This window comes from Scyliorhinus torazame, chromosome 4 (genome assembly GCF_047496885.1).
Source record: "Scyliorhinus torazame isolate Kashiwa2021f chromosome 4, sScyTor2.1, whole genome shotgun sequence".
In the NCBI taxonomy this organism is placed as follows: Eukaryota; Metazoa; Chordata; class Chondrichthyes; order Carcharhiniformes; family Scyliorhinidae; genus Scyliorhinus; species Scyliorhinus torazame.
In genome coordinates, this window is record NC_092710.1 from 89,828,901 (window position 1) to 89,891,352 (window position 62,452).

At 49.4% G+C, this 62,452-nt stretch overlaps 1 protein-coding gene across 1 annotated transcript; it reads left to right on the forward strand.

The window, feature by feature from the left end:
- Positions 1 to 31,199: 31,199 nt before the first annotated feature.
- On the forward strand, positions 31,200 to 39,955 carry LOC140410342 (uncharacterized). The gene is made up of 2 exons (XM_072498350.1): positions 31,200 to 31,265; positions 36,476 to 39,955. The coding sequence occupies exon 2, from the start codon at positions 36,773 to 36,775 to the stop codon at positions 38,033 to 38,035; it is 1,263 nt and encodes a 420-aa protein (XP_072354451.1). The 5' UTR covers positions 31,200 to 31,265; positions 36,476 to 36,772; the 3' UTR covers positions 38,036 to 39,955.
- Positions 39,956 to 62,452: the final 22,497 nt, after the last annotated feature.

The following is a 62,452-nucleotide window of genomic DNA, read 5'->3' on the forward strand; positions in this document are numbered from 1 at the left end:
GAGGGGCATCTGGATCGAGCCCCGGCTACCATGGGTCACCTGGTTCTGCCAGCACTGGTGGCTCCCCAATGACTGGAGCATAGCGTCAACACCCTTGGCAATGCTCCTTAAAGACTGGGACAAGCTGTGGAGTATCCCAGCAATGCCCAGCTGCAACCAGGACAATGTCCGCAGCTCCCTGACCATGCCCACATGAGACTGGGAACTTTCCCCAGCGATCGTGGCATTCTCTAGAGGGCCTCGGCAATGCCCACCTGAGACTGGGACATGCCCCGCATCGCCACATCAAGGTCCACCTGGTACTGGGTCCCCCAGCAAATGGGACATGGTGACAAGGTGCTCAGACATTGCCGTCACCTTGGACACCTCCACTCATGCTGCCAGGCTGTTCATTGTGGTCGCCACCCTAGCAGTGTTGGCCTTGATGCCGCGCATTGCATGCGGCATTTCCTACGCCTGTCACCTCCAATCGGCTGTGGACCTGCTGGACTGTTGCTGACATCCCCGTTTGAATATCACAGCCGCACCCAATCGACTGAATCCGCTCTGGGTAAACCTGGTCCAGAGGTTCAGCATCTGACTGGGACCCAGCTGGGTTCTGGGATCGGGCAGATCTCGGATTGCTGTTTCACCTGGGCATTCCTGCCTCCACCTGATGTGCATTGGCAACTGCATTGGCATATTTTTTAATGAATAGTTTTATTTTCTGGCAAAAAGTACTTATCCCAGTTATTAAACAATTTTTATGATTAACATTTTTTATGTAAGTTCAAGAATTTTGACTAATTTGTGAAAAGTTTTCAACAAACAAAGAAAAGTACTGCACTGAAACAGGTTTTTGGCCCTCCAAGCTTGCACCGACCATGCTGTTATTATTATAATAATCTTTATTATTGTCACAAGTAGGCTTACATTAACACTGCAATGAAGTTACTGTGAAAATCTCCTAGTCGCCACATTCCGGTGCCTGATCGGGTCACAGAGGGAGAATTCAGAATGTCCAGTTCACCAAACAAGCACATCTTTGGGACTTGTGGGAGGAAACCGGAGCACCCGGAGGAAACCCACGCAGACACAAGGAGAATGTTGAGACTCCGCACAGACAGTGACCCAAGCCGGGAATCAAATCCGGGCCCTGGCACTGTGAAGCCACAGTGCTAACCACTGAGCTACCATGCCACCCTGGGTTCCGTATCCCTCTATACCCATCTTATTCATGTATTTGTCATGTTGACCCTTAAACATGACTATTGTACCTGCGTCCACCACATCCTCCGGCAGCGAGTTCCAGGCACCCACTACCCTCTGTGAAAAAAAACTTCCCTCGCACTTCACCTCTGTATTTTGCCCCTTGCACTTTAAACTTATGTCCCCTAGTAATTGACTCTTCAACCCTGGGAAAAAGCTTCTGACAGAGTTCCATGCCCTTCATAATTTTGTAGACTTCTATCAGGTTGCTCCTCGACCTCCATCGTTCCAGTGAGAACGAACCAAGTTTACATAGAACATAGAACATAGAATGATACAGCGCAGTGCAGGCCCTTCGGCCCACGATGTTGCACCGAAACAAAAGCCATCTAACCTACACTATGCCATTATCATCCATATGCTTATCCAATAAACCTTTAAATGCCCTCAATGTTGGCGAGTTCACTACTGTTGCAGGTAGGGCATTCCACGGCCTCACCACTATTTGCGTAAAGAACCTACCTCTGACCTATATCTATTACCCCTCAGTTTAAAGCTATGTCCCCTAGTGCCAGCCATTTCCATCCGCGGGAGAAGGCTCTCACTGTCCACCCTATCTAACCCCCTGATCATTTTGTATGCCTCTATTAAGTCTCCTCTTAACCTTTTTCTCTCCAACGAAAACAACCTCAAGTCCATCAGCCTTTCCTCATAAGATTTTCCCTCCATACCAGGCAGCATCCTGGTAAATCTCCTCTGCACCCTCTCCAATGCCTCCACGTCCTTCCGATAATGCGGTGACCAGAACTGTACGCAATACTCCAAATGAGGCCGTACCAGAGTTTTGTACAGCTGCAACATGACCTCATGACTCCGGAACTCAATCCCTCTACCAATAAAGGCCAACACTCCATAGGCCTTCTTCACAACCCTATCAACCTGGGTGGCAACTTTCAGGGATCTATGTACATGGAAGTGTGGATGAGCAGACGGCTCTCGGTGTCCAAGAACATTACCATTAGCCAAATATTCCGTATTCCTGTTATTCCTTCCAAAGTGAATCAACTCACACTTCTCTACATTAAAATCCATTTGCCACCTCTCAGCCCAGCTCTGCAGCTTATCTATGTCCCTCTGTAACCTGCTACTTCCTTCCACACTGTCGACAACACCACCGACTTTAGTGTCGTCTGCAAATTTACTCACCCACCCTTCTGCGCCCTCCTCTAGGTCATTGATAAAAATGACAAACAGCAACTGCCCCAGAACAGATCCTTGTGGTACGCCACTTGTAACTGAACTCCATTCTGAACATTTCCCATCAACCACCACCCTCTGTCTTCTTTCAGCTAGCCAATTTCTGATCCACATCTCTAAATCACCCTCAATCCCCAGCCTCCGTATTTTCTGCAATAGCCTACCGTGGGGAACCTTATCAAACGCTTTACTGAAATCCATATACACCACATTAACTGCTCTACCCTCGTCTACCTGTTCAGTCACCTTCTCAAAGAACTCGATAAGGTTTGTGAGGCATAACCTACCCTTCACAAAGCCATGCTGACTATCCCTGATCATATTATTCCTATCTAGATGATTATAAATCTTGTCTCTTATAATCCCCTCCAAGACTTTACCCACTACAGACGTGAGGCTCACCGGTCTATAGTTGCCGGGGTTGTCTCTACTCCCCTTTTTGAACAAAGGGACCACATTTGCTATCCTCCAGTCCTCTGGAACTATTCCTGTAGCAAATGATGACATAAAAATCAACGCCAAAGGTCCAGCAATCTCTTCCCTGGTATCCCAGAGAATCCTAGGATAAATCCCATCAGGCCCCGGGGACTTATCTATTTTCAGCCTGTCCAGAATTACCAACACCTCTTCCCTACGTACCTCAATGCCATCTATTCTAATAGCCTGGGTCTCAGCATTCTCCTCTACAACATTATATTTTTCCTGAGTGAATACTGACGAAAAATATTCATTTAGTATCTCGCCTATCTCTTCAGACTCCACACACAACCTCCCATCCCTGTCCTTGACTGGCCCTACTCTTACCCTAGTCATTCGCTTATTCCTGACATACCTATAGAAAGCTTTTGGGTTTTCCTTGATCCTACCTGCCAAATACTTCTCATGTCCCCTCCTTGCTCATCTTAGCTCTCTCTTTAGCTCCTTCCTCGCTACCTTGTAACTATCCATCGCCCCAACTGAAACTTCACACCTCATCTTCACATAGGCATCCTTCTTCCTCTTAACAAGAGATTCCACTTCTTTGGTAAACCACGGTTCCCTCGCTCTACGCCTTCCTCCCTGCCTGACCGGTATGTACTTATCAAGAACACGCAGTAGCTGTTCCTTGAACAAGCTCCACTTATCCAGTGTGCCCAACACTTGTAGCCTACTTCTCCAACCTATCCCCCCCAAGTCACGTCTAATGGCATCATAATTGCCCTTCCCCCAGCTATAACTCTTGCCCTGCGGTGTATACTTATCCCTTTCCATCATTAATGTAAACGTCATCGAATTGTGGTCACTGTCCCCAAAGTGCTCTCCTACCTCCAAATCTAACACCTGGCCTGGTTCATTACCCAAAACCAAATCCAACGTGGCCTCGCCTCTTGTTGGCCTGTCAACATATTGTGTCAGGAAACCCTCCTGCACACATTGTACAAAAAACGACCCATCTAATGTACTCAAACTATATATTTTCCAGTCAATATTTGGAAAGTTAAAGTCTCCCATAATAACTAGCCTGTTACTTTCGCTTTTATCCAGGATCATCCTCGCCATCCTTTCCTCTACATCCCTCGAACTATTTGGAGGCCTATAGAAAACTCCCAACACGGTGACCTCTCCTTTCCTGTTTCTAACCTCAGCCCAGACTACCTCGGAAGATGAGTCCCCATCTAGCATCCTCTCCACCACCGTAATACTGCTCTTGACTAGCAGCGCCACACCTCCCCCTCTTTTGCCTCCTTCTCTGAGCTTACTAAAACACCTAAACCCCGGAACCTGCAATATCTATTCCTGTCCCTGCTCTGTCCATGTCTCCGAAATGGCCACAACATCGAAGTCCCAGGTACCAACCCATGCTGCCAGTTCCCCTACCTTATTTCGTTTACTCCTGGCATTGAAGTAGACACACTTCAAACCACCTACCTGAACACTGGCCCCCTCCTGCGACGTCAAATCTGAGCTCCTGACCTCTATACTCTCATTGTCCCGTACCCTAAAACTACAATCCAGGTTCCCATGCCCCTGCTGCATTAGTTTAAACCCCCCCAAAGAGCACTAACAAATCTCCCCCCCAGGATATTTGTGCCCCTCAGGTTCAGATGTAGACCATCCTGTCTGTAGAGGTCCCACCTTCCCCAGAAAGAGCCCCAGTTATCCAGAAATCTGAATCCCTCCCGCCTGCACCATCCCTGTAGCCACGTGTTTAATTGCTCTCTCTCCCTATTCCTCATCTCATTATCACGTGGCACGGGCAACAACCCAGAGATAACAACTCTGTTTGTTCTAGTTCTGAGCTTCCATCCTAGCTCCCTGAAAGCCTGCCTGACATCCTTGTCCCCTTTCCTACCTATGTCGTTAGTGCCAATTGGACCACGACTTGGGGCTGCTCCCCCTCCCCCTTAAGGACCCGGAAAACACGATCCGAGACATCACGTACCCTTGCACCTGCGAGGCAACATACCAAACGTGAGTCTCTCTAGCTCCCACAAAATCTCCTATCTGTGCCCCTGACTATCGAGTTCCCAATTACTAATGCTCTGCTCCTCTCCCTCCTTCCCTTTTGAGCAACAGGGACAGACTCCGTGCCAGAGGCCCGTACCCCATGGCTTACCCCTGGTAAGTCGTCCCCCCCCCCCCACAAGTATCCAAAGCGGTATACTTGTTTCTCAGGGGAACGACCGCAGGGGATCGCTGCACTGACTGCTTCTTCCCAGTCCCTCTTACAGTTACCCATCTATCTCCAATCTTTGGTGTAACTAATTCCCTGAAGCTGCTATCTATGACCCCTTCTGCCTCCCGAATGATCCGAAGTTCTTCCAACTCCAGCTCCAGTTCCCTAACTCGGTCTTGGAGGAGCTGGAGATGGCAGCACTTCCTGCAGGTAAAATCAGCAGGGACATTAATGGCATCCCTCACCTCAAACATCCTGCAGGAGGAACATTGCACTCCCTTCCCTGCCAACCTCTCCTCATATCTAACCAGGCAACATCCTGGTAAACCCTCTGTACCCTCTCAAAGCCTCCACATCCTTCTGGTAGTGTGATGACCAGAATTGAACACTATACTCCAAGTGTGGCCTAACTAAGCATGTTGCATGCTTTCATATGACTCTATTCTTTACCTGCATTACCACTTTCAGTGACCTGTGGACCTCGACACCCAGAACACTCTGCCTGTCAATACTGGGTTCTCCCAATTATTGTAAATTTCCCACCTGTATTAGACCTTCAAAAATGCATTACCTCACATTTTCCAGATTAAACTCCATCTGCCATCATCCGCCCAAGTCTCCAACCGCCTATATCCCGCTGTATCCTCTGACAGTCCTCATCACTATCCGCTACTCCACCAATCTTTGTGTCATCTGCAAACTTACTAATCAGACCAGTTACATTTTCCTCCAAATCATTTTTCTATACTACAAACCGCAAAGGCCCCAGAACTGATCTCTGCAGAACACTACTAGTCACAGCCCTCCATTCAGAAAAGCACCCTTCCATTGCTACCCTCTGTCTTCTATAACCAAGCCAATTCTACATTCATATTGCCAGCTCACCCCTGATCCCGTGTGACTTCACCTTCTGTACCAGTCTGCCATGAGGGACCTTATTGAAGACCATGTTGACATATCCACTGTCCTACCTACTGTAGCGCACAAAGACTCACGAGAGACGAATAGAGATGAAGTTGATGAGGCTTTATTAAGCGTGACTTGTTCCCCGCAGTTCAGCAACAGACTGGCCTGCGGGGGAGAACTCCTGGTTCTTATACTCCGCCTTCAGGGCGGAGCTAGAGATCAACAGCCAACCAGGACCCGGGATCTGTCAGCCAATGACATCACGGCTTCACAGTCCCACATGACCCCTAATGCATACTACCACATTCACCCCTTGTTAAAAATGAACCCAGCGGGGTGGTGCTTCGCATGGTGGTAGGGGTTTACAAGGCTGGTCCTGGGAGGAAAAACTTTTGCATGTCATCACAGTATGTACATGGTTTTTTGTTTTGAACTATTTACAGTATTCGTAAGAGGGAAAAAGGGAAAAAAATTCTCGTTAAAGTGCACAACATTCTAGTGTTACACCGATGCCACAAGTCGGTCGGGCGGTCTGGTCGTTCTTGTCGATCGCCTCAGCCCCGGTAGTGGTGGTGCTTGTTCCAGTGTTGTCGTCTCCGGGAGCTTTACGGTTTCTGCTTCAGCTTCACTTCTGGTCGGACCTGGGAGGAGGACCGATCCTCCCGGGAAGGGGGCGGTCGCGGGGTGCGCCGGTGGCAGGGAGGGGGTGATTGGTGTCGGGGGGGTGTGCGTGTTGCCGGCGGGTGCCAGATCTCGCAGGGAGACCGTGTCCTGTCGGCCGTCGGGGTACTCCACGTAGGCGTACTGTGGGTTCGCGTGGAGGAGGTGAACCCTCTCGACCAACGGGCCCGACTTGTGCGCCCGCACATGTTTCCGGAGCAAGATGGGTCCTGGGGCCGCCAGCCAGGTCGGCAGCGACGTTCCAGAGGAGGACTTCCTGGGGAAGACAAGGAGGCGCTCATGAGGCGTTTGGTTAGTGGTGGTACACAGTAGCGACCGGATGGAGTGGAGGGCGTCCGGGAGGACCTCCTGCCACCGTGAAACTGGGAGATCCCTGGACCGTAGGGCCAGTAGGACGGTCTTCCAGACCGTGCCGTTCTCCCTCTCTACTTGCCCGTTCCCCCGGGGGTTGTAGCTGGTCGTCCTGCTCGAGGCTATACCCTTGCTGAGCAGGAACTGGCGCAGCTCGTCACTCATGAAGGAGGACCCCCTGTCGCTATGGACGTATGCGGGGCAACCGAACAGTGTGAATATGGTGTTAAGGGCTTTAATGACTGTGGCCGCTGTCATGTCAGGGCAGGGGATGGCGAAGGGGAAATGGGAGTACTCGTCCACCACGTTCAGGAAGTATGTGTTGCGGTCGGTGGAGGGGATGGGCCCTTTGAAATCCAGACTGAGGCGTTCATCATCATACCACCAGGCCCTGCCCCATGAGCCTGACCCGCCCCTATCCATTATTAACATTGAACCCCTCCACCCCCTCCCAGAATCCCTGCACTTCCCCTGGAGACAATCTCACCCAGTATCGATCCTCTTCCCCCCCCCCCCCCCCCACTTGTTCGCCTCGTAGGCCCTTCAAAACCTGCTAACCAGGCTCCAATGTCCGCAGCCCTCCTCTCACCTCACCTCCGTTCACGAGCCGACGTTCGTTAGTTAGCGTGTAATCCCCCTCTCCCCCAAAAAGGCATACTGTCCCCTCCCACCCAGTCCCAGAAGAAAACGAAAAACAATCTAACCCGTGCAATTCAATGACATAACATATAACCATTACAACAACAAAAAAACAACAAAAAGAAAAAAAATGGAGCAAAAATGCCAATCAACCCCCCAAAAACTTAAACTCTATAACAATGTGAAGTCAAGTAAGTTACAGTACAGGTCAGTGAAAAGAAAGTTATAATTTTTATACATTTTCCAGCTCCCCAATCACAGTCCACAATCTCTCTTCCAGCTCCACTCACTTCTGTCCCAAGCCTTCTGCCTTCATGAACGCCTCAGCAGCGTTACCGTTTCAAAATAAATATCTTTGGCATCATACGTCACCCTCAGCTTCGCCGGGTATACCATACCAAATCGCAGTCCCTTGTTGTACAGTGCCGCCTTCACTCTCCCGAACGCCGCTCATCTCTTTGCCAACTCCACCGTCAAGTCCTGGTAAATGCAAACTTGAGCACCATCCCACTGCACCTCGCACTTCTGCTTCGCCCAACTTAACACCTTCTCCTTCATGTGGTATTTCTGGAAGCAGATAATTACTGCTCTCACGGCTCATTCATTTTGGGTTTCAGCCTTAACGACCGATGAGCTGGGTCCAGTTCATACCGGGAGGGGTCTTCATCCTCCCCCATCAACTCCGCCAGCCTCTTCGCAAAGATAGCAGTTGGCCTTGAGCCCTCTGCTCCTTCGGGCAAGCCCACAATTCCCAGATTTTGCCGCCTTGAGCGGTTCTCCAAGTCCTCGAGCTTTGCTCGGAGTCCTCTGTTGACCTCCACCACCCTTTGTAGTTCATCTCCCATCAAGGTGAGCTGGTCACTGTGCTGCAACATGACCTCCTCCACTTCCTTCATCTTTTCACCCTGTTCCCTCACCTCGGCCGATGTCTTTGCCACATCCACCCTCCACCGGGGCAATTGCCTCCTCCACCAATGATCTCAGTGCGACCGCCATCTCCTTCCTCAACACCTCCATGTGCATCACAAACTGCTTCTCCAGCTCCGCAGCCATCACCTCGGTCATCCTTTCCACTTCAAGCAGTGCGGCCCCACCACGCGGTCCGGCATCCGCCATCTTGTCAGCGCTTTTACTGGTCATCTTCTTTGGCGGCGAACCCGCGTTTCCTCCCTTCTTCACAGCTGTTTTCAGCAACTACTTAATATTTTTCTCCTTCTTTCTTCAACCTCGAGATAAATAATAAAATAATTTTTTTTAAATGAAAAATGTAATTTAAAAAAATAATAATAATTTTAAAAACCTTTTAAAATAAACATTTTTTTCCCCCCCAAAAAATCAAAGTTCAAAACATCTCTTCTCCTGGGACCAGACTTCAAACATCCCAAACAGGCATTTTCAGCGGGGGGCCACCTGGTGTGCGCTGCTCCCCCTCTACATCTGTGCTGGATTCAGGCCTCGCCTCAGGCCACGCTCCTATGCCGCCGCTTGCTTCGGGATCAATACCCCTGCTCCTCCGGTCACGGGGGTCCCCACCGGCGCCCGGCCTTCAGGCCCCAACGGCCGAAGAAATAGCGACCGGTGAAACCACGGGGAAACACCCGGAAAACGCCGAAATGCCGCCGACCAGCGGGAGCCTCTCCCCAGCGCGACCGCTCCACTCGAACGCGCCATCGGAAGCCATATTACTTTATTATTAACTGTAGCTCAGTAGAATATGCAAATTTCATTTAATTAATAGCTATACAGTAAATCAGTTTTGTTTCAATCTAATGGTTGGTGCATTCTTTGTCATCAACACAATGGACCATTCTGGAAGAAAAGACAAAGAACGCAACATTTACCCCCAAGGGTAATATAACAAGTCTCTCAATTCAAAATCAACAGTAATTGTGTGATCAGATTTTATTTGGTTGAAAAATGTATTACTGTAGATAACCTGATCCTCATACCACTGCAAGGATGGGTTCAATATTCAGCTATAAAGAATGCTTTGAAAAATGGAGATGTGCTGGTTTATGGAAATAAGTTACAGATAAGAAAAATAAAGTTATTTACATAATTAGTCAGAAAGTAGCCTCAAAAATAAATATTCACATAGTATAAAATATTGGCATGTACAGCTATCTGAGCTGAGCGGCGGCTCTCTCTTGGGAACTTCTCACTAGACCTTTTTCACATTTACTCCCACATTTACATCCATCAACAATAAACAATAATCAGCAAGATATGTCAGTCCCCATAATAACAACAACGATCCCATCTACCCACCAACCCCCAAACCTCAACCCTCATGTTTACATAAACAAATGACAAAAAGGAATCAGGGATTACCCGTAGTCACCCTTAATCTTACACAGCTCTCCACCCCCCCCCCCCCCCCCCCCCCCCCCTCCCCACCCCAGGTCTCCAGTTCCTTACGTCCACTGCCTCTTGTAAAACTCCTCCTCCCAACCTCGGTTACTTCCCCCCAACTTTCCACCCCGGCTAGACCACTCGGACCCTGTTCTGCCAGGCTCCGATGGCCGCAGCCCCTCCCCCCACCTCACTCCCGTTCACTGGCCGGCTTAAACCGGCCAGCGTGAAGGCCCCTGTCCGGGTACCTTTCCCACTTGCCCGGCCCTAGGAAAGCCCAAAGATCCCCTTTTAGCACACAAACCCCGCATATCCACCTACACCCCAAAGAACCCTCATTTTGAGTGAAAGTCCCGTCCCTTCCCTTGTCCAAATATATACCACATTGGCTCCTTTAGTCTCTACACCCGCGCGCAGCGATACAAAAAAGAAGAAAATACAGTCATGAGGTTACATCGGCACATGGCCATTCCTCAATTTGTCAGTTCTGCCACAGTCCTTCTGCTTTCGCAAACTCCTCCGCTGCTTCTGCCGTTCCAAAATAAAAGTCCCTGAGCTTGTAAGTCACCCTCAGCTTCGCTGGATATACAATGCCGCACCGCACCTTGCTAATGTACAGTGCCCTCTTCACCCGGTTGAAGGCAGCCCGCCACCTTGCCAGCTCCACCGTAAAGTCCTGGTATACACGTATACCAGCTCCAGCCCACTGCACCACCCGCTTCTGCTTGGCCCAGCTCAGGACCTTCTCCTTCACACTGTACCTACGGAAACACAGAGTCACTGCCCTTGGCGGCTCACTTGCCTTTGGTACAGGCCTCCAAGACCGATGAGCCCGATCCAGTTCATGTCGGGAGGGATCCTCCCCCTCCCCCAATAGTTTTGCCAGCATCGCGGCAAAATACTCAGTCGGCTTCGGTCCTTCAACTCCTTCGGGCAGCCCCACAATCCTCAAATTCTGTCGCCTGGATCTGTTTTCCAGGTCTTCCATTTTTCCTCGCAGATCCTTGTTAGTATCCATCACCTTCCGCATCTCTTTCCCCATCGAGGCAAGTTTATCACCGTGCTGCAATAACGTCTCCTCCACTTCCTTCGGCTCCTCCCCTTGCTCTCGCACCTCCGCCACTGCGTCCACTCCTCCGTCCTCACCGGGGAAACCGCCTCCTCCACCAGCACACTCAACCTCCCTCATCTCCTTCCTCACCGTCTCCATGCATTTCGCAATCTGCGCCAACTGCTTTCAAATTCCGCAGTCATCACCTTAGTTATTTCTTCAGCCGTAAGCAGTGTGGCCTTCCCTGGTGCTCCAGCCTCCATTTTCCTCGGTGACCCCGCGGTGACCTTTCCACTCCCCGACGGTCCTTCAGCTGTTTTTTTTGGCCGTTTTTTGCTCACCCTCGACATTTTTATTTGGTTTTTTTTTCCTCCTGTGCCTTCACTGTGCCTCCTCCGTGCCTTCTCCCTGCTTCTGCCGCCTCCGTGGACCCCGGGACCGGGCTTAAAGCCCCGTAAATGTCGTTCCCGAGCGGGAGCCCTCCATTGTGTGGCCGCCTCCCGTCACCGGAAGTCCTCACTAGACCTTTTAACCCGTCAAACGGACATCAAAGTTTCACCCCCACTTAATACCATACTGACCAGCAACAGAGCCGCAAGATCAGAAAAAAGTAGAGAAAGGATGACTCCAGAACCAGGGGACATGCGGGGAAAACCAGACCGGAGCATGCCGGATCCAACCCCGGCTCACTTGTCGATGGAGCAACTGATGGAGTTTCTTTCTGCAGGGCTCCAGAATCACAGACTCGACCTTGAGGATGGCAATAGAAGCCGCATTGGCCCCATAAAGGAAGCGATGGACAACGTGGAATGGAGACCGGAGACCCAGGAAGCAATGGTGTGAGACCTGGAGAAAGTGGCTAACGACCAGGATGAGCAGATCACATCGCTCAAAGCCAAGGTGGTATAAGGTTGGTGACGACCCAAAAGGTGATTAAGGAGGAAGTTACAGGGAAGGCGGTTACATAGTGGTATTGCCGCTGGACTAGTAAACCAGAGACTCAGACTAATGTTCTGGGGATCCAGGTTCAAATCCCGCCATGGCAGAGGCGAAATTTGAATTCAATAAAAATCCGGAATTGAAAGTCTGATGATGAATATTATTAAATCATTGTCAATTGTCGTAAAAGCCCACGAATGACTTTAGGGAAGGAAATATGCCGCCCTTACCTGGTCTGGCCTACATGTGACTCTTAACTTCCCCCTCAAGGGCAATTAAGGATGGGCAATAAATGCTGGCACAGCCGGCGATGCCCACGTCCCATGAACAAATTTTTAAAAAGTTGATGAGCAAGAGAACAGATGTCATCGACAGAACCTGCAGATTGCCGGGCTATCGGAGGGCGCAGAGGGCAGGACCCTGATGCAATAGGTCTCGAATATGTTTGGGAAACTGGTCAAGGAGGAGGGCTTTGCCAACCCCCAGAGGTGGTCTGGGCCCTTGTCAGTGGAACCAGCACTGGCAATAATCGAGAAACTACATAGGTTTCAGGACAAGGAGCAAGTGCTTAACTGGGTGAAGCGCATGCGGTCGTGTAAGTGGGAAGGACGCACAATCATGCATATATCAGGACATTATTTTTTGTAAAATATTTTTATTCACCATTTTCACATTTTTCTTCAGAATTTACACCCCACCAACAAGCAGTAAACGGTAACAGTGGTGATGTGCATCACTGTAAGGACACAAGGGGTTAATGTAAATACAAACCAATAGAACAGTTGGATAGAACACGACCAATGAGCATTCACGATACACACAGTGGTGACACGCCACATAGAACATAGGACATAGAACGATACAGCGCAGTACAGGCCCTTCGGCCCACGAAGTTGCACCGACATGGGAAGTCAAAAAACAAAAGCCATCTAACCTACACTATGCCATTATCATCCATATGCTTATCCAATAAACTTTTAAATGCCCTCAATGTTGGCGAGTTCACTACTGTTGCAGGTAGGGCATTCCACGGCCTCACCACTCTTTGCGTCAAGAACCTACCTCTGACCTCTGTCCTATAACCCCTCAGTTTAAGGCTATGTCCCCTCGTGCTATTCATTTCCATCCGCGGGAGAAGGCTCTCACTGTCCACCCTATCTAACCCCCTGATCATTTTGTATGCCTCTATTATGTCTCCTCTTAACCTTCTTCTCTCCAACGAAAACAACCTCAAGTCCATCAGCCTTTCCTCATAAGTCTTTCCCTCCATACCAGGCAACATCCTGGTAAATCTCCTCTGCACCCGCTCCAAAGCTTCCACGTCCTTCCTATAATGAGGTGACCAGAACTGTACGCAATACTCCAAATGCGGCCGTACCAAAGTTTTGTACAGCTGCAACATGACCTCATGACTCCGGAACTCAATCCCTCTACCAATAAAGGCCAACACTCCATAGGCCTTCTTCACAACCCTATCAACCTGGGTGGCAACTTTCAGGGATCTATGTACATGGACACCTAGATCCCTCTGCTCATCCACACTTCCAAGAACTTTACCATTAGCCAAATATTCCGCATTCTTGTTATTCCTTCCAAAGTGAATCACCTCACACTTCTCTACATTAAACTCCATTTGCCACCTCTCAGTCCAGCTCTGCAGCTTATCTATGTCCCTCTGTAACCTGCAACATCCTTCCGCACTGTCGACAACACCACCGACTTTAGTGTCATCTGCAAATTTACTCTCCCACCCTTCTGCGCCCTCCTCTAGGTCATTTATAAAAATGACAAACAGCAACGGCCACAGAACAGATCCTTGTGGTACGCCACTTGTAACTGAACTCCATTCTGAACATTTCCCATCAACAACCACCCTCTGTCTTCTTTCAGCTAGCCAATTTCTGATCCACATCTCTAAATCACCCTCAATCCCCAGCCTCCGTATTTTCTGCAATAGCCTACCGTGGGGAACCTTATCAAACGCTTTACTGAAATCCATATACACCTCATCAACTGCTCTACCCTTGTCTACCTGTTCAGTCACCTTCTCAAAGAACTCAATAAGGTTTGTGAGGCATGACCTACCCTTCACAAAGCCATGCTGACTACCCCTACTGCCACAGGAGGGCATTACACCAACCCATATATAAAGGACACAAACCACATGATCTGCCTCTTTCCAGTGGAGACAGTCAGTGTGTAGAGAGACACAGGGTTGATTCAATATTACACCCACCACGTGGATTGTAGCAGACTGGTTAGTCAGTCTGAGTAGCTATAGAAGGATTAACAGTAGTGGCGAACCCGAATAGTTTAATAAACGTGTTAAAGTTATCTCCACGTTGAACCTTCCTTTGTCAAGTGCACCACAAGGAAGCCGCTTATGCTACGCCTAGAGCATAACAAGACAGTAACAAATACAAAGTCAATCCCCATATCAACAACAACGATCCCATCCTCCCATCACCCCAAACAACGCCCCACCTGACAATATAAGCATCAAATAAAACAAACCCTCCCACGGTGGGAAAAACAAAGGGAACAAAAAAAAAGGAATCAGGAATCGCCTATGGTCACCATTGACCTATGGAGTCCACCTCCCCACCCCTAACATTCAATGCCATCCAATCCCCGAAAGAGCACCGCAAATGACACCCATGAATTGTAAACCCCCCCCCCCTCCCCGACTCCTCCCCTCCACTTCCTCTTATAAAACTCCTCCCCCCAACCTCTGTTCCTTCCCCCCCAACTTTCCACCCCGGCTAGACTCATCGGAACCTGTTCTGCCAGGCTCCGATGGCCGCAGCCCCTCCCCCCACCTCACTCCCGTTCAGTGGCCGGCTTAAACCGGCCAGCGTGGAGGCCCCCACCCGGGTCTCTTTCCCCCTTGCCCGGTCCCAGGAAAACCAAGAAATCCCCTTTAGCACACAACCCCAGCACATACACCCAAGCCCCAAAGAACAATTATTGCAAATGAAAGTTCCAACTCTTCCCTTGTCCAAATATACAGCGTCGACTCATTTAGTACATACACCAACACGCAGTGAAAAAATAAAGTTACATGAGGCTACATCGGTACATGACCATTTCTCAATTCAGCCACAGTCCTTCTGCCTTCGCAAACTCCTCCGCTGCTTCCGCCGTCCCAAAATAAAAGTCCTTGGATTTGTAGGTCACCCTCAACTTAGCTGGGTATACTATACCGCACTGCATCTTACTGATGTACAGTGCCTTCTTCACCCGGCTGAAAGCAGCACGCCTCCTCACCAGCTCCACCGTAAAGTCCTGATATATGCGTATACCACCTCCAGCCCACTACACCACCCGCTTCTGCTTTGCCCAGCACAGAACCTTCTCCTTCACACTGTACCTACGAAAACACAGAGTCACTACTCTTAATGGCTCACTCTCCTTTGGTACAGGCCTCCACGACCGATGAGCCCGATCCAGTTCATATCGGGAAGGATCCTCCCCCTCCCCCAATAGCTTCGCCAACATCATGGCAAAATACTCAGTTGGCCTCGGGCCTTCCACTCCTTCGGGCAGACCCACAATCCTCAGATTCTGTCGCCTGGATCTGGTTTCCAAGTCATCCATTTTGGCTCGCAGACCCTTGTTGATCTCTATCACCTTCCGCATCTCCTTCCCCATCGAGGTAAGTTGATCACCGTGCTGCAATAATGTCTCTTCCACTTCCTTCAGTGCCTCACCTTGCTCCTGCACCTCCGCCACTGCGCTCAATACCGCCACCCTCTCCGGGGAAATCGCCTCCTCCACCAGCACTTTCAATACCACCCCCATCTCCTTCCTCATCATAAGATCATAAGACATAGGAGTGGAAGTAAGGCCATTCGGCCCATCGAGTCCACTCCACCATTCAATCATGGCTGATTTCAACTCCATTTACCCGCTCTCTCTCCATAGCCCTTAATTCCTCGAGAAATCAAGAATTTATCAACTTCTGTCTTAAAGACACTCAACGTCCCGGCCTCCACCACCCTCTGTGGCAATGAATTCCACAGACCCACCACTCTCTGGCTGAAGAAATTTCTCCTCATCTCTGTTCTAAAGTGACTCCCTTTTATTCTAAGGCTGTGCCCCCGGGTCCTAGTCTCCCCTGCTAATGGAAACAACTTCCCTACGTCCACCCTATCTAAGCCATTCATTATCTTGTAAGTTTCTATTAGATCTCCCCTCAACCTCCTAAACTCCAATGAATATATCCCAGGATCCTCAGACGTTCATCGTATGTTAGGCATACCATTCCTGGGATCATCCGTGTGAATCTCCGCTGGACCCGCTCCAGTGCCAGTATGTCCTTCCTGTGGTGTGGGGCCCAAAATTGCTCACAGTATTCTAAATGGGGCCTAACTAATGCTTTATAAAGCTTCAGAAGTACATCCCTGCTTTTATATTCCAAACCTCTTGAGATAAATGACAACATTGCATTTGCTTTCTTAATTACGGACTCAACCTGCAAGTTTACCTTTAGAGAATCCTGGACTAGGACTCCCAAGTCCCTTTGCACTTCAGCATTATGAATTTTGTCACCGTTTAGAAAATAGTCCATGCCTCTATTCTTTTTTCCAAAGTACAAGACCTCGCACTTGCCCACGTTGAATTTCATCAGCCATTTCTTGGACCACTCTCCTAAACTGTCTAAATCTTTCTGCAGCCTCCCCACCTCCTCCATACTACCTGCCCCTCCACCTATCTTTGTATCATCGGCAAACTTAGCCAGAATGCCCCCAGTCCCGTCATCTAGATCGTTAATATATAAAGAGAACAGCTGTGGCCCCAACACTGAACCCTGCGGGACACCACTCGTCACCGGTTGCCATTCCGAAAAAGAACCTTTTATCCCAACTCTCTGCCTTCTGCCTGCCAGCCAATCGTCAATCCATGTTAGTACCTTGCCTCGAATACCATGGGCCCTTATTTTACTCAGCAGTCTCCCGTGAGGCACCTTATCAAAGGCCTTTTGGAAGTAAAGATAGATAACATCCATTGGCTCTCCGAGGTCTAACCTATTTGTTATCTCTTTTTGTTATCGTCCTATTTGTTATCGTCTCCATGTGTTTTGTCAACTGCCTTTCAAGTTCCGCGGCCATCACCGTAGTCATCTCTTCAGCCGTGGGCAATGCGGCCTCCACTGGTGCCCCAGCCTCCACTTTTCTTGCCGTCCCCGCGGTGACCTTTCCACTCCCTGACGGACTTTCAGCCACTTTTTTCACGGCCGTTTTTTAACTTATTTTCGACATTTCCCTTCACTGTGCCTTCTCCCTGCTTTTGACGCCTCCGCTGCCCTTGGGACAGGGCGTTAAACCCTGAAAATGCCATTCCCGAACTGGAGCCCTCTAATGTGCGGCTGCCTCCTGCCCGCCGTCACCGGAAGTTCTGTTCTGGGCGGAATTTAATGGAGCCAAATCTGCACAAGTATAAAGTAAAGTGCGATTCAGCCAGTTGTATCCAGCAAAACTGTGAGTCACGTACAACAATAATGAACATTATTTCAACAGGCCAGAATCTCATCTCTCGTCCCGTGTAACCCCCATTATTTTGATCCTTCCCCACTGTCTTGTGTGTATGTGGGTGGAGATTGGGGCAGAATTAGGGGAGTAATTAGATTAGCAGACCATTGGTCTAATATCGCCATTACATATTTAACTCTTCTCTTGTTGTCCTTTTGTGTTTTACTTACATATCTGATGCCTGTAAGTCTCTCAGTTGAGGGTCAAAGATCTCAGGAAAATATACGAATTATTTTTAATTCACTTATTTTGGACACTGGGATTTTGGTGCTGGTATTGACTACTGACTCGCCCAGGATGTCGGAACATAAACTGGGGGATCGACGAGGATCTGGAGGGTTAGACGGCACACATTTTGTGTACAGTGTAAAGCATAAGGGGCGGGATTCTTCGTTTTTGAGACTAAGTGTTGAGCCAACGGAGAATTTGTGGACTTTCACGACAGAAAACCCAGTGCCATGCCTGCACCAACTCTGCAATTATTTAGGGACCAGCACCAGTACCATGTGGAACACCATCGATTCCAATGAAAAACAGTACGGGATTCGCCAGGTCCATGATCGACACTCGGGAGGCTGACAAGCTTCAGCCGCACATAAACATTACACCCCCCACATACACTTATCCCAGACAAAAAGATGGCACTGATTCTGCTGGAGCGCACCCATTCAGCTGATGGGTCAACTGGGGCCAGAGGGTACCGGTGGGGGTGTGGGGGACACGTTTAAGACCCATGTTTATAGTGGGCTGTTAGCGGTGTGTGGTTTCATGCCTGCCTTGACGGCGATGGCAATGGTGCACCATAACTGTCCACCCGCACCCCACATCCCACCACCTGGCCATGCCCCATTACTGCCCCGGTCCTGGCAGAAGCCCCTAGCCAGCGGCACGACTGTCAGCAAAGTATGGCAATGTTGGACACTGTCCGTAGCCCCTCTCTCTCCCTCAGCAGCCAAGTCACCGGTTTCACGATTTTTGAAAGCACAAGTGAACCACGCCGTCAGGAACTCAGCTCATCGGAGGCGGAGAATCGCGGAGGCCCCAGAGAACACCGGGTCGGGCCCGCTAATAATATGCAAATAGTGTTTACTGTACGTACGGAATGAAATGCTTTGACGTCACTTTTGAAGTGACGAAGAATTTCAATTTGCGTCAACTCGATGCCTGCCGCGATTTTGGTGTCAGAAGCTATTCTCCGCCCAATCGCAATTCCCGATTTCGGCGTCGGCTAACGGAGAATCCTGTCCAAGGTTTCTAGTAACAGTATGGCTGTGGAAACTGCTAAGTATTTTCTCCAGGTGGAAGATTGTGGTAGTCACCACAGTTTGTATATATCATATACGAGATGTATTACGGTAAGGCTCCTGTACTACAGGTACGGGGGTAGATCCCTGCCTGCTGGCTCCGCCCAGAAGGCGGAGTATAAATGTGTGTGCTCACCAAGCTGCAGCCATTTCAGCAGCAGCTGCGGGAGGCTACACATCTCTGCGTAATAAAGCCTTGATTACTCTCTACTCTCGTCTCGTTGTAATTGATAGTGCATCAATTTATTAAGCAGAGATTTCACAACGATGGACCTCCACATCAAGCCTGATCGCCTGCAGCTGCACCCTCAGGCAGACAATGCCAAGTCGGCCTTCGCACATTGGCTAGCTTGCTTTGAAGCATACATCGGATCTGCGACAGAACCACCCTCAGAGGCACAGAAGCTCCAGATCCTCTACACGCGGCTGAGCTCTGATATCTTTCCCCTCATCCGGGACGCGCCTACCTACGCTGAGGCCATAGCACTACTGAAAGAGAAGTACACTCAGCAGACCAACAAGTTCTACGCCAGGCACCTCCTGTCCACGCGGCATCAACTCACCGGTGAGTCTGTGGAAGATTTTTGGCGTGCCCTGCACGCCCTGGCGAGGGACTGCGATTGCCAGGCAGTTTTGGCTGTTGAACATTCCGAACTCCTAATTAGGGACGCTTTCGTTACAGGCATAGGGTCGGCGTACATCCACCAGCACCTCTTAGAAGGGGCTACCTTTGACCTCTCAGCGACCAAGAAACTCGCGATCTCACCAACGGTCACCTCCCGTAATGTACAAGCGTATGCACCCGACCGCACAGCCCCCCCCTCCAGGACATCGTGGACCCTACCAGCGAACACCCCATCATGGACCCCACCACCGACCTCCCCCAGCCAACCCCAAGCCTGCGCCGTGCGGCAGCCAGCCAACCCCGGGGGACCCAAGTGCTACTTCTGCGGACAGACAAAGCACCCCCGGCAGCGCTGCCCGGCACGGAGCACGGTCTGCAAGGCCTGCGGGAAGAAAGGACATTTCGCTGCTGTGTGCCAGGCCCGCTCGATCGCTGCTGTAACCAGGCCCACTGTTCTTGCACCCCCCACGTGCGACCGTGGGCGCCGCCATTTTCGCCCCCGCAACCCAAGAGCGGCCCATGGGCGCCGCCACCTTCCTTGCCTCAGGACACGTGCAGCCCGTAGGCGCCGCCATCTTCCCCCCCATCAGGCCTCGTGCGGTCTGTGAGCACTGCCATCTTCCCCGCCTCAGGACCCCTGCTCACGGGCACCTCATCAGGTTGCTCATCACCTGCCGACCAGCCAGGGGCCTTCCAACACCAGCTACAGCTCGCCTCCATCAAGATCGACCAGTCCTGGCCGCACAACCTCGCAACCGCGTCGACGACGGTAAAGGTCGATGGGCACAAGACATCTTGCCTTCTTGACTCCGGGAGCACAGAGAGCTTCATCCACCCCAATATGGTTAGGCAATGCTCCCTCGCAGTACACACCATTAACCAGAGAATCACCCTGGCCTCCGGATCCCATTCCGTGGAGAACCGGGGGTACTGCACCACCACCTCACCATCCAGGGCGTAGAGTTCACTGACTTCCGGCTCTACGTCCTCCCCAACCTCTGCACTGCCTTGCTACTCGGCCTGGACTTCCAGTGCAACCTCCAAAGTCTAATTGGCGGGCCCCTACCACCCCTTACTGTGTGCGGTCTCACGACCCTTAAGGGCGACCTGCCTTCTCTGTTTGCAAACCTCACCCCGGATTGCAAACCCGTAGCCACCAGGAGCAGACGGTACAGTGCCCAGGACAGGACCTTCATCAGGTCTGAGGTCCAGTGGCTGCTGCGGGAAGGCATTATCGAGGCCAGCAACAGCCCCTGGCGAGCCCAAGTGATAGTTGTGAAAACAGAGGAGAAAAACGGGATGGTCGTTGACTACAGTCAGACCATCAATCGGTACACACAGCTCGACGCGTACCCCCTCCCACGCATATCTGATATGGTCAATCAGGTTGCACAGTACCGGGTCTTCTCGACAGTGGACCTGAAATCTGCCTACCACCAGCTCCCCATTCGCAAGACGGACCGCCTGTACACCGCGTTTGAAGTGGACGGCCGCCTTTACCACTTCCTTAGGGTTCCCTTCGGCGTCACTAATGGGAACTCGGTCTTCCAATGGGAGATGGACCGAATGGTTGACCGGTACGGACTGCGAGCCACCTTCCCGTACCTGGATAACGTCACCATCTGCGGCCGCGGCCAGCAGGACCACGACGCTACCCTTTCCAAATTTCTCCACATCGTCAAACTCCTCAACCTAACGTACAACAAGGCGAAGTGCATCTTCAGCACCAACCGCTTAGCCATCCTTGGCTATGTGGTGCAAAATGGAGTTCTAGGACCCGACCCCGATCGCATGTGCCCCCTCATGGAACTCTCTCTCCCCCACTACCCCAATGCCCTCAAACGATGCCTGGGGTTCTTCTCATACTACACCCAGTGGGTCCCTAACTATGCGGACAAGGCCCGCCCACTCATTCACTCCACTGTTTTCCCCCTGACGGCTGAGGCTCACTAGGCCTTCAACGGTATCAAGGCCGACATCGCCAAGGCCGCGATGTACGCTGTCGACGAGATGCTCCCCTTCCAAGTCGAGAGCAATGCACCAGACGTCGCTCTGGCCGCCACCCTCAACCAGGCAGGCAGGCCCGTTGCACCCTCCATGCCTCCGAAATTCGGCATTCCCCCGTCGAGAAGGAGGCCCAAGCCATCGTAGAAGCTGTGCGGCATTGGAGGCATTACCTGGCCGACAGGAGACTCACTCTCCTCACTGACCAACGGTTGGTTGCCTTCATGTTCAATAACACACAGCGGGGCAAGATCAAAAATGACAAAATCTTGAGGTGGATGACCGAGCTCTCCACCTACAATTACGAGATTTTGTATCGCCACAGTAAGCTCAACGAGCCCCCCGATGCCCTATCCCGAGGTACATGTGCCAGCGCACAGGTGGACCGACTCTGGACCCTACACAACGCTTTCTGTCACCCAGGAGTCACCCGGTTCCTTCACTTCATAAAGGCCCGCAATCTGCCCTACTCCATTGAGGAGGTCAGGGCTATCACCAGAGACTGCCAGGTCTGCACGGAGTGCAAACCGCACTTCTACCGGACAGACCGCGTGCATCTGGTGAAGGCCTTCCACCCCTTTGAATACCTCAGCGTGGATTTCAAAGGGCCCCTCCCCTCCACCAACCGAAACACGTACTTCCTTAACGTGGTCAACGAATACTCCACATTCCCCTTCGCCATCCCATACCACGACATGACGTCTGCCACCGTCATCAAAGCACTCAACACAATCTTCGCTCTGTTCGGTTTCCCCGCCTACGTCCACAGCGACCTGCCCTTATGAGTGATGAGCTGCGTCAGTACCTGCTGAGCAAGGGCATCGCCTCGAGCAGGACCCCTGGGGAAACGGGCAGGTGCAGCGGGAGAATGGGATGGTCTGGAAGGCCGTCCAGCTGGCCCTACGGTCCAAAGATCTCCCGGTCTCCCGCTGGCAGGAGGTCCTCCCCGACTCCCTTCACTCCATCCGATCGCTACTTTGCCCGACGACTAATGCAACCCCCCATGAACGTCTCCTTGCCTTCCCCGGGACGTTCACCTCCTGTGTTTTGCTCCCAACGTGGCTGGTGGCTCCAGGACCCGTTCTCCACCGCAAGCACGTGCGACTCCATAAGACGGACCCGTTGGTCGAGAGGGTACAGCTACTCCATGCAAACCCACAGTGCGCCTACGAGGCATACCCCGACGGCCGCCAAGATACAGTCTCCCTCCGGGACCTGGCACCAGTTGCCCCCCCCCCTCTTCCCTGGCACCATCCTTCCTCCCTCCAGCGCACCTCACCACACCCCCCGCCCCAGGACGATCCGTCCTCCCCTTGGTCCCACCCGGGGATGAAGATGAGGTCTACACGCTCCCGGAGTCACTGGCGACCGAGCCGATGCCTTCATTGCCACCGGGACTGCGGCGCTCACAACGGAGAATCAAGGCCCCCGATCGACTGAATTTGTGAACTTTCCCCAAAATGTTAACCTCAAAATGCATGTAAATAGTTTTCCACCCCCCCTGCTGGACTCTTTTTTAACAGGGGGTGAATGTGGTAGTCACCACTGTTTGTATATATCACATACGAGATGTAATATGGTTAGGCTCCTGTACAACAGGTACGGGGATTGATCCCTGCCTGCTGGCTCCGCCCAGTAGGCAGAGTATAAATGTGTGTGCTCACCGAGCTGCAGCCATTTCAGCAGCAGCTGCAGGAGGCTGCACATCTCTGCTTAATAAAGCCTTTATTACACTCTACTCTCGTCTCGTCGTAATTGATAGTGCATCAATCGCAATTCCCGATTTTGGCGTCAGCTAACGGAGAATTCTGTCCAAGGTTTCTAGTGGAAACTGCTAAGTATTTTCTCCAGGTGGAAGATTTAACTCAAGTTTACTTATTGGGGCTTCACAAAGATAAACTTGTTGGGATGGCAGGTGAATTACAAATTCCCCACGGTAGGCTATTGCAGAAAATACCGAGGCTGGGGATTGAGGGTGATTTAGCGGTTTGGATCAGAAATTGGCTAGCTGGAAGAAGACAAAGCGTGGTGGTTGATGGGAAATGTTCAGACTGGAGTCCAGTTACTAGTGGTGTACCACAAGGATCTGTTTTGGGGCCACTGCTGTTTGTCATTTTTATAAATGACCTGGAGGAGGGCTGGTTTAGCTCACTGGGCTAAATCCTGGCTATTAAAAGCAGACCAAGGCAGGCTAGCAGCACGGTTCGATTCCCGTACCTGCCTCCCCGAACAGGTGCTGGAATGTGGCGACTAGGGGCTTTTCACTGTAACTTCATTGAAGCCTACTCGTGACAATAAGCGATTTTCATTCATTCATAGAAGGATGGGTGAGTAAATTTGCAGATGACACTAAAGTTGGTGCAGTTGTGGACAGTGCAGAAGGATGTTGCAGGTTACAGAGGGACATAGATCAGCTGCAGAGCTGGGCTGAGTAGTGGCAAATGGAGTTTAATGCAGAAAAGTGTGAGGTGATTAATTTTGGAAGGAGTAACAGGAGTACAGAGCACAGGGCTAATGGTAAGATTCTTGGAAGTGTGGATGAGCAGAGAGATCTCGGTGTCCATGTACATAGATCCCTGAAAGTTGCCACCCAGGTTGATAGGGTTGTGAAGAAGGCCTATGGAGTGTTGGCCTTTATTGGTAGAGGGATTGAGTTCCGGGGTCATGTTGCAGCTGTACAAAACTCTGGTACGGCCGCATTTGGAGTATTGCGTACAGTTCTGGTCACCGCATTATAGGAAGGACGTGGAAGCTTTGGAGCGGGTGCAGAGGAGATTTACCAGGATGTTGCCTGGTATGGAGGGAAAATCTAATGAGGAAAGGCTGATGGACTTGAGGTTGTTTTCGTTAGAGAGAAGGTTAACAGGAGACTTAATAGAGGCATACAAAATGATCAGGGGGTTAGATAGGGTGGACAGTGAGAGCCTTCTCCCGCGGATGGAAATGGCTAGCACGAGGGGACATAGCCTTAAACTGAGGGGTAATAGATATAGGACAGAGGTCAGAGGTAGGTTCTTTACGCAAAGAGTAGTGAGGCCGTGGAATGCCCTACCTGCAACAGTAGTGAACTCGCCAACATTGAGGGCATTTAAAAGTTTATTGGATAAGCATATGAATGATAATGGCATAGTGTAGGTTAGATAGCTTTTGTTTTTTGACTTCCCATGTCGGTGCAACATCGTGGGCCGAAGGGCCTGTACTGCGCTGTATCGTTCTATGTTCTATGTACCTGAAGGGAGTTCCAGCTAAGATTTGAGAGAACTTCGCCCCACCTGGGATAGAGATTCAAAAGGAGCTCCAAACAGAACTGAAACCAAAAACACATTGAATCATCCAGCAGGGCATTCCAGAAAAAAACATCAATCCGCATCGAGGATCTGCTTAGCCCTGGGATTGCAATGGAGCTGATTAGTTGCTAGCCAATTCCATCAAAATGACATCACGTGGTATGCGACAGAACATAAGAGGTCTGACGGATCAGTCCAAATGACCTGTCCACCCATCGCCCCCCCCCCTTACTGGGGCACTGCCAGCCAGACCCCGGCGATTCTTCCCACCGCACCCTAAATGACCACCCTGCCCCCAGCAAATCACCTCAATATCTGGCTCCTGCAATGAAATGCATTGGGAACTGGATACTGACTGTCACATTGCTGTGCCACCTGAGCAGGGGCAGTGTCATCCCTGACATTTAACAGTGGGTGGGGGGAAATCCACAAACTGCCTGATGTAGGTGTGTCTTATTCAGAGGATAGATACAAAACATTGGTGTTTCTCACCTTGCTAAACCAGGAAAATAATGAGTTCTGGAAAGAATTATAGATTCTTTTCAGTTTTTCTGCACAAAAGGAACAGAACTAAACAGATCAGAAACCTTCCAGGTTTGACCTATGGTCTATTGCGTTTCCTGCCGTCAGCCACCAGTGTTGGTGCTGTTACGGTTGTGTGGGCACCAGCTGAGGACAAGAACCGTGGTTAGTACTTTTGCTTCACAGCTCCAGGGTCCCAGGTTCGATTCCCGGCTTGGGTCACTGTCTGTGCCGAGTCTGCACGTTCTCCCTATGACTGCGTGGGTGTCCTCCGGGTGCTCCGGTTTCCTCCCACAAGTCCCAAAAGAGCTGCTGTTAGGTATTTGGACATTCTGAATTTTCCCTCTGTGTATCCGAACAGGCGCCGGAATGTGCCGACTAGGGACTTTTCACAGTAACTTAATTGCAGTGTTAATGTAAGTCTACTTGTGACAATAAAGATAATTATTATTAAATAGCAGCTTGCAGTGGTGTGTGTGTGTGTGTGGCGGGTGGGGTTTCTGCTAACAACCAAATGTCTGTAATCAGTGGCGGACCTACATTTTTGGGGCCCTGAAGCTTGAACTGTTATGGGGACTGCTTCGCAACCAACAACGAGGTCCGGGTAACCACTGTTATCTTCTTCAATGGGGTTGTTCCACGACAGATCACCACAAATTTATTTAAAATTTAACCACTACATCTCAGATTTTGATTAAAATTGCTGTATTGGATTATCTCACATGTCAAAGTCACTGGTGTGAATAAAAAATTCCTATGCCTTATAGTTTTCGAGTTATGGGGGGATGAAAATTAGGGAAATGTTATGATGCATCATAGAATGATGAAATAAAACATAGAAAAAACCACAGTCAATATAATCTTTTATTTTAGTTACCAATGAGAATACATTTTACAAAATACTCTTTTTTCTGTTTTTTCTAGCAACATATTCACATACCGTTTTGTCATATGAGAGCTTCCTTGCAATGTCATTTTCTAGAGACAATATGCATAAAGAATTTAAGCGCTCTTCAGTCATGGTAGACCAAAATTTGTTCTTTATAAAGGATAGCTTTGGAAAATTCCTTTCTGCTTCACAGCTCGTGATAGGCATTGTCAAGTACAGTAATATTGGGGAACACTTCAATTAGGTGTTGCTCACAAATAAGCTGAAGAACTTCTGCACATTGCATTTTAGTTGACGTGTTTTCTTCTGTGTTTTGGGAATTCCTAAGGTGCAAATATTCTTTGAACTGATAACACTCGTTTACTAATTTGTGGTCAATATCATCTTTGTACTACGATATTATAAGTTTAATACTGTCCACATCAATTTCAGAATTGTTCACCAATTCTGAGAGGAACTTGAACCTTTTCGCAATCTGCTCATATGGGTCAATCCTCTTGCGTAACTGGATTATCAAGCAGTCATAGAGTTGATATAGAACTTCTATCCTAAATTTGTCAGCTCCTCTCAAAGAAGCAATACCACTTGTTCCATCTGAAAATTTCCTTGTAACAATGTGTTTGGAAGCATCAGAATAACTTGAGGTGATATCTTCACACAAACCTTTTACTTCTGATTCATAGTGTGCAATCCTATCGGCTGAACTTTTTCTGAGTTCTTTAACAAACGAAAGTAAAGATGATAGCAGAAGATAACCTTCAAATACATCAAAACCAGGGGTTTGGTGTTTCTTACTTGTTTTGTTGAAACACTCCAGCACTTCTTCCCAAACGACTGTTAAAATAGCATATTCCAGCTTTACCAACTTGTGGTATAAATTCTTTGCATCTCGTTTACATTTAGGCTTCTCGTCTTGAGTCTTCAAAAATATGTTTGAGAGTTTGTAAAATACCCGTCTATCCATTTTTAATTGCCCGGACAGCTTCATAGTATGCTGATCGTCTAGTTACACTTAAGCTCTTTAGAGAAAAATGTAGATTGCCCTGTGTTTAAAATCCCCCGTCTTTGTGGAGATCCAGAAAAGAAAACATACAGCTCCTGCAAAATGCCAAAATAGTCAACAACTTCAGGTACAGTAGACACTGCGTTTTCTCCAACAAGGTTAAGTGAATGGGCTGCACATGGTGCATAGTCTGCATACCTGTTAATGTTTTTAAAGAGTGCTTGCAGCCCTTTCTCCGAGCCCTTCATGTTGGATGCATTATCGTAGGACTGACCACGGATATTTTCAAGTGAAAGCTTATGTTCACCCAGGACTTGTTGTATTTTGTTGAACAAGGTCGTGGATGAATGGTTTTCTATCAGTACAAATGTTAAAAATCTCTCACAGGGTTTTCCATTATAGCAGATTCGAACCACAATTACCAGCTGGTCAACATGTGTCAGGTCAGGCGTAGAACAATAATAGAGTAGTATTTGGTGTCTAGGTTGTTGATTTGATTCACAATTTCATTTTGCACGTTTTCCCATGATTTCTATCAATTCTTCATACACGGGTTTGGAAAAGTAAGTAGCATTTACTTTTTCATTTCTCGAGATGTTCATGTAAAAATGGGTCGAACTCTGCAATATGTTCAATGGCCCCCATGAAGTTTCCATTATTTGGTGAGCCCCACTTCTCCTTCCCGAACAGGCGCCGGAATGTGGCGACTAGGGGCTTTTCACAGTAACTTCATTTGAAGCCTACTTGTGACAATAATGATTTTCATTTCATTTCATGACCTCTAAATGCCAAACCTCTTTCACTTAAAAACTTTATAACAGCTACAACTCTTTTCAGTACTTCAAAATAATACTGTATGGTTTTTCTCATCTGTTCTTCAAGTTGCTGATCCACAGTATTTTTATTTTGTTATCCAACACAACATCGCCCTCTTATGTTCCATGCTGTCTTCATGATTCTCCAGAGTTCTGAGTAATTTCACCCAGTCAGAAAACCCACCTGTTGTAAGTAATGTTTGGCGTTTAGAAAAGAGTTTGCAAACAAAACTTTATATACAGCCTTTGCTCTTTAAGTAAACTAACTAGGATCTCATCACAGTCTGGCCATTTTTCAATCTTTTTTCAAAATATTTGTTTGAGAAACTTCTGTTTTGCTTCTTGTAAACCCTGCTTGATTTGGTATATACATCATCTGGTTTATTATTTTGAAAAAGACCTATGTCTTGCATGATACAATTCTGTATGAAATCATTATCAACAGTTATGGGCCAGTTTTCGAGGTCACGGAATTCTTTGAAATCACTGAATTTGCTTCCTGTTTCATGTTTCCGCTCAGTCTCTGCTTGTTCCGTGGTACTTTCATGTTGACTACTGTGATCGTCATCTGTATCAAAAGCGTCAATAGTGGGTTGAATATTGCTAGAAAGAGCTCCCATGGTTTGTGCACTATCACTGGCTTCAATGGTGTTTGCTTGGCTTGTTTCAACTGTAGATGTTGACAAACTTGGCATTGCAAAATAGTTTGTTAGTTTTTGATATTTAGAAATTTTGTCAGATCGCTTTTCATTGAGTTTGCGTTTTTGGTATCCACTTAAGTACTTTCGTGAACTCATTGTTATAACTCTAGGGTCTTGACCTCTGTTAAAAAGGGAAGAAAATTACATTAGCCACAGCAGAACAGCCAACTTACCGTGACACTCCACCTTTACAACATCTGTGCGACTGACTCTCAAACTTTGGGATTGTTGAAATATATACAACAAAAAATTAATCCATTTGAGTCGTGTGACTATTGTCGCATGCTTTGAAAGGAAAAAAAATTAGGTCTACTTTCTGAGAAAAGTTTTTTTTAAAAAAACCTTCTCAGAAAGTAAAGCGCCATTTTTTAAGATTTATAATAAATAAGCTAAATAGGCTAAACTAGGCTATGTTCAAGCTAGCCTACGCTAGGCTAGGTGAAGTTAGGCAAGACTAGGCCACCAAAACTCATAGGCTAAGGTAATGTAACACAATTTTACCATTATTTGAACACTTTTCATAATAAACACCTGTAATTTAACACAAATTCACCCTTTTATTACTTTTTCATAAATACTTGTAATATAGTATTAGCCTAGGCTATGCGGTCGTAGCTTACCTTCCATTCACCTCTTCATAAAAACAATAGGCTTAGGCTAATCTAACACTATTTCACCTTTATTACTTTCCTTACTTTTCTAAATATAACATTTATTTTTGAGTAGGGGTAATTAAAATATTGTATCCTTTTGAACACTTTATTGAAAAAAATTCTTGTCAATGAGTCCTATCAAGTTGAAAATTCACGTTAGCATTGTGATTGCCTTTTCAACGGCTCCCCTTTTTTGTTACGACACGTCATCTACATATTAAATATATTTAGAATGAAACATCCTTAATTTGAACGTTTTTTCGTTTACGGCTAGCCTACATGATACTTCAAGAATCTTTTAATTTTACATTATTTTACAATACATTATTTTGTATTGAATGACACTATATTATTATTTTATTTTTTTCAAAACCCCTTCTCAAACAGTAGACCCAAAATTTTTAAGCAATGTGGACTAAAGTCGCTTCTGGGGCCCCTCCGGGATTAGGGGTTCTGAAGCTTAAGCCTCATTAGTTTCATAGTAGATCCACCCTTTCTGTAATGTTGCACAGGACATGAATTTTTAAAAAAGAATCACAACAGAAAAGGATTTAACAAGCTCCTCTGTTCTCCCATCCAACACCCAAGGTGGAAGTGGGAATTAGGTAGACTTGTGCTTTGCTGGGCCCCTCCCAGGTTGAAGACTCTGCCCCATACTCTGTCCTCCCACCCAACAGGTAGAGTGGGAGTGGGACTTTTTGCGGTTTGGGTGTTCACTTGACTCCTCCTGGGCTGACGGCTCTGTCCTGTCCTCTGTCCCTCCACCCAAGGTGATAGTGGGACCTTCCATGACGTGGGATCGCTGCCCCACCTATCAACTGCACAGAGGGGATTAACCACACCAGTGTCCTCTGCTATGGAACCAACAGTTGTGGTAACTTGGATAGCCTTGAATTGTTTGCCTTGTAGCAGAGAAGACTGAGGGGGGGGGACATGATTGAGATGTATTTTTCCCCTGATGGAGGGATCAATGACCAGGGGCCATAAACTTAAGGTAAGGGGCACCAGGTTCAGTAGGGATGTGAGGAAAAACGTTTTTACCAGAGGGTGGTGGGCGTTTGGAATTTGCTGCTTAAAACGGCGGTGGAGACAAATACTCTCATGACATTTAAGAAGTATTTAGATGTGCACTTGTGATTCCCAAGGCATACAAGACCATGTTCTGGAAAATGGAATTTAAATAGTTAGGCGGTTGTTTTTGACTGGCACAGACATAATGGACCAAAGGGCCTTTTCTGTGCTGTGTGACTATTCGACTTGGAAGTTCCCCACCAAGTCACTCACCATCCTGACATTGGCTGTTCCTTCAGTTTCTGGTCCAGATACCTGGAACTCCCTCCCTAACAGCACCATGAGTGTAGCTACATGGCAGGGACTGCAGCCCCGCAATAACTAATCTCGCCACCACCTTAAAGTCTAACAGGTTTGTTTCAAATCACTGGCTTGCGGAGCGCAGCAGAGGGGTAGAATTGCGGTGGCCCCATAGAATACCTGGTCGGGCCCACTTTCACCTGAGGAAGGAGCTGCGCTGGGAAAGCTCGTGATTCGAAACAAACCTGTTGGACTTTAACCTGGTGTTGTAAGACTTGGTACTGTGCTCACCCCAGTCCAACGCCAGCATCTCCACATCTTCTCAATAGGCAGGTCGGGATGGGTAATGAACGCTGGGCACAGCAGCGCACACGCACAAATAAAGAAAAGCTTAGTTTAATTTTGTATCCAATACAACCCAGCGAATTAAATGCATGAAGGAAACGAAGTGTTTGGCGAAATGTGGGCGCTGACGCCCAGCAACCTGCGCGCGCGGGGCAGTGCCGCGGTGACCGGGAGCATGCGCAGTGAGTGGGCGAGCAGTTGGAGAGACAGAGAGCCAGGAGCGCGGATGCCGGAGGACCCGGCCGCCGGCCGCTGGTAAGGAAGAGATTCCCGCGGCCGCAGGAGGCAGGGGTCTGAATCAGAAGCTGCGCATCCCACGGCTCTCCCCATCCCATCCCGCTGCGGGTCACCATCTTGTCATCGCGACCAACATGAGTGCATCGCTGACATCTGGGTGACGCACACATAAGTGGGCGGGGCCTCTTGGTTCCAGTGACCAGGAGAGGTGAGAACCAGCGAATCCCCACAGTGCACGGGGGAGGCTATTCGGCCCAGTGTGTCTGCACCCTACCTAGGCCCATTCACCCACCCCATCCCCATAACTCCATAACCAAACCTGACCTACACCTCTGGACTTTTTGGGATATTTGATTCGGTGATGCAAAAGGAAGGAGGTGTTGTGCTGGTGGAGGGTGTGCCCTCATGGGTATGGGTGACCCTGGGAAAGGGCGTCGTCTCAGGTGGCCCTACCGACCAGGAGAGATAATTTGAATTGGGTACTCATGGGGGGGGGGGGGGGGGTGGCGAGGCCCCCAGAGGAGCAGGGGTGGTCCCTGTAACCAGGTGAGATTGTTTGAAAAAAAGATAATGCTGGAAAAATCTCAGCACATCTGGCAGCATCTGTGGAGAGAGAAACAGAGTTAACGTTTTGGATCTGAACTGCTCGTCTGTAAGACAAGCTTATAACCACTAGATCTCTATTTGAGGTTGTTTGATTTTTGCCCCATGGAAGTGGCAGGGCTACAGTGACCCAGTGACCAGGAATTATTAATTTGGTTTGTTTCTCAGTGGGACACGGTGCACAGTGCTTACACTGCTGCCTCATAGTACCAGGGACCCGGGTTCGATTCCGACCTCCGGTGACTGTGTGGAGTTTGTACATTCTCCCTGTCATTGCGTGGGTTTCCTCCAGTTGCTCCGGTTTCCTCCCACAGTCCAAAGTGCAGGTTAGGTGGATTCATCACACTAAATTGCCCCTGAGGGTAGTATTGCAGGAACAGGGTGGGCTCTATTGGTGGCCTTTCTATTGGATGCAAAAATAGACAATGGGCCACTGGAAAACGTGGCTGGAGAAGTAATAATAGGAAGCAAAAAAATGGCAGAACTGAATAGTTATTTTGCATCAGTCTTAACGGTGAAAGACACCAGTGGGATGCCAGAGCTCCAGGAGAATCAGGGGGCAGAGGTGAGTGCAGTGGCCATCACAAAGGAGAAGGTTCTGGGGAAACTGAAAGGTCTGAAGGTGGATAAGTCACCTGGACTGGATGGATGGTCCGAAAAGAGATAGCTGAGGAGATTGTGGAGGCATTGGTGGTTCCCTAACCTTGCCATTTCTATCCCTCATTTTCACAGGGACATGTCTGTCCTGCACTCTAATCAACCTTTCCTTAAAATACTCCCACAAAACTTACGGAATTATGATCGCTATTCCCAAAGTAATTACCGACTGAAACTTCAACCACCTGGCCGGGATCATTCACCAATACCAGGTCCAGTATGGCCCCTTCCTGAGTTGGACTATTTACATACTGCTCTAAAAAACTCTCCTGGATGCTCCTTACAAATTCTGCTCCATCTATGCCTCCAACACTACATGAGTCCCATTCAATGTTGGGGAAGTTAAAATCTCCCATCACGACCACCTATTGCTCTTACATTTTTCTATAACCTGTCTGCATATTTGTACCTCTACTTCACGTTCGCTTTTGGGAGGCCTGTAGTAAAGTCCCAACAATGTTACTGCACCCTTCCTATTTCTTAGCTCTACCCATATTGCCTCAGTGCTCAAATGCTCCATCGTGCCCTCCTTAATCACAGTTGTGATATCATCTCTGACCAGTATTGCAACTCCTTCATCCCTTTTACCTCCCTCTCTATCCCTCCTGAAGCATCTATACCCTGGGAGATTTAGTTGACAGTCTTGCCCTTCCCTCAACCAAGTCTCAGTAATACCAATAACATATTCCCAGGTACTAATCCAAGCCCTAAGTTCATATGCCTTACCTGCTACACTTCTCGCATTGAAACAAATGCACCTCAGACCACCTGTCCCTTTGCGTTCATCATCTCTTCCCTGTCTACTCTTCCCCTTGGCCACATTGAGTTTATCCTCAAGTATATACCTTACTGGCTTTAGTTGCTGCCTCTTTACTGACCTCTAACTTCCTAATCTGGTTCCCAACTCCCTGCCATATTAGTTTAAAACCTCCCCAACAGTGTTAGCAAAAGCACCCCCTAGGACATTGGTTCCAGTCCTGCCCAGGTGTAGACCATCCGATTTGTAATGGTCCCACCCTCCCCAGAACCGGTTCCAATGTCCCCAAAATCTGAACCCGTCCCTCCTGCACCATCTCTCAAACCACGTATTCATTCTGACTATTCTTGAATTTTTACTCTGACTGTCTCGTGGCACTGGTAGCAATCCTGAGATTACTACCTTTGAGTTCCTACTTTTTAACTTATCTCCTAACTCCCTAAATTCTGATTGTAGGACCTCATCCCGTTTTTTACCTATATCGTTGGTGCCTATATGCACCAGGACAACTGGCTGTTCACCCTCCCCCTTCAGTATGTCCTGCAGCCGATCTGAGACATCTCTGACCTGTGCACCCGGGAGGCAACATACCATTCGGAAGTCTTGTTTTCGACCACAGAAACGCCTGTCTACTACCCTTACGATTGAATCCCCTATGACTATAGGCCTGCAAGTCCTTTTCCCGCCCTTCTGTGCAGCAGAGCCAGCCACGGTGCCATGAGCCTGGCTACTACTGCCTTCTCCTGGTGAGTCGTCATCCCCAACAATATCCAAAACGGTATACCTGTTTTGGAGTGAGGTGACCGTAGGGGACACCTGCACTGCCTTCCTGCTCTTTCTCTGCCTTTTGGTCACCCATTCCCTGTCTCCCTCACCAAACCTAATCTGCGGTGTGACCAACTCACTGAACGTGCTATCCACAATCTCCTCAGCATCGCGGATGCTCCAAAGTGAGTCAATCCGCAGCTCCAGCGCCGTCATGCGGTCTAACAGGAGCTGCAGCTGGACACACTTCCCGCACGTGAAGGAGTCAGGGGCATCGGCCGCGTCCCTGAACTCCCACATTGAGCACGAGGAGCATAACACGGGTCTTAGATCTCCTGCCATTTTTACACTTTACCTTAACTGATTACAAATATAATATCAAACAATGAATAAGTGAAAGGAATAAAGATTTTACTTACCAATCACAATACTTACCAATACACGAAGAGTTAAATTTCTCCCAGCTACTGCTAATTGGAGCACTTTCCTTACCAGCCAATCAGGTCACTGCTTTGCTGTGATGTCACTCTTCAAGTTAAGTTTTTAAAGAGGAAAACATACCTTCCCGACAGACCTCTGGCCACTGCTCCCGCCGAAAATCTGAAGGCCGCTTCTACGCCAGCTGTGTCCCCGCCACTCTCCTCGCGCTCTTTTATCCTGTGTCCCCGCCGCTCTCCTCACGCTCTTTTATCCTGTGTCCCCGCAACTCTCCTCGCGCTCTTTTATCCTGTGTCCCTGCCGCTATCCTCGCGCTCTTTCACTGTGTCCCCGCCGCTCTCCTCACGCTCTTTTATCCTGTGTCCCTGCCGCTCTCCTCGCGCTCTTTCATTGTGTCCCAGCCGCTCTCGTCGCGCTCTTTTATCTTGTGTCCCCGCCGCTCTCCTCGCGCTCTTTCACTGAGTCTCTGCCGCTCTCCTCGCGCTCTTTCACTGAGTCTCCGCCGCTCTCCTCGCGCTCTTTCACTAGTCCCCGCCGCTCTCCTCGCACTCTTTCATTGCAGGCTGTGACGTCACAGTTCAACTTCTTTCCACTTCTACCTGCCCTCGAGTCTCCCTCTTGATCTTTACTCGGCTGGGATCCTTACAGTGATTGTCGTTTTTTTTTTGGTTAGAGGAGGAGGTAGGGAGGGAAACACTGAAGAAGTGATTCGGGTTTAACTGTCACTTGACAACAGCTCCTCCACAAACCACCTTCAAGATACGGTGACTGCAATGCACTGATGCAAATTGTCCCCGCAACAGCCAATCAGCAGCTCCTCTCTACTGCCCTCTGCTAGAGTGAGAAACGATCTCATAGAAATTTATAGAATTCTAATAGGATTAGACAGTTTCAGAAAGAATGTTCCCGATGTTGGGGAGTCCAGAACTAGAGGTAATGGTTTGAGGATAAGGGGTAACCTACGACTCAGCTGAGGAAATATTTCTTCACCCAGAGAGTGGTGAATCTGTGGAATTCACAACATCGATACATAGAAGATAGGAGCAGGAGGGAGGCCTTTTGGCCCTTCGAACCTGCTCCAGCATTCATCACGATCATGGCTGACCATCCAACTCAATAGCCTAATCCTGCTTTCTCCCTATAGCCTTTGATCTCATTCTCCCCAAGTGCTATATCCAGCCGCCTCTTGAATATATTCAAAATTTTAGCAGGCTCACCACTGTTTGGGTGAAGAAATGGTTTACCCTGAATCCTCAGACTGTGACCCCTGGTTCTGGACACACCCATCATTGGTAGCATCTACCCTGTCTAGTCCTGTTAAAAGTCTCTATGAGATCCCCCCTCATTCTTCTGAACTCCAGCGAGAACAATCCCAACCTAGTCAATCTCTCCTCATATGACAACCACCGAAAGTAGTTGAAGCCAAAACATTATGTAATTGCAAGAAGGAGTTAGATATAGCTCTCGGGTTAAAGAAATCAGGGATATGGGTATTGAATTTGATGATCAACCATGATCTTCCCCTGCTTCTATTTTCTATGTTTTAATGTGAAACTAATAATGGGCATTAAAGAAAATAGTGTCTGATTTTATTTGAATGGTAAAATTAATTAATTATAAAAACAGTGGAGCTGGGATGGAAAGGAATATTTAACTGACATTCAGGCATCAACCAAATGAGTAATTTTAAGTCCCTCTGCATCTTCTGATTGGTTGTCGGAAGGTGAGGCACCACAAAGAGAAGGGATGAATGGATTTGGAGGTCATGTGATGAAACCTCCAGGAATATGAGTGGCCAGAGTAGCAGGAGATAACTGGGAGCAGAGTAAAGAAATGGTAGAGATGGACCGATGGGTTTGGATTTCGGCACGGGGAGGAAATTGAATGTGGGAGATGGAGATTTGCATCTTTCTCGGACGAGGAAGGGAAAAAGTATCAATAGAAACGAGAATTGTCTGTTCTGCATTTCTTCCCTGTAATTATGTGCTCCTATAAACTCATTTTCCAGAGTGTTGGAAGGTGAGGATGGGAAATCTCAAGCCAAACTTCATCTCAAGATCTGACAGTCACTCATTAATCGGCCTTGAATGCAACAGATTTTCCTCTGAGAAAAGATTTCAAATCTCATTGTTATTGAAAATGCACTGAGGCACAAAGGCATACTAAATGAGAGCTTTCCAGTGCACTGATTTTGAACAGAGCTTTATCCAGTTACACGGCCTGAAAACACATCACATCATTCACAGAGTGGAGAAATTACACACGTTCTTCGTGTGGACAAGGCTTCAATTGATTGTACTGCCTGATGACACATCAGGACACCAGAACTATGGAGAAGCAATGGAAATGTGAAGACTGTGGCAAAGAATTCAGTTGTCACTCCCGACTGGAATACCATCGACGCAGTCACACTGGGGAGAGGCCATGGAAATGTGGCGATTGTGGTAAAAGATTCAATCATCGATACCTGCTGGAATACCATCGACGGAATCACACAGGCGAGAGACCATTCACCTGCTCGATGTGTGGGAAGGGATTTGCTCAATCAGCTAACCTCATGTTGCACCAACGGATTCACACTGATGAGAGGCCGTTTAGCTGCTCTACCTGTGGGAAGAGATTCAATTGTTCAGCCAACCTTAACGGACACCAACGGATTCACTCCACAGAGAGGCCGTTCACCTGCTCCGTATGTGGGAAGGGATTCACTGGATCCTCCGATCTGCTAAAACACCAGCGAACGCACAGTGAGGAGAGGCCGTATCGTTGCATGTCCTGTGGGAACAGGTTCAAGCAGGCATCTACCCTCACGGCACACCAGCTAGTTCACACTGGGGAGAGACCATTCACCTGTTCCTCGTGTGGGAAGGGATTCACTGGGGCATCGGGCCTCCATTCACACCAGAGAATACACACCGAGGAGAAGCCATTTAGCTGCCCCTCTTGTGGGAAGAGGTTCAGGCAGTCATCCACCCTCATTGCGCACCAGCGCATTCACACTGGGGAGAGACCGTTCACCTGCTCAGTGTGTGGAAAGGCATTCACTCATTCATCTGGCCTCCAGTCACACCAGCGCATTCACACAAAGGAGAAGCCGTTCATCTGCTCCTCTTGTGGAAAGAGGTTCAAACATTCAACTGCCCTCCATGCGCATCAGCGAGTTCACACTGGCGAGAGGCCATTCTCCTGCTCCGTGTGTGGGAAGACATTCACTCACTCTTCCAACCTTCTGTCCCACCGTCGCATCCACACCAATGAGAAGCCGTTCAACTGCACTTACTGCGGGAAATGGTTCAGGCAGTCATCCACACTCATGGCACACCAGCGGGTTCACAGTGGTGAGAGGCCGTTCACCTGCTCCATTTGTGGGAAAGGATTCACTCAGTCCGCCAACCTGCTGATGCACCAACGCACTCACACTGGCGAGAGGCCATTCACCTGCTCCATTTGTGGGAAAGGATTCACTCAGTCCAGCAGTCTGCTGTTACACCAACGTACTCATACTGCAGAAGAATATTCACCTGCTGTGTGTGTGGAACCAGATTCACTGAATCACAATACCTGCTGACACCATAAGATGTTGGAGCAGAAGTAGGCCAATCTGCATGTTGACTTTATTCCACCATTCAATGAGATCACGACTGATCTAATGGGATAATCCTCAACTCCACCTTCTCCCCATAACCCATGATTCCCTTACTGGTTAAAAATTTGTCTATCTTGAACATACTTTGTGACCCAACTTCTACAGCCCTCTGGGGTAAGGAATTCCGCAGACTCACTATTATCTGGGAGAAGAAATTCCTCCTCATCTCTGTCTTAAATCTGCTGATGTACCAACGCACTCAAACTGGCGAGAGACACGTCAGCAATGTTCTGAGTTTGGTGTTATTGCTACTGTTTACTCCCATTCAGGAATAATAGTCTGAAAAACGTTTTCTGATGCTAACATTCCCTCTTACTGGCTGGAGTTTAACATTCTGGGTCCACTGATGCCTGGGCTGGACCGTCTGTGATAAAGCACCATCTGTCATCTTTGCCCTCAACTCAAGAACTCGCAACAGCAGTTCATTCACAGCAAAATAGGAACTTTTACTTTATCCTAAATTGATTTTTGGTGCATAATCAACAATTCAGTGTTTGAAAGGTTCCACTCATTAACATCGTCAATTTGTGTTCATTAATCCTTGCTGGTGGTTCTTGCAGATCTGCCGCATTTTGAAATTGATTTATCAAGGTGAATGAAGTAAAATATTTGACAAAAGCTTCATTAATCAACGTGGATACTATTTGAAGTCGCTGCTTCAATCATTTAAGATGCAGCACCCGTAACAAAGTCTGGTTTGAGACCCACTCTGCAGAGATAGCAGCTGGAATTGAAGTATAAAGGAAAGTCTACCCAAAACCCAACTTCAGCACTGCATGAATTGAAAGTAGCTCAGACACAAGTGCATTTGAACACTAGTTCTGGATGTCCCCAACATCGTGAACATTCTTCATGACTTGGTTTGATCCAGAGGTCACATCTTAAGAATAAGGGATAAGCCATTCAGGACTGAGATGAGGAAGAACCTCTTCTCTCTGAGAGTTGTGAACTTGTGGAATTCTCTACTACAGAAAGCTGTTGGGGCCAGTTTGTTGGATATATTCAAGAATGAGCTGAAAGTGCCCCTTGCAGCTAAAGAGATCAAGGGGTATGGAGAGAAATCAAGAGTGGGATTCTGAATATGCATGATCAGCCATGGTGGTGCAGGTTCAAATGGCCGAATGGCCTATTCCTGCACCTATTTTCTACGTTATGTAGCCATCTCAGATGGCCACCTGCAAAGGACCATGGGAATTATGGCCAACCCAGGACTCAGACACACTCAGAGCTTGTGTGTGTATTTGCAACCCAGATAGCTGGACGCGATCGAAACCCCCGCTCGTTTGCATTCTAATGGCCCATTTCCCCAGAACAAAAGGACTGTACTCAGGTAACCGATACAGATGCAGACTAACCGGTGCCACTCGCTTTGCTAAGAAAGCCCAAACAGCCAAGGTCAATGACCGCTCAGGACACACCCAGCCATCAAGGTACCCGCCCCTTTATTGGCCAAAATCGAAGGCAGTGATTGAAGCCTGTTGAATTATTGGCTAAGGACCGCCCCAAAGAGCGCGAAATCCCAGAGGGATAAAAAGAGACATAGCCATGGGTTCGGTCTCTCTTGGCCCCGGCCTATGCCTAAAACCAAGTGTAGCATTACAACCAGAAGACAAGTTCAAGACCAACGATCGCTACCAGACGGATGAGCCCAGCAGAAACGAAGCCACTTCTTCTACCCAGCCGCGCAAGATCCGAACAAAGGCCTTGTTCATCTGCAAAGAGCCGGTTGCCCTGAAGTTAAGTATAGGTTGTTGTAGTTGTTAGGTGTAGTTTAACTTGTAGTGTTTTGTGTTGCATGTCAAAGTAATCCTTGTGTATAAATAAACTATCTTTGAACTTGAACTGACTAACTGGTTGTTTGGTCTTTGATCGATATCCGGTAAAGCCTTGTGGTGGTATCATTTGATACCTGGTGACTCTGAAAAGCAATATTATCATTAATAACTGTCATATTTAGTTAATTTGGCAACATTATTGGTGATGCTGGTGGGATAGTATTCCACTCCTTAAAAAGAGCAACATTATTGGCGACTCCGCCGAGACTCGACCTATAAGTGATTTTGTCACTCCGGGAGAACCCACAAAACTGCATTAGAAATCCAATTGAGGAAAAGTGAAAGAACCCACAAGTGTAAGGCTCGTATCGATTAAATCACCAAGATTCGGAAGTGTGTATTAACTTGCATGCGTACTAACAGGGATATAAGGTAAACTCGTTAGATTTTGCGTAAAACTATCGAGAGTATTGTGAACAGGAAAATAGCCTAGGCCATACCCGCTGTTCGAATCACTGCCTTATTCCCCCTGTCCCAAATTAACGGTAGGAAAACCGAGATTAACGGTAGGAAAACCGAGATTGATGGTAGGGAAAAGAGAGATAATGCCACATTATGGGCCACAAAAGCGATGGAACGCAGAATGAACCCGCAGGAACCCGAGGTCGCAGCGACCAACAGAGCAGAGCAGTGCCCCATATGGGAAGAAGAGTTGAGGAAGTATTTTAAGGGAAAAGGATGGCCCCTTTGGTTCGGGTTTTGTTCAAATGATGAGTCAGGTCCAGGAAGCATAGGACAAACCTGGTGGGACAACCTAACCGAGGTACATAAAAAGAATGCAGTGAAAGTTCGTAAGCCGATGGAAATCGTGTCCCGTTTGGCACAGTTGCGAGGCACAGAGGAGATCATGAGGATGCTCCGCAGGCAGCTAGTTGAGAAAGAGGAGAAGAATGAGGGAAACTATAGTGAATGTGAAAAGATTAATGAGCAACTCCGGGAACAGTTGGCAGCTAAAGATAAAGAGATGGCTGATGTCAAACGGGCACACCAATCTTGTTTAGTTCACCTTAGCAGCTTTCAGACCCAGTGCGATAAAGCCTACCAAGATACACAGCGCGCAATTTTGGTATGAGAAGAGACAGAACAGCAGGTAGCACAGTTAACAAGACAATGCGCAGATTTAAAGGCAGCTTTACGAGCGCTCCATAGCTCCAATACAGAACAAAGACAGAGCACAGTAGATCACGCGAAATGCAAACTACAAATAGAGAAGTTGCAGTCACTGCTGTCAGTGCAAAACGGATTCAGAGATACCTTTGCACAAGATTTAGATGAGGAGAATGGCCCCAATTGGCAAGAACTAAATGAAACCGCCCAGAGATATGTGGAGGATACAGAAAATCACAATAGAGCCCCCCCAGGCCCCGAAAAGGAAAGCACCCGCACCACCGACTGCACAGGCAGCACACACCCCCATGAATCCAGTCACCACACAGCACAAGTCATCGGATCGGGATGAGCCTGATTTTGTTTACACCACCCCACTAACCACTAACCCTGCGCCAAAATTGAACCATTCGAACCCACCGCAGACCCACATAATTTCTTTGAGAGAGTACGACAGCAAACGGTTATGTACGGTCTGGACGAAAGGGAGGAAGTTAAGCTTATAGTCATGAGCCTTGACCTGTCCGTTAGCTCAGCTTTACCAGAACCCCAGAACGTAGGAGGAGGAACCTTACAGGAGATGAAAACGGCTATTTTAGATCGGGTACAACAAGGGAGACCCAGTAGAAGGTTTGAACCGTTGTAGGTAAAAGAAGGGAGAGCATCCGACGGCATTTGCAGGTCGCCTTTGGATCCATTTTAAAGCAGTATTTGGGGATTTGAACCGCGCACACTTAGGTAAGAACGACACAACTTTAGTCTCCCACGCCACAGAAGCAGGTCAAAAGGCTTGTGTAAATTACGACCCCGCAGATGCTACACATAATGAAGTTTGGGCTTTAAAGAGACTCTCCAGAGCTTGGGAACAATCCCTACATAGGAAGGCAGATTAGGAAAAGGCAGAGGTGAATATGCACCCAGTCAGGACTAATCAGGACCCAGCATGGGTAAATGAGGGCAGACATGAAGGACTGCACCCCAGAGCACAAGCACCACGAGGTTGCTATAATTGTGGACACATGTGACATTATGCCCACGAATGCAGACAAAACCCCCCGAACCAGCAAGAGCACCAGCAATCGAACGCCCCACCTAGGGAACAATGTTAGGCCCATACATAGCATTAGCGGCCGAACAGATAATGCAGTAATCAACACCACAGATTGACGGTGTTCGGACTCCCCAACTTGGGTCCGCGACACACTCTGGGGCAAATCAGGCAAACCAGTAGTCACAGGCACAGTCCGGGGACATCCAGTAGAGTTCCTTTGGGACACAGGAGGGTCCTGCACCACTTTAAACTCCTCCACAATGTTTCAGCGTGACAAATGGCCCACCACAGACACCATCACACTTAGTGGATTTACAGGACATGTACAGCAGGGATACATTACAGCCCCCGTTGTAAGAATCTCGGGCAACCCCTTGTCCCCTTGAACTGCGAAACCGGACTTTAACCTCAGAAACTGTAAAATGGACACCTTTCTTGGCCAAATTTTTCCCAGCAAGCTTGGCTTGCAGGGCTGTCTGTGAGTGTGAAAGGAATGTTTGCAGCAACCCCCCCCGGGACTTACAACTCATCAGTAGACAGACAGCACTAATTGGATCAGCAAAGGGCACAATGGAAATGCTAATAGCCCTGAAACTCCCCCAGCCAAGGAACAATGTGTTGGTAAGAACTCCTTACAAAGGATAATGACCTTGTCTCCATCAGAGCTGAAAAACAATCCGCATAATCAGGTCATAATGGCAGCAATCTCGAGCGAATGGCAACTCGGAAATCCCATCTTCTTAACGAGGTGTGGAAGACCTCGATCTCCCAGGACAATGGAGCGGGCAGGAAGCCGTTTAAGACTGGAGCTGGCTACCTGGACCTATCAGGAGAAGGGGCGGGACCTGCGGGAACTTTGAAATGCTAACTTACATGCTCACACAAAAGAAGCTGGACTGGAGCGAAAAAACTTGGATTTTGGACTATAAAAAGGGTGGTCAAACGGCCATTCGCTCTCTTAGGATCTTCTGCTCGTGCTGAACTCTCTGCTCCTACAACATCAGCCTTGGATTGTAAGTATCCCGCAGCAGCTTGCGAAGCTCCCGGGACTAGTATAGTGGTTGAGGCTTTGGGGAAAGGGGGTGCATGCTCCTATTTTGTCTTTTAAAAGATTGCTAAAATTGTGTATAAGTTTTACGTTGTGCTGCGATAGTATTCCTTCCATAGTAATAGTCATGAAAGTATAAGATAATTGTGTGTTTTCTGTATTTGGTGGTGGTTGATCATGGCAATTAATAAAATATATGTGTTTGGATTTTGGAATTGGAGTCTGTCTCAATTCCTTCAATCCTTCACCAACGAGCTCTAGCCAAGTCACTCTATTAAAATACTCCTTACCATAAATCCGGTGTCGAGAACTGAGGGAAATCCCTGGGCGATTCGAACCCGCTCACTCAGGAAAGGCTGCCAGGTACAGGTGGGCAGAGGTTTTCCTTTCCTCTCTCTCTTGGGGGCACTGCTCAGGTGAAGCAGGCGCAGGTGATAGCGAATCCACCGGTGAGAGAGAGGATCACCCGGGCAGTGGTGGGGCTTGGACGATGGGGTGCCAAGCCTGGTAGAAGCCCATGGGGGTGGAGGTAAAAGGGGATCCCGCTACAATGGCAACCGCGGCAGGACATCGGTGGTTTGGGGTATGTGACTTGGCAGAGAGGGTGAGGGAACGAAGCAAAATGGAGGAGAGGATCTCCTCATATTTATGGAAAAAGATCAACCTCACCAAATCTTGGGTGTTGGAGCTAGTGAATGCAGAACGACCCATGATGGCGGCGGCTGCATGGACAGAGAGTAAGGAACACACTTAGTGTAGAAAAGGCAGTATGGTTAGCCTGCTTGTCCCAGCAGGTAGCCAACATGGAGAGAAAGATAGCCGAGCTTGAGCAGGAGTTGGGAGAAGTTAGGGCCAGTGCAGGGGACAGCGCTAGGACAGCTGAACAGCTGTACAGTGAGCTAGCAGAGGTGAGACAGGGCAGCCTACAGGACGGTGAGTCTCACCGGTACAAGAAGGAGTTTCTCCAGTGCCAGGCAATTGAGGCAAAGGAGAGGGAGAAGGAGGCCCGGGAGCTTTTGGCCCAAGGCGCCCAGCAGTATAGGAAGCTGGAGGGGAAGCACCGGGACATCCAGGCAGCGTACCGGGTAGCTCGCGAGGAGGTAGGGGACTGTGATCACGGGCCGTGCCAGGCACGGATAACGGAGTTGGAGGAGACCTTGTCCAAGGTCAGGGGACAGGTACACCTGGTAGGTGCAGGGGGGTTCTCTAGGGGCAAGGTGCTCCTCGCAGCGGATGATTCCCCAAAGACCAAGGGGAATAGACCGCCTCCTGAGGCGCCGGGATTGTGTCCGGGTCGGCAGGGGGGGATCGGACTGCCCGTTCAGGGGCAAGTCCAAGGGGGGTCAGCAGGGTACCCCCAGATGGCGGCATGCCCGCCTGGTTTCGTATGTGGGTCCCCACGGGATGGGGACAGACCGCTGCCTGGGATGCCGGTGATGGGGCCAGGTCAGCAGGTAGAGTTCGGACCGCCCGGTCAGGGGCAGGTCCAAGGGGGGTCAGTGGTGTATCCCCAGATAGCGGCGTGTCCGCCTGGTTTTGTGTATAGGTCCCCTGGGAGGGGGGCCAGCCGCTGCCTGAGATGCTGGCAATGGGGCCGGATCAGCAGGTAGGGATCGGGACGTTTTGGGAGGGACGTGCCCAAGGGGGGTCAGGATTGTATCCCCAGATAGTGGCGTCTCCTATATGGGTAGTTAGCCCGGGAACAGGAGGGCTACCCAACGGGGCAGGAGAGCCGGACGCCGTGGAGGCGGAGGGGCAGGAGCCCCAGGTAGGGCAGATGTGCCCGGTAAGGCAGAGGAAGTACGGTCCCCCAGTGGGTAGGAACGCCAGGGGGCCGGTAGAGAGTGATATTATTGTTCCCCACGGGGTACAGGCACTTAGGGGAATGGTGTCCCACATCCCCAAGTTGACCCAGAAAGGAGATCCGTCACTTCATTTTATGGAGATGCAACAGGCAGTCGAGATAAATGACTGCGACGAGGGGGAGCGGGTGAAGCTGCTCCTGATGACCCTAGATTCTTACTTATGTAGGGCAGTGACCTCCAGGGAGGGGGGAAAACCTGCTACATGGGCAGTGGCCCAGGCAGCGGTCATGGGTCTGAGTCAGGGTAGTCCCTTCACGAGGGTGGGGGAAACCAGACAGCAGGTCGGTGAGTCCCCAGAAATGTTTGCGGACAGGCTATGGGCAGTATATGAGGACGTGTGTGGGACCCCTCTGAATAGGCAAAATCTGGATGAAAGGACAGCCCACTGGCTAAAGACCTTGGTGGCTAACTGTCTCCTGAGGGTTAGGGCAAAGGCAGAGCACTGGTTCGACCCGATGGACCCGAACCTGAACGAGAGGGAGGTCCTCAGAAAGCTCACCCTAGCCTACCGTAACGGGGAGAGGGGGGGAAGAGAAGCCCCCCAAGGGCAAGGTGCACGAAATCGCGCCAGCCCCCCTCCCAAGAAAGGAATGGAAGCATGAGGGGAAGCCCGGGCGCGATAGGAGGGAGTGCAAGAACCCAACCAGGGAAAAGAGGGCTCCCCCAGGAAAGAATCAGACCCCGTCGGCAGAAGCGACTGCCACGGAGACCATTGATGTTAAAGATTTCCTGGCTTACCTGCAGACAAAAACAGCAGGGTCCGGGCAGGTGGCGATGGCAACAGGCCAGGGCCAGCCCGTACCCGTACACACACCCACAACCCCCTCATGACTGGCAGCAAAACAGCCCACTTTCATGTGCCCAGTGGAGTACGGCCCATGTGGCAGACCATGGGTCAAGATGGAGGTCCAGGAGGTGGTCGGGTGCTACCTGCTGGACACAGGAGCTTCCAGTACCATTGTCCACACGGACAACCCCCGAACCTCCCCTCTATCTAGCGGGGAACCCTACAGTCTTGTCGGCTTCACAGGGAACGAGAAGACTGGCTTTTTCTCTGTTCCCTTGTCCATCAGGTTAGGGGCACTCCAGGCGCAATGAAGCCTCAGACTTTCGGCGGGCGCAGAGTGCAGGGGCCTGTCGGGAGGTACGTTTTTGATTTAAAAAACACTTACCTGGTCCCGATTCTGTTCTTTTCTGTTGTATTTTTTATTTTTTTTAATATAAGGCGGGAACCGGAAGTTCGACCCGTGGACTTCTGGGAAGGTCCCCCCCCCCGCCCCAACCAATAAATTCTGGTGGAGAGGTAACCCGAGACACTACACGTGTAGTGTCTCCCACTCCTCCTCTAACCTAATAATAAGACCCATTGTGTGAGGTAAGTGCCATGTTATATTATTATTATTTTTTTTTTAATTTAAATTTATTTATTAACCAGAACTTGGTTGGAAGTTAGAGGGATGGCAGGGAAGGTAGTGCAATGTTCCTCCTGCAGGATGTTTGAGGTGAGGGATGCCGTTAGTGTCCCTGCTGATTTTACCTGCAGGAAGTGCAGCCATCGCCAGCTCCTCCAAGACCGAGTTAGGGAACTGGAGCTGGAGTTGGATAAACTTCGGATCATTCGGGAGGCAGAAGGGGTCATAGATAGCAGCTTCAGGGAATTAGTTACACCAAAGATTGGAGATAGATGGGTAACTGTAAGAGGGACTGGGAAGAAGCAGTCAGTGCAGGGATCTCCTGCGGTCGTTCCCCGGAGTAACAAGTATACCACTTTGGATACTTGTGGGGGGGGGGGACGACTTACCAGGGGTAAGCCATGGGGTACGGGCCTTTGGCACGGAGTCTGTCCCTGTTGCTCAGAAGGGAAGGGGGGAGAGGAGCAGAGCATTAGCAATTGGGGACTCGATAGTCAGGGGCACAGATAGGAGATTTTGTGGGAGCGAGAGAGACTCACGTTTGGTATGTTGCCTCGCAGGTGCAAGGGTACGTGATGTCTCGGATTGTGTTTTCCGGGTCCTTAAGGGGGAGGGGGAGCAGCCCCAAGTCGTGGTCCACATTGGCACTAACGACATAGGTAGGAAAGGGGACAAGGATGTCAGGCAGACTTTCAGGGAGCTAGGATGGAAGCTCTGAACGAGAACAAACAGAGTTGTTATCTCTGGGTTGTTGCCCGTGCCACGTGATAATGAGATGAGGAATAGGGAGAGAGAGCAATTAAACACGTGGCTACAGGGACGGTGCAGGCGGGAGGGATTCAGATTTCTGGATAACTGGGGCTCTTTCTGGGGAAGGTGGGACCTCTACAGACAGGATGGTCTACATCTGAACCTTACGGGCACAAATATCCTGGGGGGGAGATTTGTTAGTGCTCTTTGGGGGGGTTTAAACTAATGCAGCAGGGGCATGGGAACCTGGATTGTAGTTTTAGGGTGCGGGAGATTGCGAGTATAGAGGTCAGGAGCACAGATTTGACTTCGCAGGAGGGGGCCAGTGTTCAGGTAGGTGGTTTGAAGTGTGTCTACTTCAATGCCAGGAGTATACAAAATAAGGTAGGGGAACTGGCAGCATGGGTTGGTACCTGGGACTTCAATGTTGTGGCCATTTCGGAGACATGGATAGAGCAGGGACAGGAATGGTTGTTGCAGGTTCCGGGGTTTAGGTGTTTTAGTAAGCTCAGAGAAGGAGGCAAAAGAGGGGGAGGTGTGGCGCTGCTAGTCAAGAACAGTATTACGGTGGCGGAGAGGATGCTAGATGGGGACTCTTCTTCCGAGGTAGTATGGGCTGAGGTTAGAAACAGGAAAGGAGAGGTCACCCTGTTGGGAGTTTTCTATAGGCCTCCTAATAGTTCTAGGGATGTAGAGGAAAGGATGGCGAAGATGATTCTGGATGAGAGCGAAAGTCTGTTGTGGGTAAAGTCTTGGAGGGGATTATAAGAGACAAGATTTATAATCATCTAGGTAGGAATAATATGATTAGGGATAGTCAGCATGGCTTTGTGAAGGGTAGGTCATGCCTCACAAACCTTATAGAGTTCTTTGAGAAGGTGACTGAACAGGTAGACGAGGGTAGAGCAGTTGATGTGGTGTACATGGATTTCAGTAAAGCGTTTGATAAGGTTCCCCACGGTAGGCTATTGCAGGAAATACGGAGGCTGGGGATTGAGAGTGATTTAGAGATGTGGATCAGAAATTGGCTAGCTGAAAGGAGACAGAGGGTGGTGGTTGATGGGAAATGTTCAGAATGGAGTTCAGTTACAAGTGGCGTACCACAAGGATCTGTTCTGGGGCCGTTGCTGTTTGTCATTTTTATCAATGACCTAGAGGAGGGCGCAGAAGGGTGGGTGAGTAAATTTGCAGACGACACTAAAGTCGGTGGTGTTGTCGACAGTGCGGAAGGATGTTGCAGGTTACAGAGGGACATAGATAAGCTGCAGAGCTGGGCTGAGAGGTGGCAAATGGAGTTTAATGTAGAGAAGTGTGAGGTGATTCACTTTGGAAGGAATAACAGGAATGCGGAATATTTGGCTAATGGTAAAATTCTTGGAAGTGTGGATCAGCAGAGGGATCTCGGTGTCCGTGTACATAGATCCCTGAAAGTTGGCACCCAGGTTGATAGGGTTGTGAAGAAGGCCTATGGTGTGTTGGCCTTTATTGGTAGAGGGATTGAGTTCCGGAGTCATGAGGTCATGTTGCAGCTGTACAAAACTCTGGTACGGCCTCATTTGGAGAATTGCGTACAGTTCTGGTCACCTCATTATAGGAAGGACGTGGAAGCTTTGGAACGGGTGCAGAGGAGATTTACCAGGATGTTGCCTGGTATGGAGGGAAAATCGTATGAGGAAAGGCTGATGGACTTGAGGTTGTTTTCGTTAGGGAGAAGAAGGTTAAGAGGAGACTTAATAGAGGCATACAAAATGATCAGAGGGTTAGATAGGGTGGACTGTGAGAGCCTTCTCCCGCGGATGGAAATGGCTAGCACGAGGGGACATAGCCTTAAACTGAGGGGTACTAGATATAGGACAGAGGTCAGAGGTAGGTTCTTTACGCAAAGAGTGGTGAAGCCGTGGAATGCCCTACCTGCAATAGTAGTGAACTCGCCAACATTGAGGGCATTTAAAAGTTTATTGGATAAGCATATGGATGATAATGGCATAGTGTAGGTTAGATGGCTTTTGTTTTTTGACTTCCCATGTCGGTGGAACATCGTGGGCCGAAGGGCCTGTACTGCGCTGTATCGTTCTATGTTCTATGTAAGTGTGTCCTGATGAAGTGGGAGCAGGAGGGAAGGGGGGATCCTAGGTGCCGACTTTATAGTGGCTCACCAGATCCTTGTGGATCTGAGGAACCACTGCTTGTGGGGCATAGCCGAGGAAAGGGCTGAGAGGAGAGTCATGGTGATAGACAGAGCACAGGAGAAAGGGGCCCTGTGTGTGGTAAAACCAAAAGAAGGGTATGATTTAGAAACCCTGGTAAGGAATACCCCAGAGGAATTTCGGGGGTATGTCCAGAAAAATTTGGCCGCATTTGCCACACACAAGCACGATTGTGGGAGGGTTACCGGTACTGAGGTCCGTATAGATGGGGACCCCATGTCCCGACCCCAGAAACAGTATAGCTTCCCCAGAGAAGCCGAGGCAGATTTGGAGGTGGCCCTAAATTCACTGGTCAGGCAAGGCGTTTTGAGGCCAATTGCTACCCATGTGACCTCACCGCTCTGGCCGGTGAGGAAGCCGGACAACTCCTGGAGGGCCACCGTGGACTACAGAGTCCTGAATAAGAACATCCCGGCCTGCGCCCCAACGGTGGCGGCCGTGTCAGACTTGCTAGGGGAAATTCCAGCATCTGCATCTGTTTTTACAGTGCTGGACATTTCCAATGGGTTTTGGTCCGTCCCAATCAGGCAGGAAGACCAGTATAAGTTTGCCTTCACTTTTAAGGGGCAACAATACACTTGGACATGTCTCCCACAAGGGTTCCATAACAGCCCGAGCATTTTTCACCAGTGCTTGGCTGATTGTTTAAAAGTATTTAGTGAGTCACACAGGCTAGTGCAGTATGTAGACGATATTTTACTGTTCACAGATAGTAATGGAGAACATGGGCCCCTGGTAGACAAATTATTGGGGCTGCTCTGGAAGGGAGGGTTAAAGGTTAACCCAAAGAAAGCGCAGATCAGGGTAAGAGAGGTGAGGTTCCTGGGTCTGACCCTTAGAGCCGGGGAGAGAGGCATTGACACTGCCAGGAGACAGGCAGTGCAGGAGCTCCCAGTCCCCGTAGATGTCAGGGGGATACGGTCCTTTCTGGGGGTCACCGGCTACTGCAGGGATTTCACTGAAGAGTATGCCACCACGGCAGCGCCTCTGCTTAGGCTGCTGCACAAGGGGGTGGAGTGGGACTGGGACAGCAAGTGTGAGTCGGCGTTCATCCGACTCAAGGGAGACTTGCAGAAGGCCCCAGCCCTGGGAGCCATTGCCCCCAAGGAGGAGTTCTTTCTGGAGGTAGCAGCAGGCAGTGATGGCCTGAGCGCTGTACTCCCCCAGACCCGGCATGGCAAGCTGAGGCTGGTGGTCTACTCCTCCCAAGTCCTCACAGAAGTGGAGCGGGCATACTCCAACTGTGAGAGGCATCTGCTCGCCACATACTGGGCGGTGAAGCGGATGCAGGTTTTTGTTAGGATGGCCCCCATCACCCTCTTAACACAACCCGACCCAAATGCTACTAGGCGGCCGGATTAAAGACGGCACGGTCAGCAGTGCCAGGATCACCAGGTGGACACTCTTGCTGTCCCAACCGGCACTGCGGGTGAAGGGGCTGAGTGAGCCGCAGCTCGCAGCCAACCGGGTATACCCCGGGGAGCCACGTCACTGTTCAGTGGAAGGGGTATGGGAGGTAGGCTTTGGATTCCGGGCAGGGCTGCATCCCACAGGGAGGGAGATCTACGTGGATGGATCTAGTTCTGTAGAGGGGGGGCGTCAGATTTACTGGTCGTGAGATCTGGGACCCAGAAGCAGGGATAGCCCTGACCCTTAAACTCCCCCATACACTCAGCGCCCAGCAAGCAGAGCTGGCCGCAGTAATGTACGTGGTCACTCACCCCGACCGTTTTCCCACACCATACACCATCTGCTCAGATAGCATGTTTACATGCAACTCGTATACGGAGTACCTGGCAATCTGGTCCCGCCGAGGGTACACCTCCTTGGATGGGAAGCCCCTGGCCACCAAACCCCTCCTGGAAAAGATTGTAGCAGCAGTTGGAGAGGGGGGTGACCGGTATATTCATAAGGTCAAAGCCCATTCCAAAACCGAGCCACGGGGTGAGGGGAACCAGAGAGCGGACAGCCTGACTAGAGAGGGGGCTAGGACTGGGATAGCCTGGGACCCCTACGAAGAGGGACAATTAGCAGCAGTTACAGGACAGCCTCGGAGGGGGGACAGAGGAACGGGCCTGGCCTCCGACCTGGCCATTGTCCAGCGGCAGGACCCCGAGTTAAAGAAAGCCATAACAGCCCTGGGTAGGCAAGAGAAGGTAGAGGGACCCTACGGGGGGGAAGACATCACCCTGAAGGAGGGCATGCTCTTTAGGGGAGACCAGTGGATAGTGCCTTCCCAGCACCGCAGGGAGTTTATAGAGGTGGCCCATGAGAGCCCCGGAGCAGGACACCCCGGTCCTGAGACCACCTGGCAGCGGGTGGAGAGAGTAGGGTGGTGGCCTGGCCTCCGGGAGGATATTCGCGATTTCTGCGCGAACTGTTTAGTGTGTGCCACCAACAACCCTGACCCCAAGAAAAGGAAGGTATCGCTAGGGCACATTCGCAGGGTGGAGGGACCCTGGGCAGTCGATACAAATCAACTACATTGGACCCCTTCCCACCGCTGTAGGGGGGGGGGGGGGGTGCACAGGTACTGTCTGGTGCTGGTGGACGTATTTTCAAAGTGGGTGGAAGCCTTCCCCTGCCGAACAGCCACCGCTGCAGGCACCGCTAAGATATTGGTCAGAGAAGTGTTTTCTAGGTGGGGACTCCCACAGTTTGTGGAATCGGACCAAGGGAGTCATTTCACGGGGCAGGTTATGCAGGCGACCCTAAAGATCCTGGGGATTAAGGCCAAATGGCATGTGGCCTATAACCCCCAATCCTCAGGCCCTATAGAGAGGCTCAACTAGACCATTCAAGAAAGGTTGAGAAAGGAGACGGGCAACTCTCCCGACCGGTGGGTAGAGGTTTTGCCCTTAGTGTTAATGGGGATCCGGGCGAGCCAGTCTAGGAGCACAGGGTACTCCCCGCATGAGCTCATGACAGGAAGGGTGATGAGGACCCCAATACATGTAATGGTGCCTTCCCTGGCAGAAGGAAAGCTGAGGGAAGTAAACCGGGACAGAAACTTGGAAGCTAGGAAGCTGCTGGAGCAGCTTAAAGAAATAAATTGGCAGGCAGCTTGCCACATGGGGGCACAACACAGAAGGAACAAACTGCTGCTAGAGCCCCACACCACCCATGAATGGGCCATTGGGGACCAGGTAATGGTCAGAAATTTTGCACGGGTGAGGGTCTTCGAGCCACTGTACGAGGGGCCGTACAGTATAGTGGACAAAGCCAGCCCCATGGTCTATGCAGTCCAGCTTCCCTGGAGGGTTAGGTGGTTTCACGTAAACCAGTGTAAGCTCTTCGACCCCAGCAGGGCCGGCAAGAGCAAGCCCCGGGAAAAACGGGGTGGTAGTGGAGGAAGCCCCCATAGAGGTAGAGACGGTGGGGGAGATCCCCAATCCCACCGTCGCGCAAGCAGTGACAGTGTGCTGGCCCAAAGGGGCAGCACAAAGGGTAGCGGTGACAGCGAGGCCGACGGTGCTGCTGGCACCTAGCATAGGGACGGATAAGATCCCCCAACCCCCACCTGCGGGGCAGGTTGCATGCCTCAGCGCGGAAGCTAGGGAGGCACTGGAAATGGAGGTGTCTGCCTTCACCTGGGAACCGTCCAGAAGATGTAGGAGTAGTAGGGTTCTCAAGCCCCCGGTGAGGTGGTCCCCGGTGCACATCCCCAGAGCCCGGCCCCGGAACAGCTGGGCCCGGGTGGGCGAAAGGAAGAAGGGGGCGCCGCCGAGCGCTGCCCCCAGGAATCCACTCCCCACGGGGGGAGAAGAAGGGTCCCCAAGCCCCTTAAGTGAAGGGAAGGACAGGGTTAGTCAGGCCCCTTGGCCGGAGGAGGTCCGGACCGGACAGTCGGACCCAGTGGATGGCTGGCCCCAGGGTAGCGGGGTCCAGTTTTGAGTTGGCCACCCGGTGACGGGTGGCAGATGTAAATAGATTTTAAGTAAACTTTGGAATTGTCAGTGTAAGTTTTATTGTGTTGGTTTATTTCATAGTACTCTGGGGTTAAAGACTTCTGGTGTTTTTGTTTTATAAGAATAGTGGTTTTGTTATGTGTGGGTCGTCGTTGTGTTCGTAGTAAAACCAGACAGTGGGAAGCAGCTGGGAGTAGTAACAGGTACTACGGTTTGAATTTATGAATGGGAGGAGGGCGCTAGGACCATGGAGAAGTCAGGCCAGGAGTTACAGAACAACTGTTACAGCCAGTGGGGTTCCACCGAGGCAAGTTTAAAGGACATTACAGTAGGCACATCATGAAAGGGATTTCCTTTCGTTTTCAAATGGTTCCTAGAAAGAGCGAACGGCCATGGGGTGCAAGGGGGTTTTCTCTGTTTTTGTCTTACAGATGGATCATCCAGCGCTGTGTCTGATGCTGCTCTGGGTGAGATGGGAACCGGGAAACCCCTGTCAAAGAGAGACTGAGGAGTCCTTCAGCTATGGGTGCTCTGGAGGCAGAGCCCCCCTCGTCACCACCGGACAGGGAGCCCAGGTGGCGGCAGAGCAGACCCGCTACAGCCACCTGGGGAGGTGGCCTGGATGGCTGGGGTCGAACTCGACCAGATACTCCAGCCACCAGAGCTTCACCTACGGAGAGGCCTCGATACCCAGTAGCGAAATACAGGTAGCGACTGACCGGGTTAGGGTGACTGAGGGTAGACGAGTATGTTTAACCTGTGAGGGGGATGTTCATTTGGGGAGATGGTGGTGGCTCAGGAAACTGAGCCCGGACATGAGGGATCGATCCTCGGACTGGGAACGACTGGACAATGATACCTACCGGACTGTTGCGGGGTCACCGGGTGGGATCACGGTATGTTGGGAGAAATGGTGGGAGTATGACCAGGGGCTATATTTGTGCCTAAGGGGGTCCGCCAGGGTATGCCCATAAGGGGCATCGATTACCTTCGTTAGGTGGTGGCAGGATGCCGGGGACGGGATAAATTGGGACTGCAGTGGGATGGGATGTTTAACTCCCTGGGGAGGAAGCACCGTGAAAGCTACTGAATTGCTGGTTCAGGTAAAGAAGCCCCTGCCCACAGCCCAACTGATCGACCCTCACAACTGTCCGACAGCCACCAAGGGGCCCGAGAATGGTTTAGCACTTGTGCCCACTAAGAAAGTGTTGTACCAGGGGGTACATTACACTGTTGCCTCTGTGGTTTTGAACCTTACTGAAGTGAAATTACCAGCATGGTGCCCTTGCGAAACAGAACTGTTATATCAAGCACTGTTAAAGGATATGTTCCAAAAATTTCATAACCTGGATTTTGGGGATATAGATGTTGAGGATTTGTATCGTGGGCAAGGGGGAGTTAATGTGAGTTCCAGCCGGCAGCGTGGAGGGCTGATTAATGATGGTTTTACTGCTTTCAACACGGGAACATCTCTTGTAAATAGCATGGATACTGTAGAGCTGGCCTTGCAGATAAACCAGTTAAAAGGCCAGCTGAGAAAAGTGCTGGGGGATGAAAATGCTGTAGTGGGATCTGGGTTGCACAAAGAGGTGGCAATGACTCTCCATCTAAAAGAGATAATCGGGCAATTGGAAGAACAGGCTAAAACGATTAATGAGCTAATTAGGGAAAATCGGAATGCATCTGATCAGGCTGCCCAGAATGATGTGTGTGGATTGTATGGGGCCTGGTTGCTGGGGGAGGGAAGGAGTAATTTGGAGGACCTGAGACAAGGTCAGATCCCCTCATGGATTAGCAACAGGCACTTAGCAGCGCTGCATCCATTCCACAGTGTTTTGAGTCCTTGCCAGCTCCGTGCAGCCTCGGAAGCTTATCCGGTACCGGTAGATTGTGGTAGGTCTAACCACACAATCTTGGGGGTGATAGTGAGGATCCCAGTCTTGGGAAGTTTGGCGCAACTGGTGCCGCTGTACCGAGTAGAGAATGTGGGGGTCATTCGTGGGGGAGTGCATATTCGTTATGGGAAGGTCCCGCCGTATGTCATAGTGCGGGAGCGAGCTGTGGCAAGCATTGACCTCTCGGGGTGTCGGAGCCGGGGAGCACAGGTAATCCTGTGTCCTCAGCACATGGGCGCTGGGGTACGGCCTCAGTGCGGGTTCAGAACTGCTGGGGCAGAACCTATAAATTGCACCATGGAGGCGATGGCAGCGAGCCATGTCAGGCCCCAGGTGGCATATATAGGAAGTGAGACATACTGTGTCACCACTGGAGCCCAGCAGTATCAACACGGACCACATCAGTGGTGTCCAATACTGTACAGCAGCTTCTGTTTTAAACCCAAGGCAGAGGTCCATGTGGCACAGCAACGGATATTGCCCATTCCAGAACCCTCCTCAGTTCACATCTCGGTACAGGAAAATATCAGTGACCTACAGCAATATGTGGCCCGGTTCGGGTATGATATTCCCCCCGTTAAAGAAAATTTGAAAGTATTATTGGAAAAAGTAGAACTGTCCCAGAGACATTTCTTCTCCCTTGAACAGAGGGCCCATGAGATAGAAGGGGAGATTGCCAACATAAAAACCCCCGACTGGTGGAACATGGGTTCCTGGATTGTGATCCCAGCCTGGATTCGTATAGCCTCCCATTTGTTAGTGGTGTTTCAATTGTTTGTAGTAGTGTATCTGTGTTATTTTAGTTGTAGATTCAAGCAGCGGAGGAAGAGGAAAGGTTTACAGCGGGCTCTCGGCCGAAGACGGATTTACAGCCCAGAAGGGGAATCTTTAGTATCGAACATTAATAAAGGGGTTCATTCCCCGCTTGCTTGTGAAATAAATGTAAATGATTGTATATATACATATTCGTGGGTTTTGTTTCGATTTAATTTAATTATTGTTGCATGTACAATGACCCTTACGTTTGGGGTCTCGGTGAAATGTGTGTTTTACTGTGATTTTTTTTTTAATGTGGAGATGATTTGGATTGCTTTAGTATTGCTCCCTTTTCAATGAAATATGGGGTAGTTTAGATGAAGGGAACTGTCCTGGGGCTTACAGTTTCGCAAGTTGCTGATGGGGTGCTGGCAGTCACTACAAGAGGAATTTTTGTTGCCCTCAACACTTTTATCGATACAGTCCAAGCAAGTGTGGATGTATCGAAGGGGCACCTGTAAGAATCTCGGGCAACCCCTGGTCCCCTTGAACTGCGAAACCGGACTTTAACCTCAGAAACTGTAAAATGGACACCTTTCTTGGCCAAATTTTTCCCAGCAAGCTTGGCTTGCAGGGCTGTCTGTGAGTGTGAAAGGAATGTTTGCAGCAACCCCCCCTGGACTTACAACTCATCAGTAGACAGACAGCACTAATTGGATCAGCAAAGGGCACAATGGAAATGCTAATAGCCCTGAAACTCCCCCAGCCAAGAAACAATGTGTTGGTAAGAACTCCTTACATATGATAATGACCTTGTCTCCATCAGAGCTGAAAAACAATCCGCATAATCAGGTCATAATGGCAGCAATCTCAAGCGAATGGCAGACTCGGAAATCCCATCTTCTTAACGAGGTGTGGAAGACCTCGATCTCCCAGGACAATGGAGCGGGCAGGAAGCCGTTTAAGACTGGAGCTGGCTACCTGGACCTATCAGGAGAAGGGGCGGGACCTGCGGGAACTTTGAAATGCTAACTTACATGCTCACACAAAAGAAGCTTGACTGGAGCGAAAAAACCTGGATTTTGGACTATAAAAAGGGTGGTCAAACGGCCATTCGCTCTCTTAGGATCTTCTGCTCGTGCTGAACTCTCTGCTCCTACAACATCAGCCTTGGATTGTAAGTATCCCGCAGCACCTTGCGAAGCTCCCGGGACTAGTATAGTGGTTGAGGCTTTGGGGAAAGGGGGTGCATGCTCCTATTTTGTCTTTTAAAAGATTGCTAAAATTGTGTATGTTACGTTTTACGTTGTGCTGCGATAGTTTTCCTTCCATAGTAATAGTCATGAAAGTATAAGATAATTGTGTGTTTTCTGTATTTGGTGGTGGTTGATCTTGGCAATTAATAAAATATGTGTTTGGATTTTGGAATTGGAGTCTGTCTCAATTCCTTCAACCCTTCACCAACGAGCTCTAGCCAAGTCACTCTATTAAAATACTCCTTCCTATAAATCCGGTGTCGAGAACTGAGGGAAATCCCTGGGCGATTTGAACCCGCTCACTCAGGAAAGGCTGCCAGGTACAGGTGGGCAGAGGTTTTCCTTTCCTCTCTCTCTTGGGGGCGCTGCTCAGGTGAAGCAGGCGCAGGTGGTAGCGAATCCACCGGTGAGAGAGAGGATCACCCGGGCAGTGGTGGGGCTTGGACGACGGGGTGCCAAGCCTGGTAGAAGCCCACAGGGGTGGAGGTAAAAGGGGATCCCGCTACACCGTAGATATTCAGATAGGAACAATAAACACCAGGCACCCTGTTGTTTTAGTTGACTTGCCCCAAACAGCCGAGCACATTCTAGGAATCGACTTTATGAGCTGCCACAACCTTTTCTTTGACCCCGGGAATAGGTGTGTATGGAAAATGGCCAGAACAGCGAGAGACCCCGCCACGCTCACAGTAGGGGACTACGAACATTGGGTTTGCTCAGTAGGAGACTATTGGTTTGATCCGCAAACAATTAGTACAGACCAGACAATTAGAGAGGTCCTCAGAAAACATAAAGCTTCCTTCGCCCAACACAAACACGATTGTGGGAAGATTCCAGGCATGGTCACAATTTCAGGTCCCGATCCCAAGCTCCAGAAGCAATACGGTTTCCCACAGCTAGCCGAGGGTGAGATTTCAAAAGTCATCAATAGCTTACTAGATCAGGGAGTAATTTGGCCCGTAGCCTCAACAAACAATGCCCCAATTTGGCCCGTAAAGAAACATGGAGATTAACCATTGACTACCGAGAGCTCAACAAGGTCACCCCATTAGCAGCCCTCACCGTTGCCACGAGTCCTGAAACCATGCTCAAACAGGGAGTACATGCAAAGTATTTTACAGTGCTCGACATTAGCAATGGCTTCTGGTCCATCCCCTTAGATAAGGCCTATACGTTCACATTTCAAGGGCAGCAGTATACGTGGACATGCCTCCCGCAAGGTTTCCACAACTCCCCCTCCATTTTTCACCGACAATTGGCCAACGGACTTTCCAAATTTTCCCTCCCCGAATGCCTTATTCAGTATGTGGACGACTTAATCCTACTGACGGACACAAAGCATGTTCAGCTTTTCAGAATTGCTAGGTCTCTTACAATCAATTGGATGCAAGGTTAACCCGGAAAAAGCCCAGATCCTAAAAGAAAAGGTCCTTTATTTAGGCATCATTATCACCCACGGGAAGAGAGAGATCGAACAGAAGCGAATTGAGTCAGTAGTTAAATTGCCCCTGCCCCACAATGTCACTGCACTCCGGTCATTCTTAGGATTAGTTGGATATTGTAGGAACCATATAGATGGTTTTACCGCGAAAGCAGTCCGACTCTCAGAGCTCCTAAACGCCCAATGGGAATGGCTTCCTCAGCACACGGAGGCCATCGATGAACTAAAACGTGCCCTAGGCACAGCCCCCGCTTAGCAGGTTCCAGACCCACACTCTCCCTACGCCTTAGAAGTAACAACCACCGACCGAACCCTATCAGCAGTACTCTACAGGAAAGGGATAACCCTGGGAATTACAGGCCAGTTAGTCTTACTTCGGTGGCAGGCAAAGTAATGCAAAGGGTACTGAGGGATAGGATTTCTGAGCATCTGGAAAGACACTGCTTGATTTGGGATAGTCAGCACGGATTTGTGAGGGGTAGGTCTTGCCTTACAAGTCTTATTGAATCCTTTGAGGAGGTGAACAAGCACGTGGATGAAGGTAAAGCAGTGGATGTAGTGTACATGGATTTTTGTAAGGCATTTGATAAGATTCCCCATGGTAGGCTTATGCAGAAAATAAGGAGGCATGGGATAGTGGGAAATTTGGCCAGTTGGATAACGAACTGGCTAACCGATAGAAGTCAGAGAGTGGTGGTGGATGGCAAATATTCAGCCTGGAGCCCAGTTACCGGTGGCGTACCGCAGGGATCATCAGTTCTGGGTCCTCTGCTGTTCGTGATTTTCATTAATGACTTGGATGAGGGAGTTGAAGGGTGGGTCAGTAAATCTGCAGACGATACGAAGATTGGTGGAGTTGTGGATAGGAGGGCTGTTGTCGGCTGTAAAGAGACATAGATAGGATGCAGAACTGGGCTGAGAAGTGGCAGATGGAGTTTAACACTGAAAAGTGTGAGGTCCATTTTGGAAGGACAAATATGAATGCGGAATACAGGGTTAACGGTAGGGTTCCTGGCAATGTGGAGGAGCAGAGAGATCTTGGGGTCTATGTTCATACATCTTTGAAAGTTGCCACTCAAGTGGATAGAGCTGTGAAGAAGGCCTATGGTGTGCTAGCGTTCATTAGCAGAGGGATTGAATTTAAGAGCCGTGAGGTGATGATGCAGCTGTACAAAACCTTGGTAAGGCCACATTTGGAGTACTGTGTGCAGTTCTGGTCGCCTCATTTTAGGAAGGATGTGGAAGCTTTGGAAAAGGTGCAAAGGAGATTTACCAGGATGTTGCCTGAAATGGAGAGTAGGTCTTACGAGGAAAGGTTGAGGGTGCTAGGCCTTTTCTCATTAGAACGGAGAAGGATGAGGGGCGACTTGATAGAGGTTTATAAGATGATCAGGGGAATAGATAGAGTAGACCGTCAGAGACTTTTTCCCCGGGTGGAACAAACCATTACAAGGGGACATAAATTTAAGGTGAATGGTGGAAGATATAGGGGGGATGTCAGAGGTAGGTTCTTTACCCAGAGAGTTGTGGAGGCATGGAATGCACTGCCTGTGGAAGTAGTTGAGTCGGAAACATTAGGGACCTTCAAGCGGCTATTGGATGGGTACATGGATCACTCAGGAAACAGATAATGTTGTGGAGGAGAATGCTGAGACCCAGGCTATTAGAATAGATGGCATTGAGGTACGTAGGGAAGAGGTGTTGGCAATTCTGGACAGGCTGAAAATAGATAAGTCCTCGGGGCCTGATGGGATTTATCCTAGGATCTGTGGGAGGCCAGGGAAGAGATTGCTGGACCTTTGGCTTTGATTTTTATGTCATCATTGGCGACAGGAATAGTGCCAGAGGACTGGAGGATAGCAAATGTGGTCCCTTTGTTCAAAAAGGGGAGCAGAGACAACCCTGGCAACTATAGACCGGTGAGCCTCACGTCTGTAGTGGGTAAAGTCTTGGAGGGGATTATAAGAGACAAGATTTATAATCATCTAGATAGGAATAATATGATCAGGGATAGTCAGCATGGCTTTGTGAAGGGTAGGTCATGCCTCACAAACCTTATCGAGTTCTTTGAGAAGGTGACTGAACAGGTAGATGGAGTTCAGTTACAAGTGGAGTACCACAAGGATCTGTTCTGGGGCCGTTGCTGTTTGTCATTTTTATGAATGACCTAGAGGAGGGCGCAGAAGGGTGGGTGAGTAAATTTGCAGACGACACTAAAGTCGGTGGTGTTGTCGACAGTGTGGAAGGATGTAGCAGGTTACAGAGGGATATAGATAAGCTGCAGAGCTGGGCTGAGAGGTGGCAAATGGAGTTTAACGTAGAGAAGTGTGAGGTGATTCACTTTGGAAGGAATAACAGGAATGCGGAATATTTGGCTAATGGTAAAGTTCTTGAAAGTGTGGATGAACAGAGGGATCTAGGTGTCCATGTACATAGATCCCTGGAAGTTGCCACCCAGGTTGATAGGGTTGTGAAGAAGGCCTATGGAGTGTTGGCCTTTATTGGTAGAGGGATTGAGTTCCGGAGTCAGGAGGTCATGTTGCAGCTGTACAAAACTCTGGTTCAGCCGCATTTGGAGTATTGCGTACAGTTCTGGTCACCGCATTATAGGAAGGACGTGGAGGCTTTGGAGCGGGTGCAGAGGAGATTTACCAGGATGTTGCCTGGTATGGAGGGAAAATCTTATGAGGAAAGGTTGATGGACTTGAGGTTGTTTTCGTTGGAGAGAAGAAGGTTAGGAGGAGACTTAATAGAGGCGACTTAATAGAGGCATACAAAATGATCAGGGGGTTAGATAGGGTGGACAGTGAGAGCCTTCTCCCGCGGATGGAAATGGCTGGCACGAGGGGACATAGCTTTAAACTGAGGGGTAATAGATATAGGACAGAGGTCAGAGGTCGGATCTTTACGCAAAGAGTAGTGAGGCCGTGGAATACCCTACCTGCAACAGTAGTGAACTCGCCAACATTGAGGGCATTTAAAAGTTTATTGGATAAACATATGGATGATAATGGCATAGTGTAGGTTAGATGGCTTTTGTTTCGGTGCAACATCGTGGGCCGAAGGGCCTGTACTGCGCTGTATCGTTCTATGTTCTATATGTTCTATTGTCATGGAGACTGCAGGAACGTGCCAAAATTCTGAACATCTGCAAATATTTCATTAAATCTGTAAATCCATTGTTCAAATATCTTGTTAAAACAAGCTCCCGTCTGCCTGCCCTGGTGGATGTTAGAGACCCCAATGCACTTGATAAATTGCATGGTAAAACCGCCAGATATTGACACATGCTGTGATTGACGGGCAGATTGGCCAGCAGCTCCCAGGGCTGTAGAGAAACTCTGTCCCTTTGTCCCTCGGAACTTCCCAGTGTCAGGCCAGTCATTAAATACTTCCTTGGGGGGGGGGGGGGGGGGGGGGTGCGTGGAGCACAGAGTCTCACTGTATGTGGATGACCTGCTTTTGTACGTTTCAAATCCAATGGAGGGGATGGAAGTAATTATGGGAATTTTAGGGGAATTCGGCCAGTTTTCAGGGTATAAGCTTAATATGAGGAAGAGTGAGATGTTTGCAGTCCAGGCAAGGGGTCAGAAGAGGCGACTGGGGGAACTGCCGTTTAGATTGGTAGGGGATGGTTTCAGGTACCGAAATATCCAAGTGGCGCGGGACTGGGACAGGCTACATAAATTGAACTTGGCCCGGTTGGTGGATCAGGTGAAGGAGGATTTCCGGAGATGGGATGCGCTCCCGTTGTCTCTCGCGGGCAGAGTTCAAATGGTAATAATGACGGTCCTCCCGAGATTTCTAT

Bases quoted from the DNA above. Each gene is read 5' to 3' on its own strand.
- LOC140410342 (XM_072498350.1), top strand. From the start codon at position 36,773: ATGACACATCAGGACACCAGAACTATGGAGAAGCAATGGAAATGTGAA.